Source organism: Triturus cristatus, chromosome 1_2 (genome assembly GCF_964204655.1).
Source record: "Triturus cristatus chromosome 1_2, aTriCri1.1, whole genome shotgun sequence".
NCBI lineage: Eukaryota > Metazoa > Chordata > Amphibia > Caudata > Salamandridae > Triturus > Triturus cristatus.
In genome coordinates, this window is record NC_140580.1 from 586,150,240 (window position 1) to 586,222,328 (window position 72,089).

At 40.8% G+C, this 72,089-nt stretch overlaps 1 long non-coding RNA gene across 1 annotated transcript; it reads right to left on the minus strand.

Annotated features, from left to right (window-relative positions):
- Positions 1-6,073: 6,073 nt before the first annotated feature.
- LOC146867687 (uncharacterized) lies at positions 6,074-22,908 on the minus strand. The gene is made up of 3 exons (XR_014966124.1): positions 22,819-22,908; positions 14,041-14,075; positions 6,074-6,506 (listed from the first exon to the last, which is right to left on the minus strand). It is a non-coding gene; the product is annotated as an uncharacterized LOC146867687 (long non-coding RNA).
- Positions 22,909-72,089: the final 49,181 nt, after the last annotated feature.

Genomic DNA, 72,089 nt, shown 5'->3' on the forward strand with positions numbered 1-72,089 from the left:
TCACTTCGGGCCTTCAGAACCTTTGAAGCCGCAATAGCGCCGAGAGACCCTATCTAGGGTGATGCATGGGCATTATAAGAAAACCTAACATAGCATAACGCAGACCGCCAGTCAAACTCCTGTACACGCAGACCACCAGCTAAATGCCAGTTCTCTCACACACACACACATACTCTCTCATTCATTGGTATCTAGTGGTTTTCCATCTTCCATGGGGGCAGATTGGACTAGAAAAGGCTGATCTGCTGAAAATAGCCGAAATATGTGCCTAAAAATAAGGAGTGAGCTTTGCCCAAGGGGCCACTCCCCATTGCTACATTCCCTGGTGTCTAGTGGTTTTCCACCTCCGGGGGTATATCAGCCATTTGTTAGGCCAATTTGCCCCCAATGGGGGCCCAACACCACTAGACACCAGGGATTTCACCATATATGCAACCCCAATACCATATATGGCAAAACATTTTCCCAAAAAGTGGGGGAGCAACCCTTGTCCATGGAAAATTGGCCTAACAAATGGCTGATCTGCCACCAGGGTGGCAGAAAACGGCCAAAGCCTGTGGCAATTTATTTGGGGGGGGGGGCAACCCTTGCTCAAGGGGGACGCTCCCCAACATGCATACAATTATTGCCTTGACTGCTGTGAGATCTGGACAGTTGTTTAGGAGACTGGGGTTCCTCACAGTGTAGGGCTCCAGAGAAGTGCATTTTTGGATTTCATGCTCTTTATATGCAATATTTTTGAAGTCCCTCTTTCCAAATGTGTAGGTCATTACTGGGTGCATTCTTCCAAATACAGGCTCTGCAGTGGAAATATCCATTATAGTTCTTCTCTGCCGGATTAGTTTGTGTGTTCCTGCCTTCCCTCAGCCATCTTGAAATGTGCTTATCCCTCTGTGATGTTCCTAACCAACAAACAAATAGTAGTAGCAGCTGAGCAAACCAGTTACCTTGGAATGTTGGCACCATGCCCTACTAAACTTTGAATGTCAAAAATGTTTCACGTGTCCCAGCCTAGCTACTGAGATATCTTCAAAGATAACAAGCATTTGCAATGCAATAGGTCTCGCAATGATAGAGTTTGAGCTATTGGCATTGTAAATAGGCATTGTCATTTACAATGTCAGTAGCATAAACTTGCATAAAAGCAGTGTATGGAGTGTAGCAGTGTGCGCTGTGCAACATTGTATGGTGTGTAGTAGTGTGTGGCGTGCAGCAGTGTGTGGTGTGCAGCAGTGTGTAGCGTGCAGCATGCAGCAATGAGTAATTCAGCAGTGTGCAGCAGTGTGTGACGTGCATCAGGGTGTGGTGTGCAGTAGTGTGTGTTGTGCAGTAGCGTTTTGTGTAGCATTGTGCGATGTGCAGCAGTGTGCGTTGTGCAGTAGTGTGAGGCGTGTAGCAGTGTGAGGCGTGTAGCAGTGTGAGGCGTGCAGCAGTGTGTGGCGTGTAGCAGTGTGTGTCGTGCAGCAGTTAAGGGTGCAGCATTGTGAGGCGTGCAGCAGTGTGTAATACGGCAGTGTGTGCATCATTGTGTGGCGTGCTGTAGTGTGAGGTGTGCAGCAGTGTGTGGCATGCAGTAGTGTGTTTTGTGCAGTGGCATGCAGCAGTGTGGCGTGCAGCAGTGTGTGGCGTGCAGCAGTATGTGGCGTGCAGCAGTGTGAGGCGTGCAGCAGTGTGAGGCGTGCATCAGTGTGAGGTGCGCATCAGTGTGAGGTGCGCAGCTAATTTTTTGTTTTAATAATGCATATCTTAGGAATATGGGTTTTTAAATTTATTTTGTAAACATGCATTATCTGTAATAACATTAATAATTATTTGGTTATATTAATACACATTGTAATTTAAGCCTTTTTAAAAAAAAATTTATGCAAAGTATGTGTAAAAACAGTAAACATTTCAAATGGTTTTTTTTGCATTTTAATCGGTTTTTGTTGAATAGTAGGTGTTCATGAAAACATTTCAATAATAAGGTAAATATTAGACATATTTTATTTTTTTAATGCACAGTGTAATGTTGATAGCTATGTATATACATTGTTTTATAAGGCAAATTTGCTTTTTTAATATATATATTAATAATGTACCATAGTTAAAAAATATTCAGAAAGTACTTTGCAATACAAGTATTTTTCTTATATAAAATGTCAACAAACAATTTAGTATTAGTACACATTGCTATATAGTATTTGCAGTTGGCTACATTAGTGGTCTATATAATAAGATACCATAGTTCGATCACGTATTGTACAAAATAGTATTTAGTATTACTTTGTAAAATTTGGAATACACAAGCAAATTCTTTTAGATATACATTTGTATGCATAGGTTGTTGATACATAGTTGTTTAAATTGTACATTAAATTTGCTTTATTATTTGTGTTATACATCCATTAGAGAATAGTACATTAAGGGTTATTGGCAGGTGTGGCATTAATGCATCTCCAAAGTCTTCAGTATCTGCACTTCTATCCAAGAAATCCATGATAGTAGTGTTATGTATTTCCATTGATTGGAAATGTTCTGTTCCTTCAACTTGCACTGTCATAGTACTTATTTCTTGAAACGTTTTTTCCAGTCCATATAGTGTAACAGTTATATTTTCTTTTGGTGGTTGTATTCCCTAAAGAGAAATCGTTTTAGTAATGGCACTGCTTACATGGCACTGCTTACAGGTTTTTTAAGAAAATTATTATATAAATGTAGACTTACTTGGATTTGGGTATGCCGAGTTGTATTCAAGATTTTCTCTCCATTGTATTGATGTACTGTTAGATGTGTTATTTTTACATATTTTCCAATTTCTATAGGGAAGTCTGTTGCTTCTCTCCACAGAGTGATTTTTACTGAGTCGGTTGCATCAGTTATAGTTATGCTTTTTAGTTTTGTTTCCTGTCCTCCGATGTATATTTTTTTTGTTGCTTCTTCCTGTAATATAAAATATGCTTTGGTTACTGTTTTATTAGTAAAAATGTCTTATATATTTATACAATATTATGTTGCTTAAAATGTACATGCAGGATATATCATTATTATCACATACTTATAAAGTATTTTTGGCAAGTAGTTTTATGAGTATGTTAGTTATTGTCAGACAGTTATTCAATTTACAATTAAAAATTATTACAATACATAATAATATATGTACATTTTATGACATATGACAAGAAGTTAATGCAATATCAATATAGTTTTTAAATGTAGTACTTTGACATGCATTTTCGATATGTGCTTACATAATAAGTAAATGCTATGCATTATTTGCATTCATATGTATGTTGCAATAGCATATTATTTTATGTTATATTCTACTTACCTTCAAATGATGTTTTGAAGTTGTAGCTGCACTAATTGTTTTTGTATATATTATTGTATTTATTGCAGATATGGAAATTATTACTTACCTGTTATGTTTCTGTATATGTAAGGTTTTTTCAAATGAAAAACATGTTTTTTCTATACAATTCAGATAAACATGTCTAAAGTATTTATATATAAAATTAATGTTAAAAAATAATATTGATTTATAGCTATTGCAGTTTAAATGATAAGTTGTTATATATATTTGCTGCAAATTTATTCTGTTAGTTTTACTTACCTTTTATTAATGTCTTGGAGGCTGCTTAGCTGAATAATTATTTGTTAGTAGTAGCTTACCTGTCATGTTGTTTCATAGATAAAGTTGTTAGGAACTATATAGGAATAGTTTATTTTTAATGCATTATATACATATGTTTGTGTGCATATATATATATATATATATACAAATATATATATATATATATATATATACACATGCATAGAAGATTAATATATATTAACTATTGTATTATAGTTGTTTAGAGGTGCATATAAATATTGCTATATAAGCATAGACAGAGATAGTAGATATACTTTATACATGAATTGCAAAAGAAAGTATCTTAATAAAATTTAGTAATTCTGTTTAATATACATTGGTGTCTATTTATAACTGTTGATTTATTGTACTTACCTTTAATAGCGTTATTAGGGTGTTTTTTTTGTCTATATATTTATACATATTTGCCAAAAATACATTTATGTCATATAGTTGCTGGTAATGTTTATTTAAACATAATATAATAATATTTTTCTTTTACTCACCTTTAAAGTATGCTTCAAGATATGGTTTGGGCAAAGAAATATATTTATGTATATTAATGGTGCAAAATACTAAATTTATTAGATATTTGTTTTTTATAAAATGTTACATCTAAAAGGTTGATATGAATAATTTAATAGTATTTATTATTTTGTTACTTTGTGTTTTATATATATATATATAGTACAAAACTACATGGTCTAGCATACATTGTGAGTGCGTATAAACTAATTATTGTGCATACCTGAATCAAGTACTACTAAAGGACAGCTGTATCATGGGGTTATTAGTTATTTTGCAAGTTTGCCTCTATTGTTGAAGTAAAATAAGCAAACAGCTTCGAAATGCGTTAGCAACGAGGAACAATGACCGATTTTTGTTACTCTCAAAAATGCCATAAACAATGAAGTTTCTTTTCGTTGTATTGTTGAGTGGTTTTGTGAATATAGAGCTATTAAAATAAAATTTAACAGCACGATAGCTTTTGTGAGATTAGCATTATCTCATGTAAAGGAAGGGTGGTTAGCAGGAGTTTCTTGTTTGAAGAGGTACAGCAGACGGCTCAAGTAATGAAGATGAAATCTAATCTGGAGCACACTGAAGTGCTTTTTAAAATATTACAGATGTTGTGTACTGGATTGCTGTGATTTGTTAATAATTAATAGTGCTGCAGATTCCACTATGGGCGAAAAATATAGCAGGACAAAACTACATGTTCAGCATACATTGTGTGTTTGCATGAAGTAATCATTGCTTACATCTGAATTAACTAGTACTAAAGGACAGCTGAATCATGGGGCTGTTAGTAAGCTTGCAAGTTTGGTTCTTTATTGTCTAAGGGGGAGAAGCAGAGAGCTTTGAAATGCGTTGGCAATTATTATAATGACAGTTTACTTGTTACCTTAAAAATGCAATGAACAATGAAGATTTCTTTTGTCCATTGCTGAGTGCTTTTGTGAATATAGAGCCATTAAATAAAATGTAACTGTAAGACAGCTTCATTGTGCGATTAGCATAGCTTCATGAAAAGGAGGAGGTGCCAGCAGGAGTTTCCTGTTTGAAGGGGCATAGCAGACGGCTCTTGTAATGAAGGTGTAATATAATCTCTAGCACATTTAAGTGCTTTTAAAATATCACAAATGATGTTTACTGAATTGCTGTGATACTGGATAAATTACTGGCATTGTGGAGCAGATTATTGGCGAAAAATATAGCAAGACAATATTACATGCTGACATTCATTGTGAGTGCGCAAGAACTAATTATTGCGCACACCTGAATCAACTACTACTAAAGGACAGCTGAATCATGGAGCTGTTAGTAACTTTGCAAGTCTGCCTCTCTATTGCTTATGAAGAATAAGCAGACAGCTTAGAAACGTGTTGGCAATGATGAACTATGACATATTACCTGTTACTGCTAAAACGCCATGAACAATGAAGATTTTTTCTTGTTCTACTGTTGAATGCTTTTGTGAATATATAGCCATTGAAATAAACAATATATATATATATATATATATAAAATAAAAAAAAATTTATAGAGAGATGGAAAGAGAGAGAGAAAGAGAGAGACATAGAGGAAGAAATTCATTTTTTTAATAATAAATATATTATATATAAAAATTGGATATCTTTGTAAATTCATTTGATATGCATTAATGGGAAATTTTCTTCAAACGAATGTTTTACATTTTATTTTACTTACTAACAAAGGTTTCCTTCATGGTTGCATAATATGTTTGTATGTAATGTTACATGCAAATTATTTTATTGCATTTACAAGTACAGTTAAAAGCATTAATATTTGCAACCACTTCTAGTAAGACTTATACATTAGTTAGGTACAATAGTTATATTAAGAAGCATTTTTTAGTAGTATTGTGTTTTATGTTTCTATGGGAAAACAAACAATGACAAATTTTATTTAAAAGTGATATATTTTAACTTACCTCAGATATTGTCCCGGACACACTTAATAGTGTTTTTTCATTTGCTTCTCTTACTGTCTTTATAGGAGACAGTGGTGGAGCTGGTGGCTGCAAAATATATTCAGCTTGTTGAATAATAGCTGGTGATATTGTAATTGGCGGCATTCTTGATAATTTCGTTTGTTTGGTTATTAGTAATATAGCATTTTTGATCAGATAATTGCGAATTAGCATTCCATTTTGCTCTTTGGTTTGAGTATAATAATCTTCATTGTAACATGTAGCTTTAATAGATCCAGTTTGGTCTGCCAGAGCCATATAATACAATACTTTGTTTTCTTGTTTGGCATTGCGATAATAGGTTTTTGCTAAACATTGAATAATGTTGACACGTATTGCCTTTTGGTATGGCTTTGCATCTTCTTGTTTCATGTCTTTTAATTCTTGAATGGAAATCATCTGTAAAATAAAATGCAGCAGTAAATAATGATGTAATAAAGTTTGGCTTAAACAATATTTGCTAATATACTTGCATGGAATACATTTTTGTTAAATAGCTATCCATATTGGTTTGTGATCACTGTAATATGATTCTAATGTTCCATAATATGGGATGTCTGTGTTTGTATATATATGATCTAATAAAGAATTATAGTCTGTTGTGACCGTGCTTATTTTTTGAATGCAGTTATAATTTTCCATCATATAATTTAATAACAAATTGGTACTGTGTGTTGCTTTTTTTAAATCTATATTAAAATCACCCATTATTATATATTTATAGCTGGGGAAGGCATTTAATATGGTTGTTAAGATGTCTAATAAGGTTTGTATTGTGACTTTTGGTGGTTTGTATATAATTACTATAAGGTATTGTGTGTTATTAATACATTTTGTGAATTTTAAAATGTCAATTTCGTGTTCAGTTGTAAATGCTGGTTGCAATATGTGGTGTTTGTTGTAATATATTGCAATTCCATGGTTTGTATGCTTGCTATAATGTTTGTCAAATAACATCATATGATAATGGTCAATTTTAAATATATTTGGATTTGTGGTTTGTGTATTATTTATTTCGGTTAAGCATAATATTTCAGCACTCAATATATTAGTGTCAGCTAGCATTGCTTTGAAATTTTTTGGTAGTGAACGTATGTTATGTACTACAATTGTAAAGTAGTCATGATATTTGTTAATTTGTGGTATTGATATTTCCAATAACATATTTGTTTTTAAGCGTAACATTTCGGCATGCACTTTTGGGTGTATTAATATTTTAGTGTGATCAAAGTTTTTAATATATATGTTTTTTAAAGATTTTGCCCTGCTAATAGCTACGTAATGTAAATGATGTATTTTTGAATTATTAAAATGTATATATAATGGTTCTATTGTTTCACCTTGTGTTCGATGTATAGTGCGTGCAGAAGATTGGCGTAATGGAAATTGTTTGCGTATTATTGTGATGAATTTTTTTGTGAATTGGAAATGTCTTGATATTGGTACAATAGGTGTCCAATTATCTGAAATGTGAATATGATATAGGTGTTTGTTTTGTTGTCTTGTATATTTGCCTACTTTGCTATGATCAAATTGTATCCATACTACAATTGGTATGCCATTATTACTATCTACATATTCAACTATGCCTGTTGCACCATTGGTTAAGCCATCATTTACATTAATATTGGATGTTAAATCATAGCGTAATTTTATTGCAATATGCAATATGTGTGGTAAGCCCATTGTTTTTGTTGAGTCTGTTGGTAATTGTTTTAATATTGTTTGCTTTACTTCTTGGCTTAAGTCTGCTGCAACTGTATCTATTGCTAATGTTGTATATACTGCATTGTGCTTTATATGTTGCATTAGAACGTTATTATTTATTTCATTGACTTCTTTATTTGTAGACATTATATATGGTATAGTTTGTATAATACTTGGGTGAGGTACAATTTCTCTTAATTTTATATTTGCTATATCAGTTTGTGTATGCTGACCTATTCTTAGTCTATTAAGCATTAGTGCAAATGGCAAGTCATTTAACTGTCTCATTATCTTTGTAAGTTCATATAATTTAAAATGTGTTTGCCATAAGTTTGTACTTAATGGTCCATATAAATGTCTTGTATTGTCAAATATGTATGTGTCAAAAACAGGTTTTAATTGATAGAAATCTCCTATTGCTAGTATTGATATGCCACCAAATGGTTGGTTAGATGCTTTTATTTCTTGCAATCTGTTGTGTATAAAATTGAACATATTTGCACCTACCATTGATATTTCATCTATTATAAGCACTTTTATATGCATGAGTTGTGTTTGTAGCATGCTTCTGTTTTCATGTGTTAATTGTTTATATGTTAATTTTTGGGATACTGGTATTTTAAATGTACTATGTAATGTTTTTCCATTTATATTATGTGCTGCTTTTCCTGTTGGTGCTGTGAGTAATATATATATATTATCAGGATTTTCCCCTGCTTTAGTATTGTAGTATCGTAATAAAGTTTGATAGAGTGCAGTTATTAGAAAACTTTTACCTACTCCTGCACCACCTGTACAAAAAGTATAACAGGGTGTGGTTTGAGTTTTAAGTGGTGATATATAAAGTTAAGTTGTTCAAGTGTTAAATCTTGCATGATAAGATTGTATTCGTTTTCTGGTAATATATTATTTACGTAGATTTCTTCTTCTGCAGTGCTTCTAATTCCTAAATCAAATGATATGTCATATTGTATTTGTTCTTGATATTCTTGTGTGTTATTTTGTATATCATCTATTGATACTGCTGCTATAGGTGATAATGGAGGTGTAACAATAAGGTCATTATTTGTTGCTGCATTAAAATTGTTTGCTATTTCAGTTTGTTTATTATACTGAAAATAATTTTCATTGACTTGCTTTTGTACTTGTAAGTATCTTTCTAAGTATGTGTGTTTTGGTATAATTATTTCACTTTCTATCCTCCATGGATAATAAAGCATTAATAATTCCCTGTAATAATTTTCAGAGTCATTTAGTTTACTAAATCTACAGTAGCGAATGATTTTTTGTTGTTTACGCTTGATATATAACATGTTGGTTTTTTCCTGAAGTAAGTTATCTATCTCAATTTCTTCATCATCTGAACTGTAAAAGTTAGTTTCTAGCAGAAAATTATCATGATTGTTTTGTAGTGTTTCTTTTGTTTTCTTTGCTCTTTTATTGTACTTTGATGCATAGTCAGCTAATGTACATTGTTCTAATGTTTTTGGACGTTTGCTGTATTTAACAATTATATTGTCAAATTGTATCTTACTTGATGTATCTGGCAATGAGTTTATTGTCTGTATGTCTTTCATTAGGTATGTTCTTTTATCTGGCATATTTGTATTAATAAATACAAATGCTCTTGAACTTTTTCTTAATGGAATTTGCAAAATGAGATAAGCTGCTTCTTGTGCACTAATTTCAGTACAATTTAAAAATGTGTTACTTATGTGCTTTAATTGTTCTTTGATGCTTGGATTATGGTATACTTCTTTTGCAGCTTGTGCAATTATTTTGCTTAACCCTCGCTGTGATTTACTAATATATGACACGATATAGACAGCACAAGCATAAGCATCTAAAACATACTGTATGTCAATGTTAGCTTGCCATGTTTGTAATATTATATTATTATAGTTATTGATAAAGCATTCAGCTGGTGTTCTTTTTAAAAGTATAGTTTTTTTATCTATAATTGTTTGTATGCATTTTATATATTGGTTTTCAGTCAATTGCATATGTTGTAAAAATTCTTCAAATGAATAAGTATTAAAGCATTCTGAATTCATTGTTGTATGTATTAAGTCTATGTGCTGCTTTAGTATACTATCTGTCTTGTCTAATTCAATTGGTTCTAGTATAACAGTATATGCCATAGGATATTTAGGGTACTGATATTTACATGTTCTCTTGTGTTTTATGCGACAATTTTTAGTATGTCCATGTTTTTGTAATGGTAGTAATGGTTTTATACATGTGTCTACTGTTTTACTACATGTTATGTGACTGTCAATAAAATTTATAACTTCCTCATTTTTTGCTTTGTTATACTGCGGAGCATTATTAATCCATAACAATGCATGTATATGTGGTGATCCTCTTTGTTGAAATTCTATTCTATAAAAGTAATCAGAAATTTTTCCTATAGGATTACTTTTGTGTAGTAATATACAATTAAACAATTTCCTAACTTGATAGTCAAAGTGTCGTGCACATGTTATTGGGTTTTGTTGTATTAATGTGCATTTTGTCTCCCACGACATGCTCTCAAATTGTTCTTTACTGCACTCATTTTTATTGTTAATACGCTGAAGTATATTAATTAAATGATACCATTTTGTTTCTGCTGCTGATAAAGTGAGAAAGAATGTTGGTATTCCTAATTGCCTTATCATTGCAAATAAATCTTTTTTGCAATTTTCCCAATATGGAGGCGAACTTCGTATAGTTTTTAGTATTTTGTATCCTTCATTATATTGCAGTATGCCTTGTAAGTTGTCTTTTATATCTTTAACTGTTATAACTTTACCATCATTAAAATGTTTCTTTAGTGATATAAATATTTTGTCTTGAATTTGCTTTATATGTAATTTTTTTAGCTTAAAAAATATATTTGTTATACAATTAGCTACTCTTTTGTCGCAGCTTCTTAATTCCCATTGACATATTGTACTGTAATGTACTGGTATATGTCTTTCTTTGTTAGATGGTCTACGTTTACCACCAAATATTGTTGGAAATGCTAGATATTCAGAATCTTTATCTTCGTATAACCCACGTGGTGTATTATGTTCTGCAGGGGCTAAACTTAAAATATTTATATTATCGATAGGGACTGTTTCATTTGTTAATAATGTATCTAAGTTGCCGACTGGTACGTTATCTGTACTACTTGATGTATTATTTGCTTCGGAAGTGTTAATATCTATGTTTGTTTCTTGTGGGGCATATTCCCAATCTGTATTGACTGTTACTCCATATTCTTTGAATAAATTGCTATTGCATGCTAGCCATATAGCTGCATTTTTTACAACATTTGGTCGTACATTTTCAAAATGTGTATATGATTTATAGCTTAATCTCCGCTTTAATTTAATTGGAATTGTCATATTATCATGTATTTGTCTAGGTAAAATGGTAACAGTTGTCATAACATCAGATGGAACATTAACAACTGCACCTGATAATGATTTCTGGAAACCACGTGGCAATGTCCTAATTTGCAAAAAGGGTATTCTTGGTGATACTAACCTTTCTTCTAAGTTATGTAAATATAGTTCAGGTGGTATATCTGGAAAACTCATTCCATTATACACAGAACATGGTGGTATTTTTTCCTTGCTAATATATTTGTAACATGTAGTGCATATATAGTTTGTTTTATGTTTACTAATGTTACATAATATAAAGGTAATTTGTTTATCAATTTTATGTGTTTCTTTTATTGTTTGTTTGTGCCACATTTGGTTGCAAATAGTACAAACATATTCTGGTCCATAATGTATTTCAGTATGAAAGTTATCAATTAAAAACGTTTGTAATGTTCTTTGTGTGCTTATGTTATTTGTACAATTTTGAGTAATGTTTTCAATCAAAAGTTCATTTTGACATTGGTTTCCCTGCGAAGAGATGTTAGTAGTATCAACTAGTTTATTGGTGACTATTGGTGTACTATTGTCAATGTTATTTGTTTTTTGAATATTACTGTCGATCTGTATTTTAATAGCGTTTGTTTGTATACTTGTAGATAAAATAGTTTTTGTTGTGTTGGACAATTGTTGTGTATAATGTATATACATTTTTTTGTAACTATTTTCATTCTGTTTTAAAATTATTCTTTTTTGTGCTTTTTTAAAGGATTCTTGTTTGATTGTGTTTACATTAATTGGTGTTATTGTCAATAATATTAATGATGCATTGCAGGGCATTACATTATTTACAAGTTCAATTATATGTTGTGTAATATTATCAATGGTATTTAATGTTATAGCTATACTTTTACAGTTTATATGTAAACTTTTTTTATTGTTTGTATGTGAGTAAAATGTATAATATAGGTTGTTAGTTTTACCAATAGAAATTATATTTGTATGTAAGCATATTATTATGGAATTATATATAGCTAATGCATTCTGCAATGCTGTATTGATGGCTGGCTGTAATGTGTTATCTATAGATATATTATATAAATATGGTTTCCTAACTTTAATTGTATATATTGTATTAATGTAGTTTATGTAAGTAGGTATATCTTCTAACTGTATGTCTGTTTTGCTATAAAAGTTTATCAATTCTATATACAATGTATTGCCTAGATCCATTATATTATATAGATCTTCTGCAATCCACTTGGAGGCACTTTTTTGGTGATTATATATAATAGCAAATATATTATTGCAATTATATGTGTTGTTTATTAAATATTGTTTATCCTGGTTATGTTCTATTTTGAAATATGCTTCTATTTGCACTTTGCTAGTTTCGTCTATGGTACCTATATTTTGTTTGTTTATAGTAACTGTTTGCTTTTTGAGGTGTTGGTGTTTAGTATTAGTGTGTTTTGTTTTTTTGGGGTTTGTATTTGTATGATGTATTACATTAGTAAGTGTTTCTGTTGTGTTTAGAGCATCTATTGTTGTAGTTTGTTGTGTGTTTTTGTTTGTGGAAGTATGACTAAAATCTAATGGTATCTTTTGTATATTTGTGTCTAATGGTTTATTTTTTGCAAGCATATTTGTATCTGGTGTGTTATGTGTCATGTTATATTGTGATATATCATTTTCTAATGCTGTACTTTTTTTAGTTTTTTTAAGTGGTTTACAAATAATAGTGTTTGGATTATGTCTTTTTTTAATGTTTTTTTTTGTGTAGTAATTGTATGTGGTGTATTTAATAATGACAGTGAATTTTGTACATAGTCACTTGTATTAATATTTGTATTATGCAACTGTGGTGGTGATGTTTGTTTAGTAAAAGATTTTGCAGGGTTATCAAGTTTTGTGCATAAGCCAGTATTATGTATAAATAATTTAGGAGTTTGATTTGGTGTATTTTGTTTGTTTATGCGTTGAGCTCTGCTAAAGGACTTTTTCTGTATTGTATTTATATCAATTGGTGTTAATTCAAATTGAACATCTTCTGCATTATATAATTTTATGCAAGATGCTAAATTGTTAATGTACTTAATTACTTCTTCAAAGGTTTTTTTTTGGAGGACTATGCATGTTCCACGTTCATGTGGCATTCCATTGCTATCTCGGCTATGTGAATCAAAAATGAAATACTTATCTTCATTTTTTATTATAGAAATAACATATATATCCATGCAAAGCAGGACTCCAGAATGTGTTAATGATATAGCTAATGCAGCTTGTATATCTGGATATAATGAATCAAAACGTTTAAATATGTTACCATAATATGGTTGATAAAGCTTTATAGAATACACATTATCCATATGTTGTATATATTTAGGTAGATCATCAGGATGCATAAGATCTTCTTTGTTAATGGAGTGCATTTCTGTATATAAAGCATCTCCAAGGTCCATTATATAATGCAAATCATCAACATCCCATATATTTGCCGGTTTGTCATAATTGTAAAGAATAGCAAATGTACTATTTGGCAAACATTGTTTACCTCTAGAAGTCATTGCAAACTTTTCATTTCCTTGGTGGTAATTGGCTTGCACTATGTTATGCATTTTTATTTCTTTATACAGATGTTGTTTTTAAAGTATTACTGCTTATAATTGTTTTTTAAAATATTGAATTGTATAGATATGCAACTTTATATGTATATTTATATTTGTATTTTTTTTAAATTATATGAATACTTTTATATCAGTTTACTTAATAAAAATTAGATATAATTAGATAATTTGAAGGAGGTATATTATACTGGTATGTATAAACTATTTGTATATATTGACATTGATTGATTGTAATAAATATCTTACCTTGTCAATAGGTTTTTCTTTTCTTTTTTAGGTATCTGCAAATAAAAAGAAATACATATTTTTAAAATTTGCTTTAATTTATAAATGTTTACTACATTATAGTATTAGCTATTTTAAATTGCTTGCAAAGTATTTTTTTATACATTGTAGCATTTATAAGGCAGTAGAAGTTTTTTGTAAAAAAAATATCTTGATATTATTGTTAGATATTATATTCATAACTTTTTGAAGTAATAATTTTGTTTACAAAAGATAACAAGATATTTGCTTAGATAGGCAATAAAGAATGTTAGATTGCAATAAAATTGTTTATTATTAACTTTTTAAAGTGATCTGTCTTAGAATTAATTGTTAATTTAGAAATGTTGAATTATAGTTATAACTTGTAATGAGTTTTTGGTGTTTGTTACTAAAGTAAAATTTGAGTATGCGAGTATATTGTTCAAGGATTTAAGAATTGTAGAGGTATGGGAAGGAGTATAGGTTTAGGCTTTAACACTACAGTATACTTATTTGGCATACTGCTATTGGGCTGTAAAAAAATATGGTGATTGTACTTGCATTTATAAAGTGCTTACTACCCATGATGTAACATTAAGATATCATTCAGCAAGTATTTAAGTGTTCTTGTATTAAAAAATGCTTAGGGGTGATTTTTTATAAAAACAATAGAGATTTATTAAAAAACAATATGTAATGAAATGAAGAATGGATATAACAAACAGTTATTTTGGTTGAAAAGGATAACTGGAAAATACAGAGGTGGCAACTATATAGTGCTTCATATCTCAAAAATGCGTTAAATTTTCTTTGTAGAAGTGGGATTAGTACAGAAATGTAATAAGATTACTAATCAAGTAGTATCCGAAAATCAGCAATGTGAAATGTAAGCATGCAAGTGTGTTTGTTTAATTGGAAAGGATAGTAAAGTGGCAAGTGAGATAGTTGTAAAAGGCTATGCCTTATTAATTTTTACCTGTTACTTCATTATAAACTGCTGTTTAGTGAGAACTGTGTTTTTGTTTTTCTTAAATTAGAATCTGATAATAATAACAAGTTTCAGCTGTAGTATATAAAACATGCTTATTTATGTAGCCATAGTGTATGGGTGTGTTTCCTTAATAAATAATGGTTATAGATGAATTAGTATGGGTAAATATGAAATTAATTTGTAGGGTAAATATGCAAGTTAGTTTTCCGGCTTGGGAAGGATAGCTGGCAAATACAAGAGCGATAATTCATGTAGGCTGGGCATCTTGTTAAGGAATTAGGAAATCTTTTATTAAAAGTAGCATGTTACTTTAGAAATCATAAGATTAGTAGTGACGTAGTATAGGAAAATAGTTTATGTCAGCGGTGAGCATGTAAGTTTGTTAGTTTTATCGCTAAGGACAATAGGAAGGCAGATGAGAAAGTTTGTAAAAGGCAAAGCCTTATTAAGGTATGTACCTGTTACTTGATGATGAAGTGCCCTTTAATAGGAATTTTGGACTTTGTTAGTTTTATTGGGAAAGATAATAGGGAGGCAGGTGAGAAAGTTTGCAAAAGGCAAAGCCTTATTAAGGTATCCATCTGTTAATTAATGATGGAGTGCCCTTCAATAGGAATTGTTGCTTCTCTGTTGTTTTTCTTCTGCAAGTTAAATAAATAATTGTAACAGCATTTGTAGCTGTAACATATTAGATGTTGCCTATTTTTTTGCAGGCACATACTATGGATCTGTAAGCAAATATAATAATTGAATGTTGCATTTCTATAGTGCTTACTATTCCTAACGTGAGTAAACTATTTTTTTTGCAAACAATATATTATTTTAGCAGTAAAAATGCATAGAGGTGAATTAGTATAAAACAATATTTATTAATTTGAGGGGTGATCATGCAAGAAAGTTATTTGTATTGTAAAGGATAGCTGAGAAACAAAGGAGCGGCAAGATATATAGCGCGTGGCTTTGATAGAATATTAGAAAATCTTTTCCAGGAGTAGCATGTTAGTTTAGCAATTAAAGTAGATAACTGTGAAGGTAATATAAAAACTTATTAAATTATTGTTAACAGTAGGCATGTGTGAGTTTAATTGAAAGAATATTAGTAAGCAAGTTAATAGGTATTATAAAGGCAAGCCTAATATGTCATTTAAATGAAATTTGATCATGAAGTGCCCTGCAGTAATGAAGAATTGTGGCTTTTCTGTCTCTGTGTTTATGCAAGTTAAAATATTAGATTATAATAGAACTGTCAGTCAACAAATATGAGATGTTGCTTACTACTGTAAAGGACTAGTATATATTAATCAGTGACTATGCAACAATGCTGCAAGATTTGATGTTTCGTGTTTTTTTTTGGCATATGGTACAGTTCAATTTTAAATGACACCATGCTTATTTGATTAGCAAGATTTTTTTATATTTAGTTATGGCTATAAGTCAGTTAAAAACAAAGAGGGACTTCTTTTAAAGGGGTATAACTAAGTAATTTTAAGTTGTAGCTTAAATATACATAAACTTTAAATATGTTTGTAGTATAGTAGTGCATAATATATATTTTTTTGTTTTGTGTTACCGCATCCAGATATATGATGTAAGTAATATTATATGTATAACAAGGCAGGACTATTGGCTTTGTTAATAGATGTTATTTGCATAAAATAAATAAGCAGCAATTATGACTTGCTGTATTTTATATTAAAATTTTCTTACTTAAAGCCTGATAATACGATACTGGTGCCACCTCTGCTTGATCCAGATGGCTTGTTTAGCGCCCTAACATTAGTGCTGGTTTAGGCCGTTTTTTTTTTTTTTTCTATGTGTACTTGTGGACTTAGGTCAGGCGCCCAGTTTTTAAAGACGCCTTCACCTTGGGTAAGTGACTGGCATGAGTGTTTTATAGATATCTATTTTAAAGCTACATAATTTTTCAAAAGGAGGATAGAAAAACAATTAGTACAAACGTTATGTTGTGTTACTTTTATGCTATTTAAAATTGCAGTGTGTGCAAGTATGTCTTGTCTTTGGCTACAGCTTGTATTAGTTTGTAGAGAGCGCTACCTCCCACTGCGTTGTTGTTATTTAAATAAAAAAAGTTATTATGTGCTAGAGTTAATGCACGTTAGGCTTATGTTTTGATAGATTTCCCTGCATCTGTAATTCATATCAGGATGGAAGCAAACAAGGGGAACTAATTGAAACTTATATTTGTTTACCTGAATGGGGTATACACAAACAGCTGAGTCCTGTCTAATAATTACGGTGCCTTTATTTAATAGCTTTTCTGGTTGTGGCAGAGTTAGATTTTGTATTGCAGATAGCTTACCATGTACTAAGTTATTTTTTAATGACTGTTAATTGTGTATCTTTACTTTTATAAATATATGCATGTTTGAGTGTCTCCATGTGTGTGTGTATATTCTCTGTATGTATATGTGGTTGTGACTATGTTTGTGCATATTTATTTGTGTGTATTTTTGTGTGTATGCAAGTTGACATATGCTTTGTGTCTGTATGTCATTGTATGTATGTATATGACTGTATGTTTGTTTATGCATATGTGTGTAATGACGCATTTGTAGCTGTGTGCGCGTTTTTGTACGTGGGTAACACACACTACACACACTCTTGGAATGTTATTATTTTTCTAGTGATGGCCTGTTCAACTGCATTGGATGGAGAGTGTCTGTAAAGGATGGCCCATGATTATGTCATTTTTTTAACATGTATCAATTTACTTGCACTGCAGTGTACTTAATACTTAAACTTTAGAAACAATTTAATATTGAGCAGTTGTTTTCTATAATTGATAATAACTTTAGCAATATAGCGACTTGCATATTAAAAAGAAACCTTTAGGATGTTTAATTCAGTATAAAAACACAAAGCCAGGTGAGAGAATCTTTTGTTCTCTGCACCTCCAGGTTCTAGTGTAATGTACCCATGTGGGGCAACTGTGTTTTTCCTATGGTATAACAGTGCCTCTAGGTGGTATGGTATGGTTAATATACATGGTATACATTATATATTTGTATACAGTTAAGAAATGGAAAGGAAAAGGATGTATGAATAAATGTATTTTTGGCAGAATGAACTGATTAGATGGATGGGTAGGTGGGTGAGTGCGTTGATTGGTAATTGGATGCATGAATGTATGATTGCTCATATTGGAATTGATAGATGACTGAATGGATGCCTGTGTGGATAAAATAATGTTTGTTGTATGGATGAACAGGCAAAATGCACCAACAAACGAATAGATTAATGTACGGATGGATGATTGCATGTGTGTGTGTATGTATAGATGGGTGGAAAAATGCATGTTTAGCGATAGGAAGCAGTTTCTATTTACTAGCTGTGTTTGATGGTTGTCTAGCTTCACAGAACTTTTATTCTTATTGCTGTGGTACATGATGTATATTTCAGCTAGCGTGCTTATTTTGAAGTTAAACTTTGAAAAATGGTTTCATACACTACTTTTCTATAAGAAGGCAAGTTAAATAAAGAGCATTTGAATCTGTCATATAATTTTGTGTGGCACTGTACATTCAGTAGCTATAAATACCTGTTGGGAAGGGATTCGTACTTCCGCGTAGCCTTCGTTTATACCCCTTTAAGATAGAAGCTACACAGAGACAGAGCGTAAGTTTATAATAGTAGGGAGCACCTCTTATACTAATGGCCTTTTAATAATATTTTAGCGAGTATTAAAAGAGTATGTTTTATAAAAATCTATTAGCCCTGTGTCCCGGACACGAATTGTGGGCGGATGGGTCGATAAACTGCAGAAATCGCATACAAAGGCTTAGAAGTTAGCTATCTAAATAACCCACCGAGGACTCCTGCTTTGAGATGTGTTAAGACGCATATAATATCCTGAACTGAGCGATCGATCGCTATATATTTTTAAGTTACAAATACCACAAATTGTAAATTATTAACACTGCTTCTGTTTCTATTACCGATAGATAGTGCGATGGGTGAAGTGCTTGAGGGGTGGGGGCGAAGAGAACAACAGTGCAAGATCATTCCTGCCACAAATGGGACCCACTCGATTATAAGCGTGGTTGGCTTACAGGTTGCTTTTATAGAATACAGGACCCGAGCGTGTCTGTAAGGTCATGCTGTTTGTGATACGTCTGCTGCACGGTGACAATGTCGTTTTTGTAAATGAATTTAAAAAAAAAACATAAGCAAAAATAATGTTATGAGCAAGGTAATAGCTGTAAGTTTACTAATGCCGAGATTTTTGCATTGTAAAAGCTTGTTTAATGCTTTTGTGTTATGGTTTTTCACTTTTAAGTAAAGACTTTAAACACGTATACACGTGTTTACAATATGTGTTCAAATATGCATATAATTAGTGCGTTGCTGAAAGAGCAACATCGTAAAAGCAATATATAAAATATATCTTTATTTATAGAGTATTTTTAATAACAACTAACATTTATTTTAAAACTGTTCGTCATGCTAAACGTATGCTAGTTGGCAAAAAAAAAAAAACACGTGATACGACCTCGCTAGCGTGCTCGTGCACATTGCTGCTGGGAGCATTTTGCTTTCGATGTTATACACAGGCACAATGGAAACGTTAGCTGGATGGGCACACGGAAACTCGTAGCGAGGCTATTTTAAATGCTGCTAACTGTAAGTACCTTAAAAGATTATTATATTAAGAGGAGCGTAGAATCCTAGCATGATGAAATAGTTGTAAGAAAGCTAAAGTGAAAGGATTGAATGTTGTAAGAAGAGAAAAGGTATGGCGTAGTAACCGCGTTGGTAGTGTAGTGTTTATGTAATGCAGATAGAGTAAGTGCTAGGTTGCAGAGGAGTATAGACTATATTTGAATATTAGTGTTAGTAGGAGAGCGCAAATGGGTAAATACGAGTAAAAATGGAGTTTCGCCGAAAATGTTGCGAAAGTAGTGGAGATTGCAGTTTCGTGGTTGCGGTGAGGACAGTAGCAAATGTAATCGAAAATAGCAGTAAGATAGACAGTTGTATAATCAGCAATGTTGGAAATGCCGGGGAGTAGGTGTGCAGCATGTTAGGAATCGCACTATAATAGATAGTTTTAATTGTATATGGTTTTGTTGTTATAATATATTAGAAGACGAACTAGTAAAACGGAGTATAGATATACGTAGCAGTAAAAGGAAGTTACATGTGGACACTTATATATAGTGATTACGAACTAATTGGTGAGTAAACAAATGCATGCCTGGCTACAGGAAGCTGTTTCCTCTCAGTGGCTCTGTTCAATGATTGTCTAATTTACGGAACTTTCATATTATTGCTGTAATACATGATGCACATCTCGGCTAGCATGCTCATTTTTAAGCGAAACTTTTAAAAATGGTTTCACACACTACTTTGTACAAGAAAGCAAGTTAAATAAAGGGCGTTGATTTTTGTAATATAATTTTGTATGGCACTGTACATTTACTAGCTCTAAATACGTGTGAGGGACGAATTCGTAGCTCCGTCCAGCCCTCGCCTCTACCCTTCTAAGGTTCAAGCTATACAAAGACAATTCGGCGGTGGAGGTAAGAAGGCAGCACTTCTTATGCTAATGGGTTTTAATAATACTTTAGCGAGTATTAAAAGAGTATTTTTAATGAATATCTATTAGCGTTGCGTCCTGGACACGAACTTTGTGCGGAGGGGTGAATAAACTGCACACAAAGGCTTAGAAGTTAGCTATGTAAATAACCCACCGAAGACTCCTGCCTTAAGATGTGTTAAGACATCTATAAAACCCTGAACCAAGCGATCGATCGTATAAATATTTAATGCCAAAGGGAACACAAATTGGGACTATTAATACTGCTTCTGTTCCTATTACCGATAGATAGTGCGATAGGAGTGAAGTGCTTGAGGGATGGAGGCGAAGGGGACAAGAGCGCGAGATCGTCCTGCTACGAATGGGATCCACTCGATTACAAGCGTAGGCAGCGTTCAGGTTGCCTTTCTAAAAGACAAGACCCGTGCGTGTCTGTAAGGTTATGCCTTTTGTACTACGTCTGCTGCACAGTGACAATGACGTTTTTTAAATGTATTATAAACAAAAAACATTAGCAAAATAATTTCATGAGCAATGGCAATAAGTCTAACTTTATCAATGCCGAGACTATTGCATTGTAAATGCTTGTTTAATGGTTTTGTTGTTATGTTTTTTTTGCTTTTAAAGAAAGACTTTAAACATATATACACGTGTTTACATTATATGTTTAAAAATGCATATAATTAGTGCGTTGCCTAAAGAGCAACATCGTAAAAGCAAAAATGTAAAATATATCTTTATTTGTAGACTATTTTTAATAAGAACGAGCATTTATCTTAGAACTATTCGTCTACTAAACGTATGCTAGACGGGAAAAAAAATATCACGTGATACAACCTCGCTAGTGTGTTCGTGCATGTATTATTGCTGCTGAGAGCATTTTGCTTTCGATGTGATATACAGGCATAATGCGAACGTTAGCTGTATGTGTACATGAAAACTTGAACTCAGCTTATTTTAAATGCTGCTAACTGTAAGTACCTTAGAAGATTATTACGTTGAGTGGAGTGTGCAGTCTTAGCATAAAGAAATAGTTGTAGGTAAGCCAAAGTAAAGATATTGAATGTTGTAGTAGGACAAAAGGTATAGCGTAGGAACCGTGTTGGTAGTGTAGTGTTTATGTACTGCAGATAGAGTAAGAGCTACTTCACAGGAGTGGAAAGACTATATTTATATATTAGTGTTGGTAGGAGAGTACAAGTACGAACTGACAATTGATTTTATTGCGAAAATGTTAGAAAGTAGTGGAAATTGCAGGTTGGTGGTTTGGTGAGGACAGTAGCAAATGTAATCGAAAATAGCAGTTAAATAGACAGTTGTATAATCAGCAATGTGGAAAATGCCAAGTAATAGGTGTGCAGCATGTTAAGAATTGCACCATCATGGATAGTTCTAATTATATATGCTTTTGTTGTAATAATCTAAAATAATGCGAACTAGTTAAACGGAGTATAGATACACGTAGTAGTAAAAGGAAGTTACATGTGGATACTTTAATATACTAAATAGCAACTAATGCACGTTATAATATAGATGGACAAAAAGATATAGGAAAACCTAAGGGGTAAATGAAAGTGGAGAGCAAAAAAAATAGGGGAAATTGAATCAATAAAATGCAGCTTGCTTATAAGATCCAATGTATTTGAGGTACTCAGTTTAAAAAATGTATTTTTTGAGTGCAACAGTAACAGATGCTTTTTAACGTAATATAGACCACAGCACGTGCATAACATAACAGCGAGAATTGTAATACAAAATTACGTGTATTACTGTTTCGCAACCTGGCAAATAATTAAAAATCAACCCCAACAAGTAAATTATTCGTTATTAATATATTAGGTTAAGATATCACGCACACAAGGTAAACAAAGTACGTGTAAACTACATATATAAAACGGCATATAAATACAGGCAAGTACATTCTGGTGAGTTTGTAAAGAAATCGAAACATAAGTATTAACCTGAAAGTGTTTGGTAATATGTACTTTATATACAAGCAAACATTACCTGTGTTAGCGGCAAACACGAAGCAGGAAAAAATATTTTTCTATTAAAAGCAGTTTACCAATGAAATAATACGCAATCGCTAATACGCTTTATATGAACATTAAAAGTGCAATTGCTTAAGCGACGTTAGTAACTGTTAAATTGGGCAATTACTAAAGTTGATTTTACTAAGAGCATAATTGCATTTGAATTGCAGTGTATACAAAGGTTATTATTTACTCACACGTATGTTCGTTGACGTACTATAGCCAAGGATTATTTTTAAGGCAGCTAAAAATCCAAATGACGATATGGCACAATGAGCTTTTTACCCTGCAATCCAAAAAAGATAGTTGTAAATAGACAGGTACATGTAAATACATGGCAATACTAATTATTAAGTAGCATAATACATGGCAGCTGAACGGGCAAAGCGCATTAAACACATGCATTTGTACTACGTGCAAAGCAAAAGGTTATAGATATGTTTTCTATAATGTTGGGTAAATAATGTATGTTAAAAAAACATCTTAACAGAATGCTTTGAGATATGCTACACACATAATAAGAGTTTTAAAACAAGGTGAATAATAATACAATGCTGCGTACAGTATTCGTATGTAAGTCGCACTTGTAGCAAATGCTGTGTAATCGTAACAAATTGTACAAGAAGCTAGTTGAGTAAGGCTCCTAACAAACGATGTCTCTGTATGCATGTTAAGATGCGAGTAGTTATATGGTACTTATAACAGATGTAATATATGTGCAATAACGCAGTATTTTACTAAAGTAGCATAACATGTAAATAATTAATATTATAAAAGTAACGTGAAAGAAAATTATAAGCTTAATAATACATATGCAATTATCAAAAAAGATTTTGCAATTAGTAAGTATTTTAGATTGTACAATAATTATGAACAGGTAAATAAATAATATAAAACCTCAGTAAAACTTACCACAATAACAGCAGTATGTAGATAAAGATATAGCTCGTACAATGGGCACCACAGCTTCAGCATTCTGTAGAATGGTTGGTGTACCACGTTTAAATAGACCTTGAAAAGCACATTGCCATGAAGAAAAGTCATAAAATGGGGGAAGACACAGTAAAGGAAATGTATAGCGATGGTGTGAAGATAGGCAGGTGCTACAAACCACATGTGGGCATTGTAAATGCGGAGAACGCCTTTTTGCATACGGTGTAACATCAAAGCGCACATTTCGGCTAAATGCATCTAGTAGTAATGTCTATTCATAAAGTATGCAAGTACGATAAAAATATGACGAATGTGAACACCAGCTAAATTATAAGTTTGTTTACAGTACCACTTATATAGACGTATTCTTATAAATTAACACTTGGTTGTATTTTATAAAAAAAAACAATATCATGTGTATAGTATGTAAACGTTGACAAATCTTTATATGCAGTAAAGGATTATAGTAGTATTTCTTCTTAATGTTGGAAGGATTAGACAACAATATAAGATACAACTGAGAACATCAGGAGAACTATATGTTTGTATGCAGTACCACTAATATGGGCAGGCTGCTTTTAATATAAACGCTGATGCATTTTATAAATAAGGTGAATACTCTGTACACAGTGTATAAAGACCGTCATGCCTCAAAAACAGCAAAAGCGTCTAGTAGTGTCTCTCCTTTCATAGCACAAAGGACCAGGCAACAATATTAGATGGTAAGCCAAATACTATTGAATATATATTAAGCAGAATACTATTGAGCATATTTGAAGGTATGCTAAAACTTATTATATTTAGATCAGTAGACAACTGCTCTTACAGCGGTAATAATAGCGTTTAATATAGCGCACAGAATCGCTATAAAAGTTCATGTTTCCGTATGAACATGAGCTTGTATCTTGATTGTCTACGATAACATAATGAAGAAATTAAACAGCCAATGAATGTTTAATACAGCAAAGCCCATCGGAAATCCAACGCATATCACAAAAGCAGTTCGTATAACGCTGAAAGGTGAAAAAAAGCAAAACTTAACAATGAGTTAAAAATAAGTAATTTTTCATTTAGTCCTTTTCCGTTCTTTAAAAAAACTATGGCGCCAGTTAGACGGCTGCTAAAGGTTTTGCTACAAGTTGGAGCTATGCTAATCGTGTAGACCGCAAGCAGACAATTAATGTGGCGATATCAGCAGACTGCTTTTAACAAAAACGCTGTTGCATTTTATAAAGTAGGCCAATACTCTGTGCACAGTGTATAAAGGACGTCATGCCCCAAAAACAGCAAAAGTGTATGGTAGTGTTCCCCCTTTCGTAGTACGAAAGACCAGAGAACAATATTAAATGTAAAGCAAAATACTATTGAGCATATATTAAGCAGAATACTATTGAGCATATTATAAGGTATGCTAAAAATTATTATACTTTGATCAGTAGACAACTGCTCTTACAGCCATGATAATGGTGTTGAATATAGCGCACAGATTCGCTATAGCAGTTCATGTTTTCGTAGGAACATGAACTTGTATGCTGATTGTCTACGATAATATGATTAAAATTAGATGGCCAATGATTGTTTACTCAGCAAAGCACATCGAACATCCAACGCATATCACAAAAGCAGTTCGTATACGGCTTAAAGGGGAAGAAAGAGCGAAACTTAGTAATGAGATAATAACAAATAATTTGTCATTTAATGCCGTGCTGTTCCTTAAGAAAACTATGGCGCCAGTTAGACGGCTGCTAAAGGTTTTGCTATAAGTTGGAGCTATGCTAATCATGTAGGCCGCAAGCAGCCAATTAATGTGGCGATATCAGCAGACTGCTTTTAACCAAAACGCTGGTGCATTTTATAAAGAAGGCCAATACTCTGTGCACAGTGTATAAAGGACAATGTTTTGCTAACAGTTGGAGCTATGCTAATCATGTAGCAACGCAAGAGGCCAACTATCGTGGCGCGAACAGTCACCTAAGCAAACGCTGATGTGAGTCACTGAATGCTGGGGCCTATGTATGAGCGTTCAAAAACAAGTAATTTGTTATTTAATCCCGTACCGTATTTTAAGAAAACTATAGCGGCAGTTAGACGGCTGCCAATGTTTTGCTACGAAGTTCCTATAAGGCTGAAAGGGAAAAAAAAGCCAAACTTAGCAAAGAGAGCAAAAAAAGTCATTTGTTATTTAATCCCCTTATGGATTTTAAGAAAACTATGGCGGCAGTTAGACGGCTGCCAATGTTTTGCTACGAAGTTCCTATAAGGCTGAAAGGGAAAAAAAAGCCAAACTTAGCAAAGAGAGAAAAAAAAGTCATTTGTTATTTAATCCCCTTACAGATTTTACGAAAACTATGGCGCCAGTTTGACGGCTGCCAAAGGTTTTGCTACAAGTCAGAGCTATGCTAATCGTGCAGGAACAGAGAGAGCTAATTAACGTGGCGCGAAGAGTCAGCCAAGCAGACGCATGGCGATGGTGTGAAGATAGGCAGGTGCTACAAACAACATGTGGGCATTGTAAATGTGGAGAACGAGTTCTTACACGATGTAACATCACAAGCGCATATTCCAACTAAATGCATCTAGTAAAGGAAACTGTATAAGGTATGCAAGAACGATAAAAACACGACGAATGTGAACACCAGCTAAATTATTAGTTTGTTTGTAGCATCACTTATATAGACGTATTCTTTTCAATTAAAACTTGGTTCTATTTTATAAAAAAGGACAATATCAAACGCTGCCAAATCCCAATATGCAGTAAAGGATTATAGTAGTATTTATTCTTTGATGCCACAAAGAATTAGATGACAATATGAGATACGACTGCGAACATGAAGTGGAGTATATGTTTGTGTGCAGTACCACTAATATGGATAGACTGCTTTTAACAAAAAACGCTGGTGCGTTTTATAAACAAAGCCAATACTCTGTGCACAGTGTGTAAAGGCCGTCATGCCCCAAAAACAGCAAAAGCGTCTAGTAGTGTCTCTCCTTTCGTAGCACAAAGGACCAGGCAACAATATTAGATGGTAAGCCAAATACTATTGAGTATATATTAAGCAGAATACTATTGAGCATATTTGAAGGTATGCTAAAACTTATTATATTTAGATCAGTAGACAACTGCTCTTACAGCGGTAATAATGGCGTTTAATATAGCGCACAGAATCGCTATAGAAGTTCATGTTTCCGTATGAACATGAGCTTGTATCTTGATTGTCTACGATAACATAATGAATAAATTAAACAGCCAATGAATGTTTAATACAGCAAAGCCCATCGGAAAACAAACGCATATCACAAAAGCAGTTCGTATAAGGCTGAAAGGGGAAAAAAAGCCAAACTTAACAATGACATAAAAATAAGTAATTTTTCATTTAGTCCTTTTCCGTTCTTTAAAAAAACTATGGCGCCAGTTAGACGGCTACTAAAGGTTTTGCTACAAGTTGGAGCTATGCTAATCGTGTAGGCCGCAAGCAGACAATTAATGTGGCGATATCAGCAGACTGCTTTTAACAAAAACGCTGTTGCATTTTATAAAGTAGGCCAATACTCTGTGCACAGTGTATAAAGGACGTCATGCCCCAAAAACAGCAAAAGTGTATGGTAGTGTTCCCCCTTTCGTAGTACGAAAGACCAGAGAACAATATTAAATGTAAAGCAAAATACTATTGAGCATATATTAAGCAGAATACTATTGAGCATATTATAAGGTATGCTAAAAATTATTATACTTTGATCAGTAGACAACTGCTCTTACAGCCATGATAATGGTGTTGAATATAGCGCACAGATTCGCTATAGCAGTTCATGTTTTCGTAGAAACATGAACTTGTATGCTGATTGTCTACGATAACATGATTAAAATTAGATGGCTAATGATTGTTTACTCAGCAAAGCACATCCAACATCCAACGCATATCAGAAAAGCAGTTCCTATACGTCTTAAAAAGGAAGAAAGAGCGAATCTTAGCAATGAGATAATAACAAATAATTTGTCATTTAATGCCGTGCTGTTCCTTAAGAAAACTATGGCGCCAGTTAGACGGCTGCTAAAGGTTTTGCTACAAGTTGGAGCTATGCTAATCGTATAGGCCGCAAGCAGACAATTAATGTGGCGATATCAGCAGACTGCTTTTAACAAAAACGCTGTTGCATTTTATAAAGTAGGCCAATACTCTGTGCACAGTGTATAAAGGACGTCATGCCCCAAAAACAGCAAAAGTGTATGGTAGTGTTCCCCCTTTCGTAGAACGAAATACCAGAGAACAATATTAAATGTAAAGCAAAATACTATTGAGCATATATTAAGCAGAATACTATTGAGCATATTATAAGGTATGCTAAAAATTATTATACTTTGATCAGTAGACAACTGCTCTTACAGCCATGATAATGGTGTTGAATATAGCGCACAGATTCGCTATAGCAGTTCATGTTTTCGTAGGAACATGAACTTGTATGCTGATTGTCTACGATAACATGATTAAAATTAGATGGCTAATGATTGTTTACTCAGCAAAGCACATCCAACATCCAACGCATATCAGAAAAGCAGTTCCTATACGGCTTAAAAAGGAAGAAAGAGCGAAACTTAGCAATGAGATAATAACAAATAATTTGTCATTTAATGCCGTGCTGTTCCTTAAGAAAACTATGGCGCCAGTTAGACGGCTGCCAAAGGTTTTGCTACAAGTCGGAGCTATGCTAATCGTGCAGGAACAGAGAGAGCTAATTAACGTGGCGCGAAGAGTCAGCCAAGCAGACGCATGGCGATGGTGTGAAGATAGGCAGGTGCTACAAACAACATGTGGGCATTGTAAATGTGGAGAACGAGTTCTTACACGATGTAACATCAAAAGCGCATATTCCAACTAAATGCATCTAGTAAAGGAAACTGTATAAGGTATGCAAGAACGATAAAAACACGACGAATGTGAACACCAGCTAAAGTATTAGTTTGTTTGTAGCATCACTTATATAGACGTATTCTTTTCAATTAAAACTTGGTTCTATTTTATAAAAAAGGACAATATCAAACGCTGCCAAACCCCAATATGCAGTAAAGGATTATAGTAGTATTTATTCTTTGATGCCACAAAGAATTAGATGGCAATATGAGATACGACTGCGAACATGAAGTGGAGTATATGTTTGTGTGCAGTACCACTAATATGGATAGACTGCTTTAAACAAAAAACGCTGGTGCGTTTTATAAACAAAGCCAATACTCTGTGCACAGTGTGTAAAGGCCGTCATGCCCCAATAACAGCTAAAGCGTATAGTACTGTCTCTCCTTTGTAGCACAAAGGACCAGGCAACACTATTAGATGGTAAGCCAAATACTATTGAGTATATATTAAGCAGAATGCTATTGAGCATATTTACAAGGTATGCTAAAACTTATTATATTTAGATCAGTAGACAACTGCTCTTACAGCGGTAATAATGGCATTTAATCTAGCGCACAGAATCGCTATAGAAGTTCATGTTTCCGTATGAACATGAGCTTGCATGCTGATTGTCTACGATAACATAATTAATAAATTAAACAGCCATGAGATAAAAATAAGTAATTTGTCATTTAGTCCCTTGCTGTTCTTTAAAAAAACTATGGCGCCAGTTAGACGGCTGCCAAAGGTTTTGCTATAAGTTGGAGCTATGCTAATCATGTAGGCCGCAAGCAGCCAATTAATGTGGCGATATCAGCAGACTGCTTTTAACCAAAACGCTGGTGCATTTTATAAAGAAGGCCAATACTCTGTGCACAGTGTATAAAGGACAATGTTTTGCTAACAGTTGGAGCTATGCTAATCATGTAGCAACGCAAGAGACCAACTAACGTGGCGCGAACAGTCACCTAAGCAAACGCTGATGTGAGTCACTGAATGCTGGGGCCTATGTATGAGCGTTCAAAAACAAGTAATTTGTTATTTAATCCCGTACCGTATTTTAAGAAAACTATAGCCGCAGTTAGACGGCTGCCAATGTTTTGCTACGAAGTTGCTATAAGGCTGAAAGGGAAAAAAAAGCCAAATTTAGCAAAGAGAGCAAAAAAAGTAATTTGTTATTTAATCCCCTTATGGATTTTAAGAAAACTATGGCGGCAGTTAGACGGCTGCCAATGTTTTGCTACGAAGTTCCTATAATGCTGAAAGGGAAAAAAAAGCCAAAGTTAGCAAAGAGAGAAAAAAAAGTCATTTGTTATTTAATCCCCTTACAGATTTTAAGAAAACTATGGCGCCAGTTTGACGGCTGCCAAAGGTTTTGCTACAAGTCAGAGCTATGCTAATCGTGCAGGAACAGAGAGAGCTAATTAACGTGGCGCGAAGAGTCAGCCAAGCAGACGCATGGCGATGGTGTGAAGATAGGCAGGTGCTACAAACAACATGTGGGCATTGTAAATGTGGAGAACGAGTTCTTACACGATGTAACATCACAAGCGCATATTCCAACTAAATGCATCTAGTAAAGGAAACTGTATAAGGTATGCAACAACGATAAAAACACGACGAATGTGAACACCAGCTAAAGTATTAGTTTGTTTGTAGCATCACTTATATAGACGTATTCTTTTTAATTAAAACTTGGTTCTATTTTATAAAAAAGGACAATATCAAACGCTGCCAAATCCCAATATGCAGTAAAGGATTATAGTAGTATTTATTCTTTGATGCCACAAAGAATTAGATGACAATATGAAATACGACTGCGAACATGAAGTGGAGTATATGTTTGTGTGCAGTACCACTAATATGGAAAGACTGCTTTTAACAAAAAACGCTGATGCGTTTTATAAACAAAGCCAATACTCTGTGCACAGTGTGTAAAGGCCGTCATGCCCCAAAAACAGCAAAAGCGTCTAGTAGTGTCTCTCCTTTCGTAGCACAAAGGACCAGGCAACAATATTAGATGGTAAGCCAAATACTATTGAGTATATATTAAGCAGAATACTATTGAGCATATTTGAAGGTATGCTAAAAATTATTATATTTAGATCAGTAGACAACAGTGTGTAAAGGCCGTCATGCCCCAAAAACAGCAAAAGCGTCTAGTAGTGTCTCTCCTTTCGTAGCACAAAGGACCAGGCAACAATATTAGATGGTAAGCCAAATACTATTGAGTATATATTAAGCAGAATACTATTGAGCATATTTGAAGGTATGCTAAAACTTATTATATTTAGATCAGTAGACAACTGCTCTTACAGCGGTAATAATGGCGTTTAATATAGCGCACAGAATCGCTATAGAAGTTCATGTTTCCGTATGAACATTAGCTTGTATCCTGATTGTCTACGATAACATAATGAAGAAATTAAACAGCCAATGAATGTTTAATACAGCAAAGCCCATCGGAAATCCAACGCATATCACAAAAGCAGTTCGTATAAGGCTGAAAGGGGAAAAAAGCCAAACTTAACAATGAGATAAAAATAAGTAATTTTTCATTTAGTCCTATACCGTTCTTTAAAAAAACGATGGCGCCAGTTAGACGGCTGCTAAAGGTTTTGCTACAAGTTGGAGCTATGCTAATCGTGTAGGCCGCAAGCAGCCAATTAATGTGGCGATATCAGCAGACTGCTTTTAACAAAAAAAAAACGCTGGTGCATTTCATAAAGAAGGCCAATACTCTGTGCACAGTGTATAAAGGACAATGTTTTGCTAACAGTTGGAGCTATGCTAATCATGTAGCAACGCAAGAGGCCGATTAACGTGGCGCGAACAGTCACCTAAGGAAACGCTGATGTGAGTCACTGAATGCTGGGGCCTATGTATGAGCGTTCAAAACCAAGTAATTTGTTATTTAATCCCCTACCGTATTTTCAGAAAACTATAGCGGCAGTTAGACGGCTGCCAATGTTTTGCTATGAAGTTCCTATAAGGCTGAAAGGGAAAAAAAAGACAAACTTAGCAAAGAGAGAAAAAAAAGTCATTTGTTATTTAATCCCCTTACGGATTTTAAGAAAACTATGGCGGCAGTTAGACGGCAGCTAATGTTTTGCTAAGAGTTGGAGCTATGCTAATCATGTAGCAACGCAAGAGGCCAATTAACGTGGCACAAACAGTCAACTAAGCAAACGCTGATGTGAGTCACTGAATGCTGGGGCCTATGTATGAGCGTTCACAGACACTAATGAGGAAGAAAGTGAAACTGGATACTGACTTGCTGAGGGAAGAGAGACAGGAGATGTGCACGCCGCGTGGCTGAAAGCGCGTACACCAACTCAAATCCGCCGAGACCATGCGCGTGCCCATCTCCTGTCCCACTTCCGAGGCAAGTCAGTAACAATAGATCTCGCTGGCGACAGCGCTTCGCGCTGCGTTCGCCAGGCGAGACCTAAAAATCAACAGGAAAGGGTATCCAATAGGACTGACATTAGTGAAGGTAAGCAATGCTTTACAAACCGGTCCATAGAACTAAATAAGGTATTTGAGCACCTGAGTACACACAGGAGGGACTCCTAGCAGCAAAGGCTATAAACGTTTCCTGGTAACTTAAGGAGACGTTTGAAAAAAAAACTATCCCTACTCCCTTCTGAGCCTGTCGCACATTTGCCTGACTGAAAAATAAAAGTTACCAACACTGCAAGCATCCCTCAGAAGATTAAATGGGCAGTGGCAATAATTTTAAAACTCATTTATTGTATTGCACTGTGAAGACCACAACAGCTCTTTACTACTTGCCTCGTTCAAATGCCTTGCAAGAATAACTGACTATGAAAACTGCTAGGATTCAATGCTTTTGTCTCTGGTTGAAAAACTCTTAATGGATGTGGTTGGCTTCAGTTTCACTGCTCTGATCTAGATTTGTATGTATTTCACACTGTAAACCATGCTCTCATCCTGGAGCATCTTAAATACTCTTATTTGCTATACAAACTCAGTCAGTGTCTGTAACTTTTTACTTCCACACTTGTAGGCATCATGTGCAGTGATCCTTTCTCCCCTACCATATTCAACATTTACCCTTTGTCCTTTTGTGGGTAATGTTTGTCATAGCGCTATTATTTTTCTACATTTGTGGGCAACATGTAAATCCGCCTCCAGATGGTGCAGGAAGGGTGGAAGGATCTTTGTGCTTAAGCCGTTTGCTCTGTGACCAAGATGTTGGCCAATTATGACTACGGACATGTATAGCCACTGGATAAAGTTGAACTTGGCAAGACTGAACTGGTAGTTGCTGGAGTTTAGAAAGATACCTGATCCTCCCATTTTTGTCCAGAGCAACTTAGTCCCTGCCTTTGCTCAGAAGATCTGAAAGAAACACGTTAGTTAGATTCCTCACCTTAGAATATCCCCAGGCGTCAGACTGGATCCGGAAGATTTTTCGTCAGCAATACCCCTTGCGCGTTGCTAGGCGTCGTCTGCGGCTCCGCGTCTGTCGTCGGCGTCGTGCGCTGGAATGATGTCGTCGGAGTACTTAGACGCCGCCCTCGCGCGCTGACGTCAGTTCTTCTTTTTTCCGCGCCAGTAAGCGCAGATCCGGGAGAGCTACCCCTTTAGTCATTTTTGGACTAACTTTTTCGATCCTTTTTGATCTTGTTTCGACTCCGGTGCCGGTAGGATGCCTGGTTTTAAAGCCTGTGCTGACTGTAGCCGCTTGATGTCGGTTACGGACCATCACCGCCGGTGCCTTTACTGCTTGGGCCTTGACCACGACGCGGAGTCGTGTTCGGACTGCAAGGCCCTGACTTCGAAGGCTAGACGGGAGCGGTCCCGTAAGCTTCTCGAGATTCGCCACTCGGCTCCGCGCCCCTCTCGATCCCGGTCCAGGAGGAGGTCCAAGGATCGGTCGCGGAGCCGCAGCCGACGTCATCATCGGTCGTCGGGATCCAAGTCTTCGGGTAAGTCGAAGCACTCCAAGAAGTCCAAGAGGCGACACCGCTCTTCGGACTCCCCTCGCCGGTTGCGCGACTCGGCTGAGGGTCAGGGTGGTTCCACCCCCGCGGCTCCGGCGGAGCCGCAGGAGCCGCGCAAGTCCCCATACCCACCGGTCCCTGGGACTGACGCGACGCCGGCGGAAGTCAGTGCCTTCCTCTCGGCCATGAGGAGCCTGGCTCCGCCGTCGACGCCCGCTGGCGCGCCTTCGGGCCCCGCGGACCCGACTGGGCAACCTTGCCTGCCGGCGGCTCCGGCCCCGGCGCCGTTGACGGCTCCGGCCTCGACGCCGCAAGCGCCCGAGGGACCCGTTCCCGAGTCCCCGCCGACGCCGGTCGACCTCGTCACGCCTCCTCCGCCGGCGTCGACACCGGAACCACCTCCGACTCCGACTCCGCTCGGCGTCGAGCCCCGGTTCAGCCCCGGTCCGGGCCCGGCGCCGATACGGCGTCGATGGACGCCGCGTTCGGCGCCGCTGGAGACACATTTTGTCTATCGCCCGGCTCCGATCCTTCCTCCTGCATACCAGGAATCGGATGATGGGGACAACTGGGAGGGATCCGAGGATCCTATGGCCGTTCAGGCTCAACTGTCCCAGGACTGGGCAGATGAACTGGGGGAGGCCAGTGGCCTGGATACCTCTCCAGACACTGGATTCATCTCTCCTCCGACTGTGGCTTCGGAGGAGGGTGCTGCTTTCTCTGTGGTGCTGCGCAAGGCGGCCGCAGCCCTTGGGCTCGAGCTACCTGCCGTGGCTGTGAGGACGAACGTCCTCACTGAGGTGCTTCAGTCTGCAGCAAGCTCCACTGAGCCTCTGCTGCCATTCAATGAGGCCCTCACTGACGTTCTGCGGGGCACCTGGTCCAAGCCCTCCACAGTTCCTCCTGTGGACAGGAACGTCGCCAGGCGCCACCGCCCTGCTCCGGGCGACCCCAGTTTTCTGTCCCAACACCCTACCCCTGAGAGTCTGGTTATCCAGGCCTCTACCTCCCAATCCTCCTTCCCGACCGCTCCGCCGGACCGGGATTCCAAGAGGCTGGAACAAGCTGTTCTCCTCCCTTAGTTTGGGCCTGCGGTCTTTGAACACCGCCTGCCTCTTGGACCGTTATTCCCACTCTCTGTGGGATGCGGTGGAGGACGTGCTGCCCCTGTGTCCAGAGGAGGTCCAGACACGACTTACCCAGGCTCTGGCCGATGGGAGGGATGCAACACGACATGCTATCCGATGTGGGCTTGACACTACGGACTCGCTGGGTAGGGCGATTTCTACCTCAGTGGCGCTTAGACGTCACGCCTGGCTGCGGTCCACGTCCTTTTCGGGCGATGTCCAGAGCACCCTCATGGACATGCCCTTTGATGGCACTCGCCTTTTCGGCGAGAAAGCGGACAGTGCGCTGAATCGCTTTAAGAACTCCCGGGCTACGGCCAAGTCCTTGGGCCTCTCGGCCCCGCGGTCGCAAACTTCCGCTTTTCGCCCCTTTCGTGGCCAAGGAAGGGGTGCCTCCTCACGTACGCCTAGCCACCAGCCGCAGAACCAACCTGGTCGCGGACGTGGTTTCCGCCGAGGCGGTTCTGGAGGACGACGAGGTCAGCCCACATCCACCCCGGCAGCATCCGCCTCAAAGCCTTCCTAGTCCGAGCTTTCAGGCCCATTCCACGCCAGTGGGCGGCAGAGTTCGCCATCACCTGCTCCACTGGCGGTCCATCACATCGGACAGGTGGGTGCTGCAAATCGTCCGAAGGGGCTACTCCCTCCCCTTCGAGACGACACCTCCAGCCATGCCACCGCAGCACCACCGTATCTCGGGGGATCATTTGAATCTTCTCCACGAGGAAGTTTCGGCCCTCTTGGCCAAGGGGGCCGTCGAGCGCGTTCCGAGCCCAGAAGTAGGTCGTGGTTGTTATTCCCACTACTTTCTGGTTCCCAAGAAGGGCAAAGGGGGCCTACGCCCTATCTTGGACCTCCGGAACGTCAATGCCTTCCTCCGGAAGGAAAGGTTCAAGATGTTAACTTTGGCTCAGGTTCTAGCTGCCCTAGACCCTGGAGACTGGATGGTAGCATTGGACTTGCAGGACGCCTATTTCCACGTCCCCGTCCTGCCGGCCCACCGGCGTTACCTGCGGTTCACGGTGGGCCAAGAGCACTTTCAGTTTACCGTGCTCCCCTTCGGCCTCACCAGTGCCCCTCGGGTGTTCACGAAAGTGATGGCGGTGGTCGCAGCTCATCTGCGCAGATCAGGGGTTCCAGTCTTCCCCTATCTCGACGACTGGTTGTTGAAGGCGGGCTCGCCCCAGACAGTCGTCTCCCACCTCCAGACTACGGCGGATCTCCTGCATTTGCTGGGATTTTCCATCAACGTGCCGAAGTCACACTTGAGTCCCTCTCAGAAGCTCCTCTTCATCGGAGCGGTTCTCGATTCGGCGCAGTTCCGGGTCTATCCGCCGGAACAGCGGGTCCGGGATATACAGGCCCTGATTCCCATCTTTCGGCCTCAATCCTGGGTTTCGGTCAGGCTAGTGTTGCGGCGTCTGGGGCTGATGGCCTCCTGCATCCTACTAGTGCATCACGCCAGGCGGCACATGCGGGCTCTGCAGTGGGACCTGAAGTTTCAGTGGGCCCAGCATCACAGCGACCTGTCCGACCATGTCTTGATCTCGGAGGGCACTGCACAGCAGTTGCGGTGGTGGCTCACGGACCGCGATTGGGTCAAGGGCAAGAGCCTCTCCCTTCCCCAACCAGAGCATGTCGTAGTGACGGATGCGTCCCTCCTGGGATGGGGTGGCCATATGGGAGAGGCGGAGATCAGAGGCCTCTGGTCTCCGGCGGAGTCTCGTCTCCACATCAACCTGTTGGAGTTGAGAGCGATCCGACTTGCACTGAAAGCCTTCCTTCCCTCTGTCAGGGGAAGTGTCGTGCAGGTGTTCACGGACAACACCACCGCCATGTGGTATTGCAACAAACAGGGCGGGGTGGGGTCATGGACCCTTTGTCAGGAGGCTCTGCGCCTCTGGACGTGGCTGGAACACCAGGGCGTCACCCTAGTGGTTCAAAATCTGGCGGGCTCTCTGAACGCCAGAGCAGACGAACTCAGCCGCCGGTGCATGATGGATCACGAATGGCGTCTGAACTCCGAAGTGGCGCAGGGTCTCTTTCAGAAGTGGGGAGAGCCTTGGTTAGATCTATTTGCCACCGAAGAGAACATGCAATGTCAGCAGTTCTGCGCGTTGGAGTTTCCAAGGCGGCACTCGCTCGGCGACGCTTTTCGTCAAGAGTGGAGTTGCGGTCTGTTGTACGCCTTTCCGCCTATACCACTTCTGCCCAGAGTGCTGAAGAAGATCAGGCACGACCGGGCCCAAGTCATCTTGGTGGCTCCGGATTGGGCACGAAGGTACTGGTATCCCGAGCTACTCAGTATGTTGACCGATCCTCCGATACGTCTGCCCCTTCGGGAGGATCTTCTGTCGCAGCAGCAGGGGACGGTCCTCCACCCGAACCTGTCCAGCCTCCACCTCCATGCGTGGAGATTGAGCGGCGGCAGTTGATGCCATTTGACTTGCCTCCTGAAGTCTGTGATATCATTCTGGCAGCCAGGCGTCCCTCCACAAAGACGGTATACGCCTGCCGGTGGAACAAATTTGTGGCATGGTGCACAGCAAAGGCTGTGGATCCCCTTTCTGCCCCTCTTTCTGAGGTTCTACTGTTTCTTCTTTCTTTGGCCCGGCAGGGCTCTGCCCTGGGCACCCTGAAAGGTTATCTTGCTGCCATCTCTGCCTTCTTGCGGCTTCCTGATCAGCCTTCTCTTTTCAAGTCCCCTGTAGTTACACGCTTTCTAAAGGGCATTACTCACACGTTCCCTCCTGTCCCTTTTGTAATGCCTCAGTGGGACTTGAATCTTGTTCTCACATTTCTAATGTGCGCTCCCTTTGAGCCTCTTCCTAATTGTCCTCTTCGTCTGCTGACGCTTAAGACTGCTTTTCTGGTAGCCATCACCTCGGCTAGACGGGTGAGTGAGCTCCAGGCTTTATCTTCAAAGCCTCCTTTTCTCTCTGTTCATCCGGACAAGGTTGTCCTTCGGCCTCGTCCCTCTTTTCTTCCGAAAGTGTTGACTCCATTTCATCTTGGGCAGTCTGTCACCTTGCCCACCTTCTTTCCGCCTCCGCGTCCTTCCAAAGAGGAAGAGAGGCTCCACCGTCTGGACCCAAAACGTGCGCTCTCCTTTTATTTGGACCGCACAAAGCAGTTCCGGGTGGACGACCAACTTTTCGTTGGATACGTGGGTGCTAAGAAGGGGAAAGCTGTGCACAAACGGACCATCTCTCGGTGGGTCGTTTTGTGCATCAAAATTTGTTACTCCTTGGCAAAAAAGGACCCTCCTGTTGGGCTGCGCGCCCATTCTACTCGGGCCACAGCGGCTACTACTGCTTTGGGACGGGGTGTCCCTTTGCAGGACATCTGTCAGGCGGCGACGTGGGCTTCGCTACACACGTTTGCCAGACATTATTGCCTTGACAGCCAAGTCCGAAGGGATGGCTTCTTTGGCCGTTCTGTCCTCCAGGACTTTCTGGTGTGATCTTGGTTCGCAGACCCACCACCGGGGATGGTATTGCTTGGGTATCTATTCTAAGGTGAGGAATCTAACTAACGTGTTTCTTTCAGATGAACAAGTTACTTACCTTCGGTAACGATGTATCTGTAAGAAACATTAGTTAGTTAGATTCCTCACCGACCCACCCATCCTCCCCGTTCTGCGAACTGACATCTAGGGTTAAGGTTATCCTTTTCAGGCCCCTAGATTTTATTTTTGGCACCAGTGTCGGTCTTTGCATGGCTCTGCGTTCCTGGCGTGGAAAGCTATGTACAAGAACTGTCTCAGCGCGCGAGGGCGGCGTCTAAGTACTCCGACGTCATTCCGGCGCACGACGCCGGACGCGGAGCCGCAGACGACGCCTAGCGACGCGCAAGGGGTATTGCTGACGAAAAATCTTCCGGATCCATTCTGACGCCTGGGGATATTCTAAGGTGAAGAATCTAACTAACTAATGTTTCTTACAGATGCATCGTTACCGAAGGTAAGTAACTTGTTCGTAAGGCTGTGATCCAGCGATCAGGGATCAATCATTTTCATATACATAGGCCCATTTACTTTATCCAACTAATCCCTTCATGCTGGGGTTCAGTGTGATGCAAGTTTATACCCAATTTACCAAAGTGCATTACAGAACCTGCATTTTTTCTCTCGACATGAATATTACTAATGGCGAATTGTATTAGTTGAGAAGTTGCTGACAATAATTATATAACTATAAATAACTACTAAATAATAACAGACACGGTATGTATCTTATGTATGTTTATCGTAAATAATGTGAAATAAATGCTCATCAAGTACAGTCACACAATGCAAGCCCATGAACTATCACGGAGAGAAAACATTAGCAATGTATAGAAACAAACTCATATCAAAATAACAATGCATTGAAAGAGTGAATAGGTGAAGAGAGAAAAGTTTGAGACAAAATAAATTTGCAAAATGATTATGCAAATTAGGATTATTATACTAACCCAAGGGAAACTAGGAAATCTACCCCACTGGCCAAGTAGAGCAGCAAGGCCCTCGAGAAGAGTCGAGTAGCAAAGATTAAGAGTAAATCAGGAACAGGTAGGCCTCAGGGGCATAACATAGGCCCCCGCAGCCCCTGTGGTGCGGGGGGCCCACGAGCTGCAGGGAGCCCCCTCAGCACAGTACTTTCGCCCTAGAGTTCCTGATAAAGTTTGGAGCAGGGGCCTTCCCTGCATCTTGCAAGGGGCCCCCTCAATTTTCGTTACGCTACTGGTAGGCCTCTATCTGTAAACAGCAAACCGACGACCGTGACAATCTCCAGCTAGCTAAAACCAGCCGAACCTACCAAAAAAACACACCCCCAGGGCACCCCAATTATACCCTAAAACCCAAATGTCCAACCCACATTTATTTCAGTATTCGTAAAATCTGCGACTCTCATTGGTTAAGGACGGGGGGTGTCTGTCACACCACTCCTATCGTGATCATTTATTAAATGTCCCATTGTTTTGAACATTCAACATTACAACAACCTCTACCCAGGAAACCACTTTGAACAATCTTAGTACATAGTTCCTTCAGTTCATGAAGGAAGCTACACACTTCCACTTGATTATCAGTCCTTCCGAAATTTGGCAGACATTCAGGGCCGGCTTTAGGGCGGTGCGACCGGTGCCACCGCACCGGGTGCTGGCTTCCTGGGGGCGCTGTGTTTGAAAGTTTATTAAGCTTTCGAAGTACCTGCTGCAGCGTTTCTTTACCCCGGCAATTACCAGGTCTCACATAAATGTCAAGAAAACTCGTGTGATTAATTATCTTCCTGGAGAGAGATCAGCATTTTGTATGGTTGAGGTTTTGACTTAGGTGAAGTTAGTGCAGAGGGTTAATATGCCTGCTGCAGAGAACGTGTACCAAGTAGATTACAGAATGCGTATGATGCAAACAGATCAGCAGGTTACTGCTTTCAAAAGAGACTTTTGTTACTTGCAATTTATAACTTAAAGTCCTAATATAGAATAGTGAGCTATTAACTTTCATTCCAGAACTGCATACACACTGCAAAGTATACATTATTAGAACATTGATTAATGTTGCAAAAAGGGTTTATTTGGCTAGAAATCGATTCTTATTATTAAAGAAAACTCCCAACTATGCTGTTTCTTTTTCAACTCTGCGTTTGTGCTTCTCCACACCAAGCACTCTTAAACTATACTGCCTACCAGTGTGGATGACATGTGACTCCTACACTTTCAGTCCTTTGGCTTATGTAACATTTCCTATACGCTGATTTACACACGTATGATTGATTGTCTCTGTGTAATGTGTGTGATGCAAAGTGCTCAGACACCCTACACTGGTCTGAGTGGCGCTATATAACTAATTCAATGCATCTGAGAGAGTGTGGTTATGGTGACTTGGTCACTGTTAAAGGGTGTTAGTGAGAGAATCCATGGTGGAGGTGGTCATTGGGGGGGGGGTGCCAACAAACATTGTCGCACAGGGCGCCACCAGCACTAAAGCCGGCCCTGCGGACATTCAGCACACCACGAAGGCCATCATCTTGTGCTTTTGCATTCCTCTCTCCATCCAAAACGCATTTTAAAATACTTTTTATTTTCCCTTCAGTAAGTATTAACCCCAAACTGGCATGCAGGAAAGTAGGCCCATGCTCGTTTCCTACAAGAATCGAGCACAAACATTTATTATTTTCATACAATTTCAAAGCACACCCTCCCAGCACTGTACTAACCCATACACAACCCGTGTTATTCCTAGCAGAATATTATTTGTGTGCACAAAAGCAGCATCAGTCTTTATTTCATTCAGAACTTATAAGCAAATGCGGCCAAGGTTTCATGCATTAGTACATCCGTTTGTTTTGCACATGCGCAAAAGCATTTCCCCATGTTTTAGCATTTTATTAATAAAAAATCTTCACAGTGCACCGTTAATATATATTACTGAGGAATCAATCTGAGCAGGTTTTATGTACGCAAAACCCTGCTCCATCAGCTGTGTCAAACACCGGTTTACATTAGCCCTGAATTTTGAGAAAATCATTAAACAATGAGGCTCAATGGCTGTAACAGGGGTCATGGTAAACTCCATTTGTGCTTGATTGCTTACAGTGTGAAATAGTTGCATGTGGTTAAAAAAAACACTCGCCATGATCAGTGATGGCCTAAATATTGATCAGGTCTCTCATTTGTTGAACACCTTGTTTTCTTCCAGTGAAACACATTAACGCGTGGGTACTATGTATTGTCCATAGACATGTCTGTCATCCGGCCGCTGGCTCCCTTAAGTATTTTTAAAGGACATTATTTGGTGGCTCCTTAGTCCTACTCAGCTGATAAACTGATGATATGTTACCACAAATATGGAACAAAACAAGATGGCTTGGTTCTCTCGCCGCCCCAGAAATGTGCGACAGTCATCCACCCAGGAATGAAAGCAGCCCGGTGAAAGTTTCTAAGGTAGTTCAGGCTCCTCTAATTCCATGCTAAAGAGTAAGTCCTGTTTGTGTCGTTGTACCATAACTTGCAAATTTCATGCCACTGGGTTTTTTGTTCTAAACACTGTTAACACCATCATCAACTCTGCTGTAATATGAAATGGAAAAAAATACAATAGAAATAAAACAGCAGAAAAAAATAACAGGCCCTGAATGTTACAAACTAAAGTGTGCATAAGGTATTGTATATGATAATGACCTTACTGCAAAGTCATAGGCAGTAACCTGCAGATTACAGAATTCAGCAAATGCGGATGTCTTATTTTATAGCCTGCAGGACGCAGGATATAATCTCATTTGGAAAACTATGGGAGTTCAAGCCCCTATATCAGTAATGTTTAGGTCTCGCTTTATCCACGACCTTTTGATTTTAATAATTGTATATGTATCACATACTTATAGAGACTTTCATCCAGTCCCTTCCACCCGTTGGTCTGTTATTTTATCTTTTCTTCTTCTTAACCCACTACAGCATACAGCTTGGGGCAGTGAGTCAGCCCACTACAACTACAAGCTAACTTCAGTGTGAGTGAAGACATTGCATCCTTTCACAAAAAGCACATCCACACACAAAGTAGTTCCATTCGAGGCCTTGAACTATTATGACAATATGTGCTTCATGAGATCAAAAACATATTAAAGCTTTTAGCCAATTATATTTTAGATTGAGGAGGGCTGACATCTCAAGTTTCATAAAATTCATAACAAATTAAAACAAGCCTATTGACAAAGCTAACAGGCATCACCAGACCCATTTGATTTACCAGTGTTTATCGCTATATGTATTGGTAGCAGATTTCAGTCAGAGCGATCGCTCCCTCCAGAAGCCCTGTTATACTGTGGGCTCTGTCAGCAGAGTCCCGCACAAAGAAAGAAGAAACATTAAAAAGCAACTTCTTGATGTGCATAACTGTACCATTGAAGATGGTCCACACATGTATCCGTTTCTGATTAATTGTAGCTATGACGGATAAGGAACGTCACTGTAACATTTGGGAAACTAGACTATATTGTAAAAACTTGATAAAAATGTGAATGACTGTCATTGTGTGAGTTCTGGTGGAAATACTTGTGCTCAGTAACTCAAGTTTTGTTCATTGCGTCTGTTTGAATTTCTGAGTAGCAGCAATGTAGATACTATCTCAGTGCGGCAAAACAAGGGAATAACTGTTACCTCAATGTGGGTGGAATACCAACCTACCGGCCAAAATGCTCTTCATCTAAGTGCGTTCCTCTCACCCCTAGCTCTCCCCCTACTGAGGAAGGGAAGTAGGTTCATCGAGGTTTCTGGACTGGTAAGTTACCCCAGAAGCTATCTGCACAAAGTATTCAGTCAATGTTGCCTTTATGAAATGTGGCTCCATCCTTCCGACTCATCCGTGCATAGGCTGGGTGGCAACCACCGCCATCACTTTCGTGAACGCCAGCGGGGCGCTGGTTGGTCCTGGCATACTTGGATCGACATAAAATAGACATAGTTATGATCCAAGAGATTCGCCTCAGCCCCGTAAAACATGACATGTTTGCTGCCATGTAGGGTCTGTGGAGGTACAACTCATTTAACATCGAGAGATGTAGTGACCGTCATAAGAAACAGCCTATATTCCAGACGCTAGAGATCATAGGGAAGATATGTGATCATATTTGGCAAAATACACACGTTTGCGGTAACCATAGTAATGTTATTTGCCCCTAACATAGTCCTGAATTCATCATCAACTTGCAGGATATCTGCAACACTACAAACATGATACATTATTTGGGGAGATGTCAATGTAATCATCGACGTAAACTCGGACAGACCTTCACAGATACAGAGTTCACTATAGATGTAGGGTGCACAAAGCACTCTGTGGAAAAACAATTTACTTACTATCCCACAGTTTATAACTTCAGCTCCATACAGATTACTAGCACGAATATCGGGAAATCTGACCCTAGTGGGTAGACAGCGCACAGAATCTTCCAAGAACTTCGTCTGACCATTCCCTGATCCCACTGCAGCATCACACGCAGTAAAACATGGCGTTTCAGGTCACATTGCAAGACACCTCATTTAAAGCAGAAATACATCGGGCTATATCTGAGTTATTTAAACATGATGAGGATTCAGTTTCCAATGCAGCCACCACCATCTGTAAAACGTTCAAAGGATACATCTAGCGGTATCTGCATTGCCAAGGAGTCTGGAGCCTTGCTGGGTCTCGAGATTGGTTGAACTGCCTCAAGACCAAACTTACTCAACTAGAGATGGAATTCTCCCAAAACCACATGGGGGGGTGGGGGGGGGGGGGGGGTGACAGTGCTGGGAATCAGTGATGCTCTGCGTGACTTCAGAGAAACAGCAGAGCATGAGGTGCTAGGGGGATTCGGTTAGGGCTCGAAAGGGGCTAGACATGGAAAGACGCTACCACAAACACTAAAGGACCGTGTGGAAACAGCAACATATCATATATTCAAACTCAGGAGGGATGGATCACGTTTAACACCTAACCAATCCTCCACATTTTACACCAAACCATGCACATTGAGGCATGACACTCCTAGGCTTACCTCGGAATACTTTCAATATCACGCTAATATGGCTGAGGGTGAGCCGAACGTGGTATTCAAACGGCCATAGAAATTGAAGAGGTGAGACAAGTCATTATCCAGCAATAACGTAACGTCTCAGACTGACTCACCGCCGAGTTTTACAAAGCATGTGACCATGTTGTGACTCCCCACCTGCTGCACATGTCTGAGGAGGCAATAAGTTAATGAGTGCCACCCCTAACAGAGTATGAGTAGACAGTCATAGCCCTGCTCCATCCCAGCAGACCTCCAGGGAGTTGCTGCTCATACGGACCCCTATCATTACTGAGCACAGTTTATAAAATACTAGCCAAGATGCTAGATAATGGACTGCAACGCTTACTGCCTTCTCCAGTATTTCCTGACCAAGCAGGATTTGCACCCAGCTGGTCCGCACTACTAATCATTCATACACTTACCAAGATATTACATCTCATAGACTCAAATCTCCCAGCTGTGCTATTTCTTGATGCAGAACAGGCATTTGATTCCCCAGAAAGGTCTTTCCTGCTGGAAGTCTCGAGTAGACTATGGATGGGGAAATACTACAAACAAGTCACTAAGCTAAAATACACCAAACCTGCCAACTACTTGGGCTGAGTCCAGAGGACGGGCGGACCTGAATCTATACATGTATTACTTAGCAACCCAAGCAGACTAGGTTTACTAATGGTCCCACCCGCTACCCTCACACTGTAAACATGTAATATCAGAACAGCGATCAATCAATGCAAGGAGCATGGAGACCACAACATGCACCTACCTCAGAAGAGGAGATTAGAAATCCACACAGTTAATAACACACTATGCACCTGGAACAGTATTAATAGCTTGTTGAAAACAGCAGTGATCTATTCTTCACTAACCCCAGCAATGGTCAACATATAATTCGCACCCACGCAAACATAGGGCACATCACACAATAGAGGAACTGAAGCTAACTCATTGGAAGACCTATTCCCGGGGACACGATCCCTACTTCACAGATCCATAAGGATAAAGGGGACTGTCACCATTGGATCGAGGACTTTACTACAGGATAAGACCCCCAGTGCAGGCAACATTCCCTCGGCCACCTCCAGAATGCCAAATCCTCACCAAAGTAATAGAAAGGGAAAGCTCAAAGAGACTGTCTGCATTCGTGTACACTGACATTAACACTGAGATTGCCACAGCTAAGGAATACTGGTTAAGCCATATGGGCCCTAGATAACACACATGAGGTCTGGCAATATAGTTGTGGAGTTTCAAAGAGCTTTAAAGGTTATACCATTTAATATTCGGCATTAACTGATACATTTAAAATACCTTCATAGAACCTGATAGAACCTGTCATCCTACAACTCATGGCCAAATATGACGTTACACTGTCTGATGCCTCCCGTTGATGCAGCGGCGGGGGGGGGGGGGGGGGGGGGGGGGATTCTTTACTTCGCGTTGGCAGTGCCTGGAGTCCGCTATATGCTGGGGGCAAGTTTAGGAAATATCTGGGGAAACACTTACCCAACACCGGTTTGATTGCCTTAGTTGGCTGTGTAGCGGAGATCCCCACAATGTGCATGAGGAGGGGCTGCCCACATGTACGAACTGGATTCAAGACATGGTATATTGCAATGAGATGTTGGAGCCGTGCTCTGGCACACTGCACCCAGCTGCCAGACCCTGTGACTTTTGGGACCCACTAAAATCTTACCTGTTATCTTCGAATTAAGAGTGAGATAAAGACAATTATCTGCGCAAGCCAACCAGTAGGCATGTTAGCGTACTGGAAATTGAGAGTGAATGTGTGGCCAGAGCAATTAGATAAAAACCAGCCCAACTTAATGCAATAACCAAGAATACTAGTTCGCGAGGTAGGAACGGGCAGCACTTATAAGGGCACAGGGGAATAACAACTGGCATCACCTCAACATTTTAAACAGGTGAAGCACCGAGACCGCAATCACTCAGAACCTAGCGAACATGAATTCAAAACCTTTTTTTTTAACTTTTGGCACCTGTGTGCCACGCTAGCGCCTAGTTACTTAGGCTGTGGCTAAGATACTCCATATGACAGCAACCTACTGGGTAATGGCTACTTCTCAATATTCGGAAAACCAAAGAGTCAACACAAATTGCAAGTCTCCAAGGGACAGCAGCAGAACGTTCAGGATGCTGATGCGGAATTATAATCTAAATCAGAATTGCGCCAGAACTCGCATTTTCACTAACTCATTGAGCTATACATTTCTATCGGTGATTAAGCACCCAGTCCAGAGATCTGTCTGTAATCTACATGTCACTCGAGCCTTGCCTGTTCATGTGCTGAGAGCAATGAAAGGTTCTACTACTCTGCCCGGCTGGATCTGCTCAACAAGGAATTGAAAATTGAACTTGCTGCCTTCTGTGAGAGTGGAAAGCTTGCTGTGTGACTGCCACGCTGTCCAAGTTTTGTGACGATGCAAACTGTCCAGTTTGTACCTGTCCTGTGGGCAAGGGAAGCCGGCACTGCTGCGGTCTAATTTGTACCTGTCCTGTGATATGGAAAGCTCCCACTGCTTCTGCCCTAACTGTACCTTTCCTCCCTTCCATGAAAATCACATTTTTGAAATCCTTGAAATAACTCGGTTCAGGATGTGAACACAACAAAAGTCTCTCTTGGATAGAGTTTAATCGACCAAAATGTTGCCCCATCTATAAAAATAAAGACATGTAGGATAAATCAGACATAGGATTTTTAAGTCATCCGATGTGGTAAAGGAAAACAATCCAAAATAGACTTTTTTTTTTTTTTTTTATTATTTATTTTTTTTTTTTTAAACCTTTATTCGTGCATATTAAAAGAACAAATACGGGCCTACAACCTTCAGGCCGGCCACAATACGGTTAAGCACTGATACAAACATTACGGCCCCTGTGCTTCAACGGTCAAGGTTAGCAACAATTTATGAAACATACACTGGAGAAATCCTTGACCCCAGGGAAAGGAGAAGTGAAGGTTAATTTTAAAGTTTTCAAAATAAGTTTATCAGGGAAATAGTCAGTGAAGAATAAGAACCAAGGAGATTCGAGTCCGCACGATATCTTCACCACACGGGAGAGCAGCAACATCATTAAAACAGCAATGGAAGTAAAATCGCAGGCAGTGAGGCAGTGCAGTTATATAACAGGATAGTCACATAAGCAATTACGCACCCCTCCAGTGCCGCCCCCACTCAGTCAACCCCCCACCCGGACCCAGAATCGAAACAAGTATAGCGCAGAAACAGAAAGGGAAAAAAGGCCCATAGAACTAATTAGAAACAGTAAGTTACCCCCCCACCCTACACCAATGCGGAGGCTACGGCCTTCCCCCCCCCCCAGCATAGTGCCTGTAGCCCAATAAACCCGAAATATAGACAAGAAAGAGAGTAAGAATAAAGTAAAGAAAGATAAGAAAACAATACACCTATGTTAAAGGGGGTGAGAAAAGAACAGGACTATTCTAATCTAAACTCCCAAAAAGAAAAAGGTGGGGAGGAGCCTACGTATCATCAGAGCGCCCTAAACCATCGGCCATCTTTGGCTTCCACACACTGAGAACCCACTACCCCAAAAACGGTCGTGTAAAAATGAATTGCCACAACAATTTAGATGAAGGAAGACAAATCGCGACGAATGCGCACAAAGTACACATACAGTTCCAGTCCCAGTCCAGCTCCTCCGTGAAACCATGGCGATATTAATCAGTCTAGCCCTGGCCCGATCGCGGGCTTGAGGTTAAGCCAGCCCCTACATGAAGGCCCCGCATCCCGTGCAGACAAAGACAATATGGCCGTTTGGGAGAAGATGGTGAAGTAGAATCCCAAAATGGCCGCCGACCATTTGTAGAGGTCCCTTTGTGCACCACATAAAGTCCAGACATGGCATGTAGAGTACAGGAGTTCCACAGAAAAGAAGCAGTAGGCCAACGTGAACGATTCCTCGAGGATGTTAGGTGTTGCTCAGCTGGATACTCTTGCAGACGCGGTGAGGCAGGCAACAATGAAGCAGGCAGCAATGAACGGGGAAACAAAGTATCGGCTGTTAAGCTGGCAAAATAGACTTTTATTTAGTAGTTTGTACCTCGACTATGTAGTAAGGACTCCCTTAATACGTACATACATTGTTAAGTTAGCATAACCACGTTAGATGTTAGAAAGCCATCTTGCTGCTTTTGCGCACGACACTGCGTTCACATGTTATTGCTTAAACAAACTGCTGACTCGAGCTTTGCCTCACACGAGAGCAATCTCTTGTTACCATCCAGAGCTCTGCGCAGCGACCTTGGTCTGTACATGATGTGACAAACAGTCTGGGTTGTTAGACAATGCATGTTTTCCACTCTAGGTTGATCGACCCACTATTTAGCCATAACACACAGGCAGCTGCAAAATACCTGAAAGTTGGTGCTTTTAATATGGCAGCGCTCATGTTTAGTATTCAGACCGAAGACGAGCCTTCCTGCGAGAAGACTCCTGATGCTCCTGTGATGTGATTTCACTAAGCTGATCTTTGAGGTATGGGGTCCCCTATTCAAGCCTAAGAGACCTTCTATTAGCCTAATAATAATATTAGCTTCTTAGTAAAGGGAAGGTGGTAGTATCCACTGTCATTATAACATGATCACCCCTTTTATATTCTATGGTATTGTAACGATGCTGATGGTTTTGATTTTAATCATTTGTCTGCTTGTATTAGCCAAAGTACTGCATCTTAGGACACGTGGTCTATAAAAATAAACTCTTTTTATTTTCACCGTGTCTCTGTTGATTCTTGTTGTGGACTGATGTGAGAATAATATACGAACAGGTATTTCCGATTCCCACCATTTCTGAGAGTATACTGAGTCGCTTGTTCTGGGTTGTCTTTTCATTGGGATCGCCGAGCTAAACCTCGGATAACGAATGGGACACTTATGCTAGCCGGATACTGGGTTCTGGGTTCTGAGGTGAGTTTCTGGTACACCACAATTCACTGAGGTCCTGGGGTTCTACGCATAGTTCTGTATATAAGCAGAATCCCTGCAACATGGCGCACCTAACGTTTGGTCTATGAGTTGAAACGCCTTAGTAGTGCTTATCTTAGTCCACAACACCCTCATTCTTGTTTCCGGATAACAAGTCTGACGGATTTAAACCTATTTATATTGATATAGGTTTCTTCAAGCTTGATCATTAAAAAGGTTATTGAACCCTTGTGCTACTGACTACTTTAAGTGTAGCTTGTCCTTATGGCGGTAGATATTGCGGCGCATAGCCGTGCAGCTCTGAAACGTCATTTGACGCAGTATGGGGTGCCGGACACTGGTATGAATGTCATCTTTGTGGTGGGAGCCGATGCGGCTCATCCCTATGAGTTGTTCTACTCTTGGGTGACGATTCCGGCGGTGAGTGAGGATGATAATACCTTTCATTCTTACACTGCCACTGCCGTGCCAGCGAACTATACACTGTATAGGACACAAGAAATACCAATATCTGCTTGGCAGCATCATATTTGGTTTAATGGCGCCCTTCCCCATGTGGTTATACCACCAAGAATGGGCCCTTTATCAATTGCAGGGGCCACTTGGCCGGTACTAGCCGGATTTACGCCTCATCCCCGTTACCTCACGGTGACGGTGGCTGAGTTGCGTGTACTACACACTGCCCTTATTACGGTATATAGGGCGTTAGTGCAGTACGTGTCGCGCAATATGCAGGCGGGGGCACCTGCTGTTGCGGGGCAGCCTACTGACCACCACGCGGTGGTCATTAGTCCTGTTATGGTTAATTCTGTTATGGGCAAGCGCCCCCAAACTAGGGATGATTTCCCCTTTTGGCTTGCTGAAAAATTTGACCAAATAGAAGCGGTATACCCGAATACGTCTCCTGTGGAGAAACACAGGATCCTCACCATTAGTTTGCCTAAAGACTTGGTCCCCCACATAGATGATTGCGTTACCTGGGGTAAGGTCTTTGCAGCGACATACGCGCAGTGCTATGGCACTCCGTCTATGTTGCAGCTGCCCTCCGTTATTAAACGTGTTCAAGAGAACCACGGTGCGGAGTCTGCGATAGAATTAGGGATGCGGCTCCTCTGGGAGTTTGACCTGGTGGCTACCATGATAATGGGTAACCTTAAGGGTGATGCTTTGCAATTCCAGGTTCGTAATGAACTGAAGAAAGTTGCTGAGGAGGATAAGCCGCAGGAATTTGCGAAAATAATCTCAGGTGCATACAGAGATTTAGGTCGTAGCTCTTTAGGAGTTAAGCCTGTGATCAAAACTCACGATTTTAAGCAGCAGGGTAAGACAGAAGCCTCTGGTAAGGATGACCGGCCAAACTTTCCGAAACAAAATTGGCGGTCTAATCAACAGGGAAAGCAGCAGCAGAAACAGGGCTCTCGGCCTGCCTCTCCCGTTCAGTCAAGTAGTGAACGCACTTATGATCTGCGAGATCGTGCTACTATTAAGTCTCCTGATAGATTTCAGGTTTCTGAACAACGTTCTCCTCGTTCTTCACAGGAAACATCGGCTTCACAGTCCGGTGGCGGAGGCGGTGGCAAAGGTCGGGGTGCACCACAAACACGTGACCAGCCCCGACAGACTGAGGGTAAAGGCAAGCAGGACGAATTTGCACGACAAAGAACCCCGTTTCAGAAGAAGAAAGTGGCGGCTCTGACGGCAAGGTATGCCTCAGATAGTGCGGACACAGCTTCGGAACCGGACATGGGCGCTGACGCTACTGGACAGCGCAGCGGAAATTACCATAGTCCGTCAAGCTCTGCGTCCATTTCTGGCGGCGACAGCAACTGATATAATGGTTACTGTTGAAACAGCTGACACCAGAGTGGCTCCCCCTGACAGACTTTATGAAATAGTCTTATTAATTGAGGGTGACATACAACGTACAATAAAAGGGATTTTTTGGGATAATCTGACTACCACCTATGATATCCTCCTAGCGGAGGCAGATTGGCCCCCAGCTTTCATTTTAGAAGCTCCTAGAGGGGAGGAGGTAATCCTCCCGTCCTTTGCGCACACGGTGCCTAAGGACCAGGCTGAAGTGTATGCTGAGGAGTGGGCGCTGGCGCTTGCGCCGGCGGTATATCGTACTCAGGTGGGATGGGACCGGTTGTCCCCCTGCCATGAGATTCCATTGCGGTCTATGCCCCAGCCTCAACCCCAATATCCCATGCGTCGTGAAGCTAGGTCACACGTCGCGGCAATCCTTGAGCAATTGGAATATCAGGGTGTTATTGAAACTTGTGTGTCCCCTATGAATAACCCTTTATTCACTGTAACGAAGCCTGACGGCTCGTACCATTTAGTTTTGAATTACCGGCACCTTAATTCCCATTGCCGGACCTGCGCGGTACAGAATACACACAGCTCGGCTCTTGTCGATAGTCTCGTGCGTAAAAGATTTAAAACGACACTTGACATTTCCAATGGCTTTTTTAGCCACAACCTGTCCACACTGAGTAGCCAGTGGACGGCGTTTACTTCGGGCGGCAAACAGAAACAGTTTACGAGATTGGCCATGGGCTACAAAAATAGCCCTGGCGTCTTTTCCGCTCGCGTGGTCTCTCTCTTAGAGAGAATAGACCCCGACGCATACTCCTACATTGACGATATCTACCTCACGGATGATGAGCTGATGCCACATCTGTCTCGAGTCGACAATATTATAGTGAGTTTTGCTGACTATGGCTACAAATTTAATTTTGCGAAGTCTCACATCGCGGAATATACAGTGTTGTTTTTGGGCTACGAGCTCAACAATGAGGGTAAGGGATTAGCTCCTCACTTTCTGGAGAAGTGCGCATGCTTGCGCGCTCCTACAACGCTGAAAAAATTACAATCTCTTCTGGGCTTTCTGAATTTCGGACGTACGTATATTCCTGATTATGCCCAGCGTATCAAACCGCTTTATGCCTTGGTACAACCTTCCTTTTCGAAGTCTAGCTGGAAGCTGGAACACTCTGCTATTCTACAGTCTTTACAGGCTGATCTTCTTGCTTCACAATACTTGCTGACGCGTGATAACCGCACTAACCTGGTAATAAGAATAGTACCGGGCGCCGTGGGTTTCACGTATTTAACGTTTAATGAGGGCGATACAGTCCCCATTGCGTATAAATCACACTTGTACACCTCTGCTGAATTACGTTTTTCCACGGTCGAGAAAGTTCTGACTGCTGTACAGATGGCGATCCTTAAAGAACGCGCACTGTCGCATGGGAAACAGATTCTGGTTGTAACACCGTATCCTGCCCTAGAGGCAGTGACTAAAGCAAGTGTACCAAATTCTAAAGCTTTGCATCCACGGTGGATACAATGGGCAACAACTCTGACGTCGCCAGATGTCACTTATATCTTTGACGCCTCATTACAGACTCAGGAGTACTTGCAGTATGAATTCGTTCATCCGGCTCCTCTGTCTTTGCGCCCGCTCGAAGAATACCATTGTGTCATATACACTGACGTCTCGGCGCAGCCCGCGATTGGATCAAAGCACGCTTATTCTGCGGCTTGCGCAATTGTCGTAGGTACATTCGTAAATGGTGAATTCCAATCTGATGCAGTGCATACGCAGTCATTGGGTGATTGTACCGCGCAATTGGCGGAGCTTCGGGCTCTGGTGCTTGCACTGGAGTTTGCTGATCCTCGTGTCACGACTTTAATAGTTAGTGACTCTTTTTATTGTGTCCAGTCATACAATGACAACTTACACTTCTGGTCTCAGAATGATTATCGAGACACCAAAGGTAGCACAATTAAGCATAAACTGCTTTGGGTTCGAGTGGCAGACTTTAAAGAGCGTCTCCCACTCGTGAATGTTATTCACACTCTTGGTCACCAACGACTTGGTGTCCATGCCGTCGGTAACAGCTTGGCTGACGAGGCGGCAAAAACCGCAGTGGCTACATACTTGGTGGCAGCAGTTACAAGATCCAAAAGTAAGATTGATGATGACATCTTGGCAGCTATTGCTGCTACAGAGAAGGGAAGTGATTACCCGAAGGGTTTTCCTTCTCGTTATTTTTATCACTTAAGTCCTGATAACGTCCCGTTAGTGAGGATTAACGACGTTGGTGACAGAATTATTCCCAACGCGGACTGCAGACCAGCACTGATTCTAGCTGCACACGAGGGGTTGGCGTCAGCCCACGCCGGTGTGTCCGCTACTATATCTCTGTTACAACAACGTTACTGGTGGTTTGGTTTATATAAACAAGCGCGCGCTTATGTTCTTGATTGTGACATTTGCCAACAGATTAAACCTTCTACTGTTGCGCGTCCACCACAAACACAGTTGTATATATCTAATAAGCCATTTGGTTGTGTTTATTTAGATCACTGCGGTCCTTTTTCTTCTGATACTGCGTACAAGTATATCTTGGTTGCAGTGGATTCGTGCACACGTTTTCTCTGGGTATGGCCACAAAGGAGTGCTGATTCACGGACTGGCATCAGGGATTTGCGTGTCTTTGTGGGAACTTTTGCGTGTGGTACCTTCCATTCTGATCAGGGCCCTGCGTTCGCCTCTAAGGCTTACAAGGAGGCTATGAGAAATGTGGGGGTCCTAGTCAAATTTTCGTCCCCCTACCGACCTGAGGGTAATAGTGTGGTGGAGCGAATGAACCGTGACTTAAAGCAATCATTGACAGCACGTGTTTTAGGCACAGGCCGGAACTGGCTAGCGCATTTGTATAACGTCCAAAGTGCACTTAATAATCTCCCTAGAAGGTCTCTGGGTGGGCGGACCCCGTACATGATGCTCTTCGGAATCAGAATGTTTGTTCCAGACCTTGATGGTCTAGACATGGCGGCGTCGACCGCACCCTTTGACGTAGATGATCACTGTGCTGTTTTGCAGACTCTACAAGAAGCCAGAGACTCTCTTTCGAAAGAACACTTGCCCTCCACGTCTGAAGCTGAGGTTCAGATTCCGGTAGTCGGCTGGCTACCCCGAGTTGGAGACCTGGTCCGTGAGAAGGTGGAGAACAAGAAGGAGTTCGGCCCCTCTTATCGTGCACCAGTTCCAGTGCTTGGAGTGCAGGGTACAAGAACAGTCATTTTACCTCCACTTCCTGGTCGAAAAGAGAACAGGTACATCTCTATTGACAATGTCAAACTTCAGCGAGTGGCCGATACTTCTTAGTCTGACTCCAGCAGTTTCATGCCAGACGATGCAAAGAAATTCAATGTTGGTTCCTGCTTCTACCACCTTGTCTGATGTTGCCATCGAGATGCAGTCAGTTACTGATCCCCTGTTAATACCACCGGCTGGTGGTCTGCCCGACGAGACTGAGTATGCTTATCCTACAAATGGTCACTCGCCTGTTTTACAATCTACGGCGCTTGACCAGTCCAGTTTCTCCTTAGACACTAATTCATTGCCCTCCACCCCCCCTTCGAACATTGCTGTTTTTGCTAGTTGGTTTAAAAGACATTTTTTGGTTACCCCTTGGACATACATCTGGCTATTGCTTTTCAGTATTTTTTTGTTTATGTCCATTGGATTTGTAATAGTGTTTTTCCGTCTGGTGGATGGCCACTATCTCAAAGAGAGATCAGCAATTAGACTTATCAATGGAACTTTGGCCCCCCACTCCTCGTCCCACATCATAAAAAGGGACCAGACTTTTGTGAATATTACTGCCTGGCCCGTCATGGATGGAATCGCATGGGATGCTGTTAAATTTCAAATTCATGGGCCTACAGAGGTCATTAATGTACCTAATGTATTTCGTGTTTCTATGGGTGATGTAGTTAAACAGAACATACGTTCTGATGATTGGGATGTACACGCCATTGAGGCACTGTTTTCAGATTTGAAATATTATGCCGCTTTTGATGCTGAGGATTTGTATGAAAATGCGGCTAATTATGCAGAACAGTATTGTTTTCAGCATTATGGCAATCACTTCCTGCATAAAGCGAATACATTTAGAAATTTTGTAAATTTTACCCAATGGGAACACTGTCCCACCCCCTCTTTTGGCAGTTCACATACATTAGTTGATAAGTATACTTATTTTACTGATTTCAGTGTTTCAGACCCGGCATCCTTTTATTTTAAAGTTAAGCCTGAGTCTGCCTCAAAGGTTAGACTGACACACACCAAATTGCTTTATTCTAAGTCCTTTATGGATGAGTTGTCAATCAAAGGTTATGATCTATGGAAGGCTACTATTGATCTTAAGTCGGTTTGGGGTTCCAAACCGTGGCAGGTTCAGGGAACTGAAGCTTTACACCGTGCCTGTCTAGTACCAAATCATATGTTGTTTTTAAATTCAACTATCTTCCAAACCACCTGTTTCAGATTGGCCACTTCTAAAAAACTAAATTCGCCTTCTGTGCCGGATCTGGGCGCTTACCCAAATTGGGATAATCACACAGATCTGTCCCTTCCTGCTTTGCAGTCATTAGTTTCTAATACATCTTTCAATATTTCGAAATTTAGTAGTGAAGGATGGTTAATTTGGCAAAGCAGTTCTGATACCTGTCAACGTCGTTTTCTAGGGCTGAAGCCGGGGTATACTCAGGAACGCGTAGACCCACGGTTTGAGTCGTCACATACAGTAACTACATACTCTGTAGGGAAATTATGTCAGTCCTGGCTGCGACATTCCACCTTGGCATCTGTCAAAGTTCATTTATCAAAATTACATGACAAAATAGATTTGAATGATTTTGTTAAGGGTCCTGTGGGTGGCAGATCCAAAAGATGGGCGTATGCTATTTACAACGAAGTATGGAAATTGTCGCAAATTGAGGCAGCTTCACGATTGAGAGCTATTGATCAGGCTAATATGGAAAAAGTATTAGCAGTTATTGATAACAGCATTAGCACTCTTTCTTCTCGAATTTATACATTAGATAATATTGTTTCTTCAATTGTTGATATTGTGCATGATGATATGTCTGTATTGTATCATGGTCAAAACCAGTTGCGTTCTGTTATGCAGTTTGCATGGACATTACAAACATTGAAGGCAGGGAAGGTCCCTTGGGACTATCTGAATACGACATCATTATTTCTTCCCTTTAACCTTACTGACAAACAGCAGTTCATGTCCATGAAAGATGCTTCGTATTCCTTGTTACATATTGAAAAGTTGGAACCGTTACCTTTCTCTGTGGCGGAATTGGATTCTGCAGTGTGGTTATTACATGGGTTGATAACTCTCCCGTTCGCCCTTTTTAAGTTTACCTCTTGTATGAAACACTATGCTCTGGGTAGATATGAACAGCTGGGTGCCGTTTTCATACATGAGGTCTGGTCCCTCCCTTTTACGTATCGATGTACTAGAGACGGTACTGAGGTTTATCTGAAAGGTGAGGAGTGTACGACGACACCTGATCATTCTGTAGTATGTAGGCACATTCAGTTGCACGGTGCGTGTAATGTGAACGCCCCGAATTTGGCCTGCGTCCTCAAAGGTATCCCTGTACCAGTGATTACACCATCTTTCACGCTGCTTGCAAACGGTAGTTATTTACTTTTAAATAATGAAGCTTGCTGCGGGATGTTAGTCGGAATCCCATATATAGTAACTGTATCGCAGAGGGTTGTCTGCTGCAATAATGTTCTGTTTCCTCCCCCGCATGGGCGGCTGGATGCTTCCATCTGGCCTTCGATTCCAACCTTGAAAGCAGAGTTCAACAAGATGAGCAGAATAAGAGCGCTATTGTCCCAAAAGGAGGTGCCATTGACTTCCTCCCGGGAAACATTTGTCCTTCACGTAGCAAATACGCGCACTGAGGTACAGGCGCTTTTGAATACTGACCTCCCCCTGCATTTTGGAGCTTTGATCCAAACAATTTTCAATGCCTCGTCCACGACCGGCCTGGCTCATTTTTTTAAACTTGTGGGCTCGGGCCTCGTGACCTCTTTCCAAACTATTTTTGGTGTGATTCCGGCATTTTTTCATTCTATTTTCTCGAGCGTCTTTGGAGGTGTCCCGTTGATTCTGGCGCTAGTGGCAGGTGTGCTCCTTTTACTTTTCATCCTGCGGAATGGCTGCACTTTCTGTGCCACACGACAGCCTGTCCCGTCTGCAGCTTCTTCGTAACAGGATGCTTGAATACTATGGCGTCCTGCCATTGGCGACTTTGAGCCTGGCATATGGATTATCCTTCCGGTATTCCTACTTCACCTGCGTGCAACCTGTCTTTCACTGCCTAGATTGTCCCTTTGAATGGCCTATGGATTTGTGCTTAACCAACATGGTGTCTCCGGACCCGGATTATGATCGACTGATGAGGCCCTTAGTGTCTCACGAGTTCGCCTGTTCTGGTGTTCGGATTATGGCCTGCGGTGCGGCGCATGGTATCCTGGGTAATTGGGACATCGCGAGGGCGGCATATGACTTCTTGGATATGGGTTATTTGGAAGTACACGCTGGTTGCCCTCTGATGGTGCTAGAGGCTCCGCTAATGGAAGAACATGTATGTTCCTTTTCTTTGATTAACTGGATGGCTGAAACCTTCAGTGGCCGTGCCAATGATTTTCTGCTGGAAGCAGTGGCCACATATGCTGCATATACATTCATGGATTGAGTGAACTGTGTTTTTCCTCACGTGTCTTGAACAGTACCTGTGCCTCTGCACTTCTGCCCGGTGGGGCGTTTTTTCATTTATTTCTCACCCCCCGCTGCACGTTTGAGGTTTTTTGTTTTTTCTTTCCACTTTTGGTTTTTTCATTCTTGGACTTTGCCTAAACTGAAACTTGTTTTTTGAATTGGATACGCCTTGTTCTGCTCTGTCGCACTTGAACTCTGCGTTCTCTCTTTTCTTGCATACTAAGTAGTGCTTCGATCAAGGGGGCATGTAGTAAGGACTCCCTTAATACGTACATACATTGTTAAGTTAGCATAACCACGTTAGATGTTAGAAAGCCATCTTGCTGCTTTTGCGCACGACACTGCGTTCACATGTTATTGCTTAAACAAACTGCTGACTCGAGCTTTGCCTCACACGAGAGCAATCTATTGTTACCATCCAGAGCTCTGCGCAGCGACCTTGGTCTGTACATGATGTGACAAACAGTCTGGGTTGTTAGACAATGCATGTTTTCCACTCTAGGTTGATCGACCCACTATTTAGCCATAACACACAGGCAGCTGCAAAATACCTGAAAGTTGGTGCTTTTAATATGGCAGCGCTCATGTTTAGTATTCAGACCGAAGACGAGCCTTCCTGCGAGAAGACTCCTGATGCTCCTGTGATGTGATTTCACTAAGCTGATCTTTGAGGTATGGGGTCCCCTATTCAAGCCTAAGAGACCTTCTATTAGCCTAATAATAATATTAGCTTCTTAGTAAAGGGAAGGTGGTAGTATCCACTGTCATTATAACATGATCACCCCTTTTATATTCTATGGTATTGTAACGATGCTGATGGTTTTGATTTTAATCATTTGTCTGCTTGTATTAGCCAAAGTACTGCATCTTAGGACACGTGGTCTATAAAAATAAACTCTTTTTATTTTCACTGTGTCTCTGTTGATTCTTGTTGTGGACTGATGTGAGAATAATATACGAACAGGTATTTCCGATTCCCACCATTTCTGAGAGTATACTGAGTCGCTTGTTCTGGGTTGTCTTTTCATTGGGATCGCCGAGCTAAACCTCGGATAACGAATGGGACACTTATGCTAGCCGGATACTGGGTTCTGGGTTCTGAGGTGAGTTTCTGGTACACCACAATTCACTGAGGTCCTGGGGTTCTACGCATAGTTCTGTATATAAGCAGAATCCCTGCAACAACTATAAATAGAGTAGAGTGGCTCTGTGGTGGAAGGCAGCAATGGTTGGTTGGAAATGGGGCAGCAAGAGGGCAGGAAGTTGTAGGAAGAGTGGACAGGGTTCAGTAAGACGGTGCAAGTGTAGTTGTGAAGGGAAGGGGCCAAGATACTGCTTTGGGATCAAAGCAGACAGGGTGATGGTTTGGGTCGACATGCCAGTGGGTGCGGCAAGTGGCAAAGGAGGAAGATGGACCCTTAATTGGTGGGCGAATTAAGGGAAAAGGCCTGGAGGACGGTGGAACATGGTCAAGTCAGGAGCAAACTTTGAAGACTCTTGTGTGGTTCGGTATAGGGGAAGGTGTGGGTGGGGGTTGTGAGAAAGACAAGTTTGAGGGTGAATTGAAGAAAGGCATGTACTTTATAGACAAAGGCATAGCCATGGAGGAGGTAGTTGTTGTAAGTGAAGAAGCAAGGGAGAGGGTGAGTAGAACTTTAGAGAATAAGACTGAGTAATGAGCTAAAGTGTCAGAAGGAGCCGTATGTGGGTATAACAGTCTTTGGGGGCACATTTGATGGCGACCACTAAAGATAAAATTTGGAAAGGGAAATATGTGGAAGTATTTGAATTGTTACACACAGAGGTTAGAGTGAAGGAAGGTTAAGAGGAGGAGAAATGGGAGTTGTCCGGGAGACCAAAGGTTCCCGTCACCATAGAGAAGTGAATGGCGGCATTTCTTATATGTGCTAGTGTATATTGTAAAAAATTCCCTGGGTGCACGGAGTGGGGCTGTTAAAATACATTGATGTGATCAGGAAGGTGGAGACCTTTTTTGTGGTCTGACTTGGGTCAGGTATCATGAGTAATTTACAGCTTGTTTGGCAGAGGATGCAGAAGTTAAGTGAGGAGAATTAGACACAGACCTTTGGTTTGTGCCTTATATGGCCAGAGGCCTTCCATTAATTTACCAGCCCTTTCAGGCACCAGGGGTAGGAAATGCAGGCAGGGGCCTAATCTCACAGGGTGTGGCATACTGGACCTATAACAGAGGCCACTGTAACATAGAGATTGGCAATTTAAGCTCTATATGTGAAGCATAACACCCGCATGCACATTGCGCAGGCTACTTGAGGCAGAAATTCTAGAAACACATGGCGAACAAGGTCAGGTGCAATGGGGGGAAAGGGAGAGGAAGTCAAGAGCACTTTGGGAAATCTCATATGCCATTTAAGTAAAGGTATTGAGCTTTTGGTTGCAGTTTTATCCTTTATTAGATGTTGCCAATACATTCTGGATTGGTTTTGTTGAAGGTTTCGTTTGGGAATTAAGGTCCAAAAGTTATATTTTGAGCAGAAAATTTATGGTCGGCAAGCAAGCCTATGGAGGTTGTTCAAGGGAAGCTAGACAAAGAGGTGGCTGACGGGAGAATGGTGGGTCCATTGAGGACTGGCTCATCGAGAAATTAATGGTATCCCCAATTGGTGTTGTGGCTAAGAAAGAAAAAGGTCAATTTAGAGTGATTCCGCACTTGTCATGGCTGGAGGTTTCATTCAGAGATGATTTCATAACCAAGGAATTTACAACTGTAGATTAGATATCAGTTGATGATGCCACAGAATTGGTGAGGAGACAGGGCAAGAAGCTTTCATAGTGGAGTGCGAAAGAAAAACTGTATTCCACTAGCCTTCAGTTCACCTAGATGGTTTTGAGTTGCTGGGGATATAATTTAAAGACCGTTTTATATAGATAATGTGTTATCCTTGGGATGTGCAGTGCCTTGCTCATTGTTTGAAAAGTTCAGCACATTTTTACAATCACTGTTTACATATGTGTCAGGTTGGATGTCAGAAACTCACTACTAAAAGAGGACTGTCAGCGAGCACTAGAAAATCTTCAGGTTCTGATTGCTGAAGTAGCGATAGCGCTAGTGAGGGAGAAGATGGTGGGGCCAGCAACAGTGATTACATTCATGGGGATTAAAATTGATCTACTGGCCATTGAGGAAAGGTTGTCTCAGGACAAATTAGTCGCTAGGGATAAGGAAGATTGAGGGGAGGACAATGCAAGTCCTCTTGGGACATCTGTATTTTGTGTGCAGAGTAGTGAGAGCGGACAGGGCCTTTTGCAGAATAATGGGCTTAGCCTTTTTGGGTCACTGTTGACCTCATCCCAGCGTATGTTTGACAGCAGGCGTTAAAGCAGATCTGAGAGTGTGGCTTGCATTTTTGAGACATTTTGTGGGGCGGAATTCGTGAACTTGGGTGATGCAACAGAGTGGGGGTATCCAGATTTATTCTAATGCAGTAGGCGGGGGCGGGTGTGTACTACTGGCAGGGGAGACGGTGCGGAGAGCGCTGGCCTGAGGCATGTTTGAGGGAGGGAAGAAGCATTGTGTTCCTGGATTTATCCCCATTAGCGGTGTCACTGGCACAACGATATTTCAAGAATAAGAGAATGGCTTTTATTCTGTTGTCCCTAAAATACTGTTTGTCCTCAAAACAAACCTCTGTGTCGACAAGATGGCAGTGGCATGAATTGTGAATAAACAGTCAGTGAGAGTGTTGAAGCGGTTGATAATTTCTGTCTGAGGGTGTCTGCAGTCCAATATTCTATTTAGGGTGTGCCATTTCGCTGGATTAAACAATTAAATTGTGGCTGCATTGTCTCGTTTTCAGCAGTCAAAGGGCCATGGGCTTGCCTCTGAAACAAATACCCAGGGAACAGACATGCAGAGTGAGCTCTGGTAGATAGATCGCTGAAGGTGATTGGACTAATTGTAAGGTCACTTCCGGTTTCTCTTCAGAGAGCTTTTAAAACAAGCATTGGCATAGCCAATAGCTCTCGCTTTTGGGACCTTATAAGTATTTAGTTATGCAGCAGAATATCCTTGGTGAAACAACACCAACTGTTGCATGGCTAAACACTTATAAGGTCCCAAATGCGAGACCTATTGGCTATGCCAAGGCTTTTTTTTTAGTAGGCACAGGGAAATTAAGGGATTGCCCAGAATCACAGGATGATGAGCGTCCCTGTCGAGACTCGAACCCGGTTCCCTAGCTTCCAGGTCGACCGCGCTGCCATTAGGCCACATCCTCTCATTTATTTCAAAGCTTTCTCGGAGTTGCAACAGAATGTTTCTAGCTATGGTACCATAAATGCCTGCCCAGCGTGGCTCCATGGAGCACCTGCCAGCATGATATGCTTGCATCCCTACTGAACATTGAAATGATTTTTGTTGCCGCCCATTGAGTCACCAAAGTACATTTCAATGGGCCCGACATGCCAGGAACTACGAAGGGCGCGTATCATACCACCACCTACCGGTCATACTGACTCACTAGGGTGTAATAAAATGTTAATTTGCAAATTGATTTTTGTAGCACAATTTTAGAAAGCACCGTATTTGGCAAACAATATAAGTGACATATAAGGATATGCTAACTTTCATTGTATAGGGATTACTCTCATATCAGCTTGTAAGCGCCAATAAACCGCAAAGCCAGCATTTACACATAAATAACATACAATGCCTTTCTTTTGTACGGTTCAAAAGTGCGCCAGATTTACAACCTCGGCTACAGGTTTGTGGTATCTTGTGGTCCAAGTAGGACTAATGTGGGCTTTCCAGCTCGTCTCCCACCGCTACTGTCCAATGAACCTGCGTCTGGCCATGAAGTGTGAACAGCTGATGCAGCACCTCACAAAAACAGGAACATTGTGTGTGGGCGAAAAGCCCGTCAATGCTGCATTTCCAGCGAGGAAAAGGTGGCCTACTAAATAACACCTTTAACTCCCTAGAAAAAAACACGAATGTATTACTAAAACAAACCTTGCAATAACTGTACAGCTTTGAGTGAAATGAAATAACGCCACAGCTGTAAGATCTGGCAGCGGCGCGCGCTGCTGCCTTGAGTCACGGTCCTCACGGCAGGTCACTGCGTCACGTACTGAGGTGACGGTACACAGGTCCAGCGTTCAGCAGCACTCCGCGTGGCCTTTCACACCATTCGTATGAAAAGATCACTTGGAAGAACCGATGGCAATCCATTTACATTCGGCGGTTTCCCTACGCTCAGAGGTCATAGCTAACATTTAGATCGGAGCTGGATTTCTTCGCGGAGGGTCGGGTTGCACAACAGCTGCCCAGCGCCTTGCAGCACCCCCAGCACGCGCGATCGCTCCCTTGACCTCAGAGAATTCTGCGCACTCCAGAGAGGAGCTTCATGCACGTGTCCGGTCGGTGTCACATTTAACGTCCTTCCTGACAGCTTATTTTTGAATGTTCTATTTATGTTTAAGACTGCTCTATGGGACTGCAGGGTAGAAACAAAAATACTTTTGTTTTACAAGAATCGGTAGGATCGGACTATTTCTCACACCCACACACACCTTTCTTTTTTAGGTCTCGCTGAGCCCCAGCGCTTGCGCTGGCTCGGAGAGACATTTTATAGTTGGTATTTTCAAAGTGCTGCCGTGGCCTAAAGCCTCAGTGCGAACGTGCACGCGCGCAGCGCCATGTGTCTTTCCTCGGCAGCACGCGATCGCAATCGCGATCACTTTCACTTTCGTGGCCGAGGAAAGTGGCGAAAGCTTGTTCTATTTCTTTGTCTTCTTGTTCTTGTTCTTTTTCTTCTTCTTTTTAGTCTTCGTCTTCTAGTCCTCTCTTAAAACGTATTACTAACCATGTTAATGATACTCATTTTATCAGCCTCGAAAGATGAAAGGCTGAACATACATTTACAAGTATATGTGAGTGCATAATTTGTGCACGTTTCATGTTTAAACCATGTAGCTGCTTTTGATATATGTTTGTGTATAAATATATATTTTAGTTTTATAACATATATGTTCTTGTACAGTGTGTGCGCTATCGATTAACGTATTTACAACCTTCTGGATTTTATCCAACAGGCACCTTGCAAGCCGGAAATATTATCTCAATGCTGCTGGAAACATTACAAGTCTTAGAAGGCAAGGTGCTGCGGGACAAAAAGTTGTGTTATTGTGTGACACCTGGCATGAAGGGTTCTAGCATTTAAGTCTTAGGGTGGCTGTTTTTTTGTTTTGTTTTTACTTGCATAAGGTGTGCTCCTGGGAGTACTGACACTGCAGTTCATCGGTCTTTAGGGAGATCCTTAGACCTGGCACTTAGTTTTGGCACTTCTTCTTTTCTGTACAATATACAGAATTAGATTGAATTTTATTTTGACAATACCCCAGCCTGCCACAACAAAGGAGTGGACTGTGTTTGCCCTGGACTGTTTGACATGAACCGCATCCACTTACATACCCCTTTTCAGTTAAATAAAACATATTATTACCAAATCCTGAGTTTTTAAAAAACCAATCATATAGATTAATCCCAATATCAACATGTGACGTACAGACAATGCTCACTCACACCAACGTAGCAGGTGCAGTGGCCAATTAGCTGCCTTGCGGGTTATATCGCGAGTATACGACGATATAACTAGTGCTGAGCGATTCGAGACAAGGGCACAGGAAGTACTTTGGAACTGCCCACATGGACGGAAGCAAGGGCCAAAGAAGGGTTGAACCATTTCGGAGCATTGTAAGTTTTAAACACTTGCATCTGCTGTTAATACCAGCAGGAAGTGTTGTCAGAAGTTCTATGAAACTGTTTCCTCAGCTCCTGTAAGTGCCGCTGCTTATGAAGGCTTGGCAGAGCTTGACCCTTGTGTGCCTCTCCTGTTGGCGCCTGAAATATTCCTTCCCGTGCTTCGACTTGAGGTGTCTTCTCAAAGTCAAAGTGCTGATGGGGTAAAGTGCTCTCCCTCCCTGCTCAGCTGCCGCATTAGGATTAGGGCACGCCTCCTGGCATTCAGCTTTTTCCCACTCCTGCGATGGCTGAAGGTCTTCTAGGGATCCAGCCTCTCCCAGCAGCAGATTCAGAGGAAGGCCCCGCAGTGCCTTGATGCGCGCTGTCTGCCACTGCAGAGCTGGGAAACGGAAACAGCAGCCATGCGAACTCCTAACTGCTCAGGTCTTCTGCTCCAGGTAGACGTGCCGCTTGCCGCTATGACACAGCCACTATGTGAGGTGGTGGGGGGGCTACCTGAACTCTTAGCTAATCTGAAGCTCTGAATGCTTTAATGTGGAGAGCAATGGGACCCTCACTACGAATGCCACACCAAAAATCAGCTTCAGGCCAGGCTTTTTATTTAAGAGTGCGATTTTATTTTGTTTTTGGGCCATATAGACTGTGGCTATGTCCTCTAATGGTGGCTATGTCCTCTAATGGTGTCCTCAAGAGACATTTGAGATGCCATCAGTAATGTCATCAATGATGTCATTTAACATGTCATGCATGATGTAACGTGTGAAGTCATAAGCAGTGCACCAATGGCAGTGGCACACGTTATAGTTAGCTCAATAAACTGTAACTGATGAATTTCATTGTTTATTTTTAGTTTTTAAATGTTAGTTTTTGTATTATTTTAACCCCTACTATGACACAACTTTAACCTTTGGTTTTTCATTGATTTTCAACTTTTGTTTAACATAAGCTAAAATCTTATTACCTTACCAAACTATAGCGTCACCTTAACCATAATTAAATATGTTATACAATTAAGACATAAATAATTAATAATTTAGAGAAAAACATAATTTTAGGCAAAATAGTGTGCAGGCACATACCAGTTGAAACAGTGCCAATCCAAAATAATTGATCCTAAAATTGTCATCCTGCATTATGGAAGTTGAAATTGTAACACACACCTTGGGAAGTCACATCAAAGTACAATGAAATACTTGCGAAGCGTTTAACACTAGACCCCGGGTCATATTTACAAGGGCATTGCGCCATTGGAGCATGAATTTTTAGGATGCTCTGGTGGTACTACGCCCTGCTCCATAGTTACAAAGCTGCGTCAAGCCACTTGCCATGGCTTAACGCTGCTTTGTAAATATCATGCCCTTTCACACAGATATCTATGTTCCACCACAACACCATTGCTTTTTGGCACTGCCGCAGATTTACAAGGATGTGTAAATCTGAGAAAGCGTGAAAAAAGAATGCCACTGAATAGCAGGCATTAGATGCACACAGTGAGGAGAAATATTTTTATTTCTCCTCATTTTTAGGTCTCGCCTAGCTATTGCGTTTGCGCAATTGCTATGCGAGACTCTAGTAAGGGGCATTTAAAAGTGCTCCCAAAAGTGGATTGCATGGCGAGCACGCGCACAATCACGTGCATCGTGCCGCCATGCAATCTGTTTGGCATCGTACTTCAAAGGGATGGCTCCCCCGCCTGGAATGCGCTCCCCCGCCCCCGCCAAGCACGCACACAAATTTGCTTTCACTTTGCAGCAGTCTATTGCCTCCTGTCACACACGTCCTCCTTTCTCAGTTACAATCATCTGGAGCATCAGCAGCCTTCGTCTAACTAAACTCACTTAGGGCCACGCATTTGGTGCTCCGAGTTTCTCGGTGTGCACTTAAACTGCAACTAAAACCCACGCAAGTCTCATGATATAATTAACAAAAACTAATTTATTCATACATAAAAGGCCATTGCCGTAAAATTGACTACTTAAAAAGACATCTGGTTATCCCAAAGGCGATTTACTAAAGATTTTTTGTCAAATGAGCTCTTTTAAACAAACTCACTTCCTTCCCAAAGTGAGAGGCATATCCCCGTGAAGTTTCAATTGCAATTTTTTAATGTACTGGAATTTATTTGCTCGGTTCTTTCCACCTAAGCAATTCGTTTTAAAGCCTCAAGGTGTTGTTATAAAATATGAACAAGGCAGAATGTATTTTAAATGTTTATTCCCTTCATGTCTTCTGTTGCGGTTGCAAAGCATCATCTGTTGTTGGACTTTGCTGTTTGAAATACGCAGACTGATTGCAGATCTGTCCAGGAGGGACCCCTTAACCAGTCTTTGGATTTCTGATATTTGGCTTCACTTTATTGGGGTGAATGCTTCCTGCAGCTCACTCCACAGCCCCGCCAGCAATTAACCCCGGCAAATAACGTGTGTTTCTACAGCATTCTCACAGAAATGAGGGCGAGAGAAACTTGCCCAGCTACGTTCTCCCAGAATCACTACTTGCACAAAAGAGCAACTGGACGTAAACAGGAACAAGCATTTGCAATGCAATAGGTCTCGCATTATAAAAGTGTGAGCAGTTGGCATTGCTAAAAATAATGCAACACTAGCTATTGGCTTTGTAAATGATAATGGCATTTATTTATGTGTTTGTTTTATAAAATAGATTAAAAACGGCATTGTCATGAACAATGCCAATAGCTTAAACTTTTGCAAATGCGAGACCTATTGCATTGCAAATGCTTGTTTCTTGTGGGGTTGTCAGCAGCAGCTAGTTCACTGAATACAGTCTCGGGAGTCTTGTAGTGTGGTGTAACCCCGCAGTTAACTAGCAGTACCCTCAGATTGCGCTTTATTTGGCACTGCCCATAGGGTGACCAACTGGCATGGGTGGAAATTCAGGACAGTAAGTGTAAAAATTCAGAACAAAGTGTCAAAATTCAGGACAAAAATTCAGGACTGAAGGTCAAAATTCAGGACCAAACTTCGGGAAAAATGTAAGTTTTACAGACACATCAGAGAAAGTTGCACAATAGTATAAAAGTAAGTAAATGGACAACCACTTAAGTACAAGTCAAAATATGTTTATATTAGGTTGAGACAATCGTGCACTTCACAGTTTTTCGGTATGAGCACAGCTTTGAGCAACTGTGCAGGTCTTTTTGTGGTATTTCATATAATAATAATCGATTTGTATGGTTACTCTACTGGGTTGTCCAGTCTGATATTTTGCTTACAACTCATGGTCCTGAGCAGGCATGTTTGGTGGTCAGGAAGATCTGCTCGGATAGACTTTGTCACTAGCATCTCATATATGAGTGCCATTGTGAGATGTAAAGCAGTACGTATAGGTGAACTAAAGGGAGGGCTGCTGTGATGAACCCACTATAGGGAACGCATTATGGGTGTTTCAGCAAGTGGAACTTAAAATATGGAATCTGACTTTGCTTATGGGAGGTTCGCGGAGAGTTGCACTAGCTGACGGAATTCACAAATGTGCTTTTCCCTGCAGCTTTCTTAAAGAAGGCACTGTCAAATCACTATTACATAGTTTATTTTGGACGCCTTGCCTATTGCTACAAACACAATATACATCTCAAGCACTGCTCATGGCAGTATGAGCTCTCCGTTAAACCTTACACCTGAAACAAAACATCCAAACATTTACATTACTAGTGTAACATTCAAGCAGCAAATGGATGTCTCTCAAAATGACTGGTGCATGATGTATAGGTCCCACACATAAGCACACAGCAAATACAGATTAGTACCACATCGGCAAGGTAGTAGCCAGAAAATGTAAATACCTACCACTTTGAACTAAAGCTCCTATGGCACCAAGAAAGCAAATTAAGCCATCACAATCCCCCCAGAAGAGCTGTCTTGTCCAAGGATCTAGCCATTCATCCTTCCATCAAACCCTTGATATCCACCATTTTAAATTTACATTCTGTCATCTATTAATTCTTTCATCCATCATTCAGTCTTTCCCCATTCATTTCTGTCCTTCCATCTGTGTGCACATCCATATCCAAACCTTTTCAACCATTTGCAAACCTATCCATCATCTATCCTTCCATCCATCATTTCACTCATCCATCCCTCCATCCACCCTTTCACTCATCCATCCACCCTTTCACTCATCCATACACTCTTCTACCCATCCATCCATTGATCAAATCCAACCATTTACCCTTTCACTCAAGCCAACCTTTAACTCATCACTCCACTCTTCCATCTATCCATCCATTCACTCATCTATCCAACCATTTACCCCTCCAGCCATCCTTTCAATTACTCATCCATCCACCCAGTCACTCATCCTTCCACCCAATCAACTTTTCACTCATCCATACATCCTTTCTTCCAGCTCTCCACCCTCTCTTTCACTCAGGTATGCATTCTTTCACTCATCTATCTTTACATTCTCCTTTTTATTCATCCATGCACCCATTAGCCCATCCATTCTGCCAATCATTCACCCATGCTTTCACTCACTCATCCATCCATTCATCCTCCCTTTCTCTCTCCATTCCCCTTTCACTTAGCCACCCATCCTTCCATCCACCATTCACCAATCCACCCACTCATCCATTTACTCATCCACTTACTCATCCACTCATGAATCCATCCATTGACCCTATCACTCATCCATCCTTTCACTCATCCATCCATCCTTTCTCTCATCCATCTACCCTTTAACTCATCTATCCATCCTTTTGTTAATCTACTCTCCCTTTCACTCACTCATCCATCCATCCATTCACCCTTTCACTTTCATTTCTCTCATCCATCCACCCATTCACTTGCCCACCATCGACCCTTTAACTCATCCATCCTTTTACTGATCCATCCACCCTTTTATCCATCCAACTACCCTTACACCCATACATCCATCTATTTACCCTCATCCATCCTTCCACTTACGCATCCATCCATCCATCCTTTCTCTCATTATCCATCCATTCAACCTTTCACTCATCCATTCATCCTTTCACTAATCCATCCAGACATTTACCCATTCCTTCACTTATTCACTCACCCACCTTTTCACATTAATTATGAGCTGAGCCTTTGTCTACTGAGTTGCAGACAGAAGAGGTCCATATAGAACTTCATCCTTGCTGTAGTTCCTAAAACAAGGAGTGGGGTGGGGGAGGCTTCACTATGCCCCTGCACATAGGCAATCTGACAACTTGGAAGTCATGAGTCATGCATGATGCACAGTGCCAGGACGTGAGGTGACTGTGACATGGTGTTGTTTCCAGGGCTTTAAGTGGGATGGAAAAACTTGGGGTCTCTCCAAAGGACGTGTTTGATATAATTAAGGGCGTGGCTTAAAACACCTAAGCTAAAAATATGTGCTGAGCATAATGTGCTGCCCGACTGGTATTTTCCTGTTTCTATCATTGCATCCAGTAACATTAGACCTACAACAAGCCATGACTATTGGCTTTATCAATGGATGTTAGTTGCATAAAATAAATAAAAAAGCAGCAACTATGCCTCCGTTGTATATAATATAAAAAATGCTTCAGCTCTGAAATGATGAGACTGTGTAAGAACTACAACCTTTTCCTTTTAACTTCTTTCCCCAACTTCTTTCCCTGAACTGGCACATAGCAGCATGGGCGTTTTTGTACATTTGTTTTGTACATTTCTTCCATATAACCCTAACAGAATGCTCTGCCCTAGATTGTGGCAGGAGGAGGCCACCACATGCTGTAACAGCTCAAACTGGCCCATTGTCATTCTGTATGTGGCAGTCAGCCAGCATACAGAATGACAATGGGCGAGGTGGGGTTGCTCTTGTGCTCCGAGGATGAGTGCGAGGTGAGGCGGCCCTATCAGGGAGCTGAGGCCTCTCGCAGGGGAACAGCTCTGCTCCCTGCAAGACCCAAAATTACAGACAAAAGGCGTCCATAAAAGGGATCCTCACGGACGTGAGGTCCAAATTACGGACGGTCCGTGAAATTTAACGACGGTTGGTCACCCTAACTGCCCACAGTTGGGCTCTTCTGCGCAATAGCACTTTAAACTGACCAGAGAGGCTACAGCATAGTTAACTTCCTTGGCACTTTCTTAATGTCTTAGTGAACACGTCTTCCCCGCCTCACATTTCACATTTTCTATTTTAGTGTGTTGCTGTCAGTGGAGTCTTCATGGTGTGCGAGAGCACTGTTGACAGACCCTTGGCCGGACCTCCCAGGAGCGTCCCCCAGTCGTCTCCTGTATGATTTATTTATTTATTGATCTGGGATTTCATATAGCGCGAACCAGTACTTAAGAGATAGATTACAGGGGCATAACACAGGGCCCTATATCCCCTACGGAGCCGGGGATCCCATTCAGCCTAGGCCTATGAACTTCTGTAAGATATGGGAGACTTGGGGCACCTCAACATATTCAGTAAGGGAAGCACATCATTTTGTGCTACGCCACTGGTACAAACGCACTTTACTTACAAACAAGTTACGCAGGCAACTACACAAAAGCAGAATGTCCTATTATGTCTAAGAGTTGATAAAAGAGCTCAAAATAGGTAAAAACTGAGGAAAATAACATCCTGGGCGAGGTGCTAGGTCTCCTCCCCCAGGATGGGCAGGGGAAGCTTCAAAGACATGCCGCCTTTGTGAGCTTCCCCAGGCCACTTGCTGTACTTAGCAACTGGCCCCCACCAGTTCTAACCCCCACTCTGGCGGGAAGAATGGCAGGAAGGCCTAAGTGAGGAAAGGGGATGTGCCAGTCTCTGCCAATCCTACTCCTCAGGTGGAGGAGGCGAGGTGAAGCACAACTCCGGGCTCTCGCCATCTTGAGGATGGGGAGCCCTGCACAATCAGGATTAGGCTCCTGCCCCCCTCCCACTGGAGAGTGGCAGGATAGGGGGTGTACCCACCCCAGGGAAGGGACCCATGGGTCCCTGACCTCTACCTACCTGTAACACCCCTAACTTTAGTAGTTAGGGGCAGCCTGAACCTTCCTTCCTCAGATCCCGAATCCGAAACAAAAAAGAAGAACAAGAAGAAAGAAGACCCTCCGTGCAGCTGCTAACAAGAGGATGACACCAACTGACTTGGCCCTAGCCCTACAGGCCTGTCGACCCTCGAACCTGGTCCTGCTAAATCCCGGCGTCTCCAGTGGTCAGCAACCTCGAAAACCCCGGAGGACCTGACTGCCTTGCTCATCTACCAAGACTGGGACTCCCACGAGCAGTGGTCCTGCTCAAAAACAAGCAACAACCCCTGGTGCCATGCAGGAACACCAAATCCAGAACACTCTGCACCCGCCGAGCCCGGCCTGTGCCTGATTGAACAAAGACCACGAGGATGTCACCCCGGCGACTGTGACCAAGAATCCAGCACCCACAGACCCTCCTCGACGCTCCTGACGACGCCTGCAGCCTCAGAACCAGGGACCCCTACGACCGCGACCAGCAGAGGGTAAAATTTCCCAGCGCCAAAAGGCACCACAGCACCCGGCGCCCTGCGGCCCCCTGTGCCCAAGTCCTGGGTGCCTACCTAACCTACAACTTCCCAACTTACCTCTCGAAGTGGTGGTCGCACCTGAAGAGTCTCCGTCCCCGAGCTTGCAGCCTTTGTCCATCTTGCAGCTTCTCCTTTGAAATACATTGAGCGCCCGACGGCTCAAAAGCACCCTGCACCCAGCTGCCCGAGTGCCCCTGGAAGTGCAACATC